Source organism: Clupea harengus, chromosome 11, assembly GCF_900700415.2.
Source record: "Clupea harengus chromosome 11, Ch_v2.0.2, whole genome shotgun sequence".
NCBI classification, from domain to species: domain Eukaryota; kingdom Metazoa; phylum Chordata; class Actinopteri; order Clupeiformes; family Clupeidae; genus Clupea; species Clupea harengus.
The window spans coordinates 10,997,438-11,067,868 of record NC_045162.1 but is presented as its reverse complement, the minus strand read 5'-3'; the positions used below and the strand labels follow the sequence as shown (position 1 = coordinate 11,067,868).

The following is a 70,431-nucleotide window of genomic DNA, read 5'->3' as shown; positions in this document are numbered from 1 at the left end:
AATGACATTCAGTCACGTAATTTGAATGTCTACTCTTTCCCAAGTAAAGACAAAGTACTGGATCCTAAGAGGAAGCCTATGTGTATATTGACATCCCGAAATCATTCATAAAATCATCATACTTCATCTGCCCCATTCGAGCTGATGCTTCCCAAAGCAAGACAAGTGATGCAGAGGTCATGAAATAATGTGAGCAGAAGTGATCGAAATTTAAATGAAAGGTAAATAAAACAAGTTAAAATGGAAAACAACATGCAAAGCCTAGGAACCTAATACAAAATAAAAACATTGATAGGCGTGTCAATGAACGTGAATAATGATAATTCACTCTGTATTTGTCATGATTTGAACTTGGAGAATAATCCCAAGTTTCAGTCAGCCTGATCCTCACTGCACACATCAGCCTCACTCTCTGGACCTCCTCCCGGCGGGGAGGGGAGACGCTCGAACCCAACAACCCTAGTGACCCATGTCCTGGTCCAGCTGGCCCTGTGTTCGGCTCTCCTGTCTGGACCGGTACACAGACCCACAGCACATTCATCCTCAGCCCGACCCATATCTCTCTCTCTCACCGGCCCGGTTTACTACAGCGTGCACATCTCTAGTTGGGCAAACAGCTGGGCCTGCCAAAGGAGATTTAGCCCATGGGTTTTGTTTTACTTGTAAGGGGATCCCCCCTTGTTTCTGCTGTTGGCTTGTTTTCTTGGGCATAAGGAGTTTGTCTGTACTGCCTGTGTCTGTCCTAATGTCCGTGCTAGAAGAGCTTTGTTTGGGCATAAGGAGTTTGTCTGTACTGCCTGTGTCTGTCCTAATGTCCGCGCTAGAAGAGCTTTGTTTGGATAAAACGAAGGCTACCTGCCCTGGCTCTCCTTATTGTAGGCATCAGTGTCCAGCCACACTGCAACACTACTGGGTCTTGTTGAGTAAGATGACTGAGTAAATGAAGCAAGACTTAGTTTACTAAACGTCTGTCTGCTCATGTACGTCTGTCGCCATGTCCTCTCTCTATCCCTCCCTCACACACACTCCGCCAAGACCACCCCCCCGCCCCCCACACCCCCTGTCTGTTTTTCTCCCTCCCATGCTCAGTAACCATGGAGATCAAGGGGGGTGATGAATCACCAATCACAAACACCAGTTGGATAGAGGCGGGTGTTGGTGGTGGGGTGAGGGGTGTAGGGCTGGTGTAGGGCTGTCTTGCACCACCTCACTCTTCATGAACCAGGACTCATTGTGTTTGTAAACACACACACACACACACACACACACCAGGACAATCCATGTAAATATGGTGCACATGGGGCATATACTCCAGTGTATCAGTAGCATAAGGTTGAAGTATGGTCTGAGTAGGGGATGTAACTGTGAATGTAAAACCTCTCTCTCTTTCTCTCTTTCTCTCTCACTCTCTCTCTCCCCCTCCCTCTCGTTCTCTCACTCTCTCTCTCTTTCTCTCGATCTCTCACACTCTCTCTTGCTTTCTCTCTCTCTCTCTCTCTCTCATACACACACACACACACAAATCACACACACACACCAATCCAGACATCATTGCATCATGCAGTCTGCGACAGAGAGGAACAGTGTAATCCCACTCAATTTGTCTTTTGTCATCACAATATTTTCTTGCCTGCTCTATCTCTCTCTCTTCTGCACACACACACACACACACACAGACACACACAAACACGCTGGCTCACACATACATAAATACTAAAGAGAGAGACACAGGGTCAATCTTGTTTGCAATGAATTAGAAGAGAAAATTATAAATGATAAATGTGCTGAAACTTTAACTTCATTTTCCCTCTCAGTCTGATATTTGGGGTCACCAAGTAGCTAATTTTCTCTGGACTCTGACCAGATATTTTGTGTGAAACATGCCATGGTAACATCCAGACCATAATATTCTTGAAAGCCACACCCCCATTCACCATCCCATAATAAACAGAGCAACCATCCGAGCAACCACCCCTCTATCCCCTCCATCCCATAATATGAGAGCTCTCTATGCTGCCTGCCCCTGACACACAGACTTTCTTCTGTTCTCCCCTTGACTCTAAAGACCTCATGTGTGCCTGACATTCACACCAGCACATGCTATCAACCATGTATCGCTTTAACTACTGTTAATGCTATAAAACACACAAACAGCTACAAACAGCTACACAGAAGCTATCTCCACCTGCATGTGCATTTACATGAACTTTGCATTCTGCCTACTGTGTTTTACAATGCAAACAGCATGGGCAGGCGTATGGCCAAACACATACTCATGAGGGAGCACTATTTTTTCAACTCCAAATCAATGTCAGACATAAGAGATCAAACGTGCCCTTATCAGTGAGGAGACCAAGGGGAGGGATCAGGACGCCATCCCATAATATGCCCAAACGTTAACTGTTACCCAGGGCAACCATCCCAGAATTAGGTCAACTAGCCACCCAATAATCATCAGAACTCACAGTCCTCATCAACTCGTTGGTGAGCAGTGTAGTTAACACACCATTTCTGATATAACACACACACCAGACACACACACATGTGAGGTGTGGTAATCAAATAATGAGACAAATATTGCACTTTAACTGTAATGAAGAAAACTTGTTATACACGTATAACTCCTGACTCAACCGTAGACACACACACATTTTACCACATCTGGGATATGAAACCCATCATCTCCTGCCCGTAAAGGAGTACAGTAACCACACATGCTAACTTGACCCAGAGTCACTAAAGCCTTTCTCAGACGATTAATCACAATTCAGTCACCACATCTCATCTGATCTCAGCTCAGCTGCTATGGTGGGCACTAAAATGGCCAGGGGCAGATGGAGGGGCGATAGACGGAGCATTATTTACGAGCAGGAGGTGAAAGGCTCGGGGGACAAGGAGACGAGAGGCGCCGGACGTGACACCGCAGCAATGATTGCCATGGGGTTGCTGGGGGATACAGCGGCAGACGTCACCGAGAAGGACAGCCGGACACAAAGGAAGAATACGACAGGGAGATGGAGGATAAGAGAGGGAGAGAGGGATAGAGAGAATGAATGAACGAGAGAGAAGGAGAGAGAAAGAGGAGGTGCAAACAGTGAGGCAGGTGGTGAAGCTGGGGAGCAGTGGGGTTATTTATAGGTTTGCTGGGGAGGGGGGGCGGCGGGGGGGGGGGGGACAGGTACAGCTGGGATCAGCTGCAGTCAGTTAGACACGCTGGAACAAAATGAGACTCCATATGACACACATCTCTGTTGCCGCATCCAGACAGGCAGTACATTACAATAACAGAACTAGAGATTCAATTAAAATAGAAAGAAATAGAGAACGACGTCTTACTCATGTCTGGATACTAGTGAATTGAATAGATTCATTTGAAGCTAAAGTTAACCAGGCCACCTAGCTACTCCAAATGATATTGCCACACACACAACAAAACACAAACACGTTTAAACACAAATATATAATTAATACATGAACACATCATTCTGGATGAGACACGTTTAAAAACAAATATATAATTAATACATGAACACATTATTCTGGATGAGACACGTTTAAACACAAATATATAATTAACACATAAACACGTAATTCTGGATGAGAACTGGATTTTCATGAATCACGCAGTAAGATCAGACACCTCTGCACATTAGGAGTGTTAAAGATACAACTGTACGGCGAGGTGTCACACTAAACCCCAAATGTACTCTCAGGTTGGCTACTGCAGGGCACGGCTGAGATCGGTGGGCAATAAACCCCAACTAAGACCGAAGACTAGCGTCCTTTACCTAGACATGAGCAGGTGCAGGAGTACAATTAGTCTTGTGAACATTAAGCCCTACAAGAGGACATGCATGATCTCTCGTTTTAATAACCTCTACTCTCCTCTCCACTCCCCCTCTTTCTCTCTCACTCTCTCTCTCTCTCTCTCTCTCTCTCTCTCTCCATTGCCTCTCCTCGGCCTCTTCCTCACATGAGGTGATTTATCAGCCTCAGTTCCAATATTTGTCGGTGCTGTGTTTTCTCCTCCCTGTCTAAATGTCACCCCTTCTTCTAAGACAATGTGGAGGAGGAGAAAGAGAGAGGGGGGGGCACCAGGGGCAGGGGCAGCTGGGGAGGGGAGGGGAGAACTCGTAAAAAGAGCAACAAAGTTTGGGAAAATTAAACATTAGGTGGGACACGTTCACACACTCACACAGGGCAGGTTAGTGTTGTGATGCATTGGGGATCCTCGCGCATCTATTGTGTGGCTTAGCGTTATTTACTACGCGGGCTCCTTGTGCTTTCAGATGGCCACTTTCTCTTTCACGCACAGCCTTTTGTGAGGGTGTCCGGATTTAAGGGGCAACATTTTCGGATGTGCTCGCCACTGATACTAGGAAACAGATACCCGGTCGAATGCTTGAAAGCTCTCATTCTCTAAAACACACACACACACACACACACAGACAAACACACACACAGACAAACACACACACACACACACACACACACACACATAGACAAACACACAACACACACACACAGACAGACACACACACACACACACTGAAGAATTAACCATTCTGCTCGATTCAGCAGTACCCTTTTGCTCTGGGGTCACATATTATGCTCTGTGCTGGCACGGACAATAAGACAAGGGCCATTCCTCAGTGTCAGTCTTAATGTACTGTCGAGTAACCATCACCACCCCCTCCCTCCATCTCTCCCTCCTTTATAACCCCTGTCCCACTCCTCCATCTGCACTCCTCTATCACCCCCAGACTGGACTGCATGATTGAAGGAAGACTACGGGAGTCACTAAGGAAAACAGAGAAACTCTGTATTCAGTCCTTTTTGACTGATGATTTTCTTTTAATTTTACATTCATTAGTTACATACTTTTTTTAAAGTCTTTTTTTCCAGGAAGCCATTTTAACTTGCTTTACATTTATCTACCTGATCATCAGATAGATTTTAAAACGAGACGAAGAAAATGAAAAAAGTTTGATTGGGTCGTGGTAAACCATTTTTAAGGAACTATTTTTTTTCTTTTGTGAACGTTTAAAGAATATTGTGCTTATCATGCATAAAGGTAGATAATACCACGTTATCTAAAATGATATATTTTCAATACATCTTCATCAAATTCCATGCAAGGAAGTTTTTATCCTGTCAACAGAAGTGGAAAGAACTTCATAAGTTATAGTGATATTGTCCAAGGGTGTGATTAATCGGGATCTACAGCTGTTTGCTCTCACACACTTCTAAGGAGCTCAACACCTGGAGAATTTGCGCCAAAACCTGGTAAGGGTCTTTTCCTCACCTTTTCCTAAAGTTTGGAGCCATAGGGCGCTAGTATATATAGCCGATGTACTATCTTTAACACTTAGTAAATAAAACAGCGCCCTCTGTTGTTTGAATATGGTCAGGCCTTGAGTTTAAAGCAGAATTTAGCCCACAGAGGGTATCCAGGGCCAGGTTGTAAGCTTTATTTAGCTCACTGCTTACTCCAGTGCTGACCTAAATTAACACGCGTGAGGGCTGAAAAGACAGGGAGCAGTAACCTGGCAAAATGACCTCACAGTACAGATAGACAGCTGTGTGTGTGATGGTTCTAATGTCAGTTTCAAACAGAACATCAACTGCTGCCTGCACACCTGTGTGACATAAAACCCCATAAATAGCATGTCCGCATTTTTAAATCATGATCGAGTTTTAAATGTATCGAGAGAATTAGCCAGTTCACGTTCAGCTGTTACAATGTGATAGGACTTAGAGTTGCAAATACTTTGAGTCTTCCTGCCATTGTATTAAGTTATAGTGATGACTACAGAGGTTGCCCGTGGCCCAGGTGACAAGGGGGACAGTGGTAAGGCCCTGCTGTGGTTTGTGGATGTGTGTTTTCATGCCTTGACTCTGCTGTTCTCTGCTTCCAGATATGAGGGGATTATCCCCAGGCTTCAGACACACCAGATAAGGCAGACAGACAGACAGACAAACGGGCTGGACACAAAGACCAACCACACAGACCGACAGACAGACAGACAGACAGACAGACAGACAGACAGACAGTCTGATGCCAACTGCCTCCACTGTGAATCTCACAGGACCACTCCTCCTGCTGTTGCTATGGGCAACTCACCACGCCATGGCAACCAACTGGCTGTAAGTTGGCGTGCCTGAGAGAGTTTGTTATGCTATAACTTGTAAAAGATGGTGACATCTTTCTTCGCCCCAGGCCCTCTCTCTCGCCTTCCTTTTTGTGCTGTCTTTGTTCTCTTTGTCTCTCTCAACCTCTCTCTCAGACCCCCTTCTGCCCCCCCCACCTGCTTTTCTTTCCCTCTGTCTTTTACTCCCTTCCTGCTCTTCTCTTTCTCCTTCACTTTTCTCTCACTCTCTCACAAAACTTTCCCCTCAGCAACCAACACTAGCAGTGTTATTTTCACCTGTCTAATAAAACACGTCTTCCTCTCTCTCTCACCCTCAGTTAACCTCTTCCTTCTTCCCTCTGCTTTTATTTCGTCTCTTTCACTCTCTATCAGTCTCATCCTTTTACTTTCTATCTCTCAGCACAGTCTTTTCAATAAAACAGACTCCTGCAGTATTACGGCCACTGTCCTTATAAACCCCGTCTCCTTCTCTCCGTCTCCCGTAAATGCCCCTCCCCCAGTTCTCTAGCCAGGTTGCCTCGCTCGCGGCCAGTGTCGGGCACCGGCCCCTGCGGACGCTTGCGGGGCTTGTCGGCGGGGCAGGTGGGGGTGTGTCGAGCCCGTGGGGAGGTCATGGAGTCCGTGCGCAAGGCGGCTGAGATGGTGATCGAAGAGGTGAGAAACTCTGTCAGGAGGTTCAACTCTGTAACAGACCAAGCCCTGAGCATTTCCACATAATCTGAGATCATATTTCCTAAGATTTTGTTTCTGTTCTGCTGTGGTATATCTGACTACTGTATTGTTATTAGGTATTGCAAATTTAAAGATCCCACTGTTGCATTCTATTAGTAATGGCTTCTTCCCTTGTCTAGTCACCCTTTCATCTGGACTGGTGCATTTGACTTCTGTGTTTACTGTATTGAGAATTCAGAAAAAGCAAATGTTTGCAGGATACATGATTTGCCTCTTTCAATCAAAAAAAGGCCTGGCCTCTGGACCAGAGTAGTAACTTGGTGTAGAAGGCTATGGCCCATCTTACCAGAAGATGAACATGATCTGACCTTTGACCTCTGGGCCCTAGAGAATAGGTTCAGGGTCATGGCTCTAGGCTGCTGTGGAACCTTAAACAAACAGCCTTTGCTCACCCAGCATCTGCACTGAACCAAGCTGAAAAATGTTTGGACCCAGTTCACAGTTTAACACTGAACCAGTGGATCTCATTTCAGTTTTGTTCGATCTTTAATCATGATTTCTGCACTGCCATTAATAATGAGCCTTGTGCAGAGAGTGTACAGACACATACATTAGCCTTTGTGCTGCTCTCTGAATAAAAATGGAATAAAATAGCAGGGAGGACTTTTTCTTTATGAGCCAGGCATTTTTACTTGAGGGTTTTGCGATTTTTACTTGAGGGTTTTGAGGTTTTTACTTGAGGTTTTTGAGATTATCCTCAAGAAACGGATACATCGTTTAAGCAGCTAAAAAGAGCGTTTGGCACCCAACCATGTGAGATGAGTCAGCATATACTAATCCCGCGGTGACAGTAAAGCGGTGTGTTTTAGCCTCTATCCCTTTCTCCTCTAACTCTTTGACTTTCTGCATCGGTCACCTCTCTGATCGGTTCTCCGTGTTCTCTCTCTTTCTCTTTCTCTGCCCTGTTCCACGTCCCCAGTGTCAGCACCAGTTCCGGAACCGCCGCTGGAACTGTTCCACTACCCCACGCGGAGTAAACATCTTCGGCCAGGTGATGAACCAAGGTTGGTCAATGTCACCTTCACTCAGCTCTGAGAACACTGACTACTGACTCTGACAATTACTAGTTATCACCAACTGTAATAACAACGATCAGAGAACTGTCACCCACTGCTGCAGTCGTAACAGTAATGGTAACTGTCAAAATTAAGGTCATAATTCACTCAACATACTTGCTAGGCCTGTGGTATTTCACTGTCAAGTGATGAGGTATCCAGAACTCATATCAGTGAATGCTGTTTAAGATTAGGTTTCTTAACCCAAAGTGCACCACACCAGTATATAAGAGCAATGGAATGGAAGAATGAAGACCATTTTGCTCTTGGAACACAAAAGCAATTTTACATTAGGCTATGCCCCAATTCTGAAAACTGTAGCCTGTCAGTTTGCACACAATGAAAGGAGCTGTTCCTTTCAGCAACTTTCAGTATTCAATACATCACAAAAATCAGGAAACCGGCTTACGGCTCTCCAAGGGTGTAGAGTATTGAGCCTGACGTAGGACTGTCATGTGCCAGGTTGTCCATCACAGAAGTCAGTACATTCCATTCTCCCTGCTTTCTGATCAGGCACCCGTGAGGCCGCCTTTGTCCACGCCCTGGCCTCAGCTGCGCTGGCAGTTGCAGTTACGCGAGGCTGCAGCCGGGGGGAGCTGGAGAGGTGCGGCTGCGACCGGAAAGTCAGGGGGGTGAGCCCAGAGGGTGAGTCTCACAGGAAAGACTGTCTGCCTGCACACAGGCTCCAAATGCAAGGTGGCAAAAGCAGCCCCAAATCATAACTCTAGAAGTTAGTCCCTTTCTGTTAAGTGAAACTTAGTGTACTACACTCCACTGTATCTACCATACTACCTTATACTGTACCATACACTACTGTACCATGTTCCTGTGGCTCTGGTAAAGAAAGGTATGAACAACATTAAGGTCATGAATTTCATTCTAGGACGCACACATACTGATGAGAATGTACAGCTACACTGTAAAGTTGCTGTCGACAAATGCATCCACTGAATGTGTAAATGCTTATACTGTCTTATGCATAATATTGTCCTTACCCCTGTGTATCATTAAAAGATAATTAGATTCTTCTGTCTGCCTTTCACTGTCCCCGTTTGTCTCGGTTAGGATTCCAGTGGTCTGGATGTTCAGATAACCTGTCGTACGGCGTGGCATTCTCCCAAACGTTTGTGGACGAGCCGGAGCGTGCCAAGGGCCTGTCGTCAGGGCGACCGCTCATGAATATCCACAACAATGAGGCAGGGAGGAAGGTGGGTAGAGGCCCGGCTCTGGCCGTGACTAAGAGCTGAGAAAGGGAGACACATGTTGGTGTGGCACAGGCAGTTTAAATAGTGCAGCAACAACTATTTATTAATGCTGTCTACCTCTACCCCCCCCCCCCCCCATCCCCCCGCTGTCCTCTGGTGTGTCCCAACAGGCCATCCTGCACAACATGCAGGTGGAGTGCAAGTGTCATGGTGTGTCGGGCTCCTGTGAGCTCAGGACCTGCTGGAAGGTCATGCCTCCATTCCGCCGCGTGGGAGCTGTGCTGAAGGAACGCTTTGACGGCGCCACTGAGGTGAACACAAAAACAAACAAAAAAACAGTTCACGGGACATCAGACACAACACCAAAACACAAAACAAACAGCACACAGGACATCAGACACAACACACTTTACAAATAGCACAAAACAACACATAACATCAACAACACATAACTACAACACACCCCAACTCAACATATAGAACAAGAAACACCACAAAACAACACTTTACACAGGACTGCTCTGATCTCTGAGCACAGTTCCATTTCATCAAGCCATAATATCAATTCACTGACTACAATGCTGGTAGCATCCATAATAGGTTTTGCATTTCAACTGGTTCAAATGGGTGAACTGGACAGCCAATACATGACCATTCCAGAAGCACTCAGACTGGTCCTACCTGTCCCTCAGGTGCGCTTGTCTCGCGTGGGTTCCAGAACAGTGCTATTACCCAAGGACTCCCAGGTCAAGCCACCTGCAGCCCGGGACCTGGTCTACCTGGCCGCCTCACCTGACTTCTGTCGCTTGGACCCCGACAACGGTATCCCAGGAACCGCTGGCCGCCGCTGCAATGGTAAAGACACTTGAATGCCATCTTGGCACAAAACCACGATCATGCACATACTAAGAGAGCCTAAATGTATCTGCATTAACACATTCACACTACTCGTCCTTCACCTACAGAATACTACCTGTAAATTCAGTAATATTACGCATAATACACACACAGGCACAGCAGTTCAGCTCCAGTGGTATGGTCTTGTCCTGTAACTCCTGTCCTGTCCACAGGTACGTCCCGGCTGGCCCCAGATGGCTGTGAGCTGCTGTGCTGTGGGCCCGGGTTCCGATCAGGCCGGGCCGAGGTGGTGCAGCGGTGCTCCTGCAAATTCTCCTGGTGCTGCTCAGTCCGCTGTCAGCAGTGCAAGAACACCATCCTCATTCACACCTGCAATAAGTAGACCCTGGCTATCAGACGGAACCCTAAAGAACGGGGCAACATGCACTCTCAAACCTGCCCATAAAACCTAAAGGCATAAAGGAAGTCCCCCTTAGTCCAAGCCAGGAAAAGGAGAGAACTGTGTGGGCATACATTAAAGATGCTGCATGAAGAACACAGAACCTAAAGTCAAATACATATTCTAATTCCAGTCAAGTACATTTAGAGTGTTCTAGAACACTTCTCTCAACCCCCCCCCCTACTGTGCTGATTGCAGAACCACGTCTAGACAGTCTATAGACCTGCTGACCCAATACTAAATGCGTGCCGGGAAGTATTTACTCATTTAAAAATACCCGTCAGTTACCACTGTGGCGTCAGTTACTACTGTGAGTGTTAAACATGCAGTCTGATCTGGAAAATCGTGTAGGGCATTTGTACAATTCTTCTAGCCGACAGACTTTCAGAGTATTGTATAAGAAATGTGTTATTATGAATCTTTTGTGAACAGATGTTTGGACTGAATCACCTTACAACACTGGTCTGTCTGCTTCAACACATCATGTCTGTTTCCTCAGTTTAATTCTGACATTAATGTACATACCCATATATGTAATGAAGGCCTCTGGCATCAGTTAGACTGAACCAGTGCTGACAATACTGTGCAACTCACACATTGACCACAGACACTACAACTCCGCTAACAAAAAGCCCAAATTCTGACAGCAGACACACATCAAACACACATCCCACGCAAAACTATTAATGCACACTGACAAAGCTGCTATGGCTGAGACATACTAAGAATAGCAGGGAGTGGATTTTTGTCCTTTAAGGGTTGCTGTAGATGGAATGTTACTCTCTAGTGTAGTGGGATCTGTAGTTTTTGTACAGTATGCTTTCAATACTCTTACAGTATCTCTTCTATTTATTTGCATCTGTTGCCCGGTTGTGATTTTTGGCCCTATATGTGAAGACAAGTCTGGTCACATGATCAAACCCTCTAGGATCCTGCGCACCTGCGTGGGCCATCGCCTCCATCCTGTCAACAGTGGGCCGGATCGGAGTCTGATGTCGGCAGATACCCAGGTGGGGACAGGCCTCACATAACCACCTGTGTTCTGTGCAGTCTACAGTCAAATAAAGGCTGTTGCGTTTCCCCCCTCCCCTTTTTTTTTTTTTTAACAAAAATACATAAAATAAGAAATGCCACCACACACATTTGTGCCATGTCAGCTGTGTCTTATATAGGCGATTACTTAGCAATTCTACAAATGGTTCAGTTAAAGCAGTTTTATTACAAATATAATGTGATTACAACCACCCACAAAATTTACTTTCGAAATTGTCCATGATTATTGATTTAATTGCCAACATTATTCAAAATATTATATTTTTTAATTGTTATATTAATAAATCAAGATGAAATCCTAACAAAAGAATACAAATAAAATCCATTAAAAAAAAACTCAAGTTTCAAAACTGGTCCACCGCTTTAGAAAGAAAAAAGAAACAAAAAAAGAAAAAGTGCCCACCAAAAATGGAAAAAGTCATAAAACCAAAACATAAAAATTCAAAAAAAAAAAAAAAAAACATATACTATGAATTGAATTCTCTGAATTGGCTTGTGATGTGCTGATGGGACAGGGGACTGGCATATTAACACTATGACCCCTGACCTCATGAGTGACCTCTAGGGTCCTGAGAAATCCCAGACAGCAGTCACCCCTGGAATGAATCAGGCGCGGGGTTGTGTTTGGTCCAGATCTGTGGCAAAACAAGACCAGATTTGGTGCGATTTTGTGTCGGATCTGCGTCACGGGTCGCTGCTAGCTGGGATGACTCTGACAGGCAAGTTTAAGCATCACACCTTCCCCACACCTTGTCTTCAGAGCCAGCAGAAGACGACTTCTTTAGGCAACTTTGTGTTTGTTTGCAAGGGGTTGGTCCACAACAACAACAGGGATCCTTCGATCCTCATAAACACGCCAGGGGCTCGGCTGTGTAGCGCACACCTATCATAACAGACTGGGTGCAAAAGCATCACATCCTCTCCCATTCAAACCATATATGACTTGAGTGAAATGACTACCCAGCAGAAGTCATTGGCTTCATACAGTAAATAACTGTTCCTTAATAAAAGTTATTTTGTGAAGGAAAACAACGACTCTGTTGGTTTTAACAGTCGCTACTGTTGTATGTGGTGGTGAGAGACTGATGTTCCCTTGCCAGACATACATGTTGACTGGAAGGATTTAATGGATGTCTGCTGCTCTATGAAGGCGACTGGAAGGTGGAGGATGAAAGGCTTTAGCACTGGCCTGAGACGACCTCTGACCTCTGCTACACAGCTGAGTCCATGCAATGTTTACAAACTCACTGATGAACACCCCGCTTTTGGCTTTGGCTTGCTCATGAGCTCTGTATAAACCACTATTAAACAGCTTAGGGTTATTACTGGCAAACGTTAAAAACAGCCAACAACCTAATTGGGCAACATAATTCCATTTACTCTAGATCAAGGAAACTCTTTGTAGGTCAACTATAAAAATCTGACTACATGTGCAAAAGTATTTCTTAACATGATTTGCTGAGAACTAGGTATTCACAGTGCTTAAATACCTAAGCGATTAAAAAATAAAAATAAATGGTTTACACAGTTTACAAGGAAGCCGTGCGTTTTAGTTTTTTTTTGTTTTCCTTTTGTTTACAGTTTCCATGAGCAAATGTGAAAATGGAGAATTCCCTCGTTTGAGGCGCCTGTCTGAGACCCTCATCAGTCATTTACCCCTTCATCACTCTTTCCATTCCTTTTTTGTCACTCGCGGTGGACAGACTGCAAAGAAGGCACAGTACAGTATCATATAAGTGAGTTCTAGTACAAACTCTCTCTCTCCCCCTCTCCTCTCGTCAGCTTCGTCTCCCAGTTTCAGCAAACATTTAGTTCAACGCCCACCCCCACATTTGTGTCCCTCCCCCTGGTTTATATATCCCACCCCATTTGGCTCTCTCTCTCTCTCTCTCTCTCTCTCTCCTCTCTCTCTCTCTCTCTCTCTCTCTCTCTCTCTCTTCTCTCTCTCTCTCTCTCTCTCTCTCTCTCTCTCTCTCTCTCTCTCTCTCTCTCTCTCTCTCTCTCTCTCTCTCTCTCTCTCTCTCTCTCTCTCTCTCTCTCTCTCTCTCTCTGATCTCTTCCTCCGGTCAGTCTCTCCCAAGGTCCTCCCTTATAGCAGCATGCAGCGCTTCTTGGGTTTGGTCTCAGGGGGCTCCAGGGCTGCCAGGATGGCCTCGTCAAACACGTTCTTCAGCCCCCTCTAAGGGATGGGAGGGGAAAAAAACAGGTGGATTAGCCATCATAGAGTACAGGGTAAACCAATGGACATTCAGAGAGAGAGAGAGAGAAAGAGAAAGAAAAAGATAGATAGAGATAGAGAGAGGGTGAACAGGCATGTACTGCATAACAGATAGAGAAAGATAAAAAGTTGAATAGAATAACTGAGCACATCCTTGTCTTCATCATTACACAAATGTTCATCATCACATGTAGAAGGCATAGAGAGTGTAGGTGCAGTAACAGAGAGGGGACGCAGAGAATGAGGGTCTGTGTCAACTGACAACCACCAAGATGACATTTACCTCAAGCTTCAACCAGAGAGCATTGGGTTTGGCATTTACACAGGTGCAGTCCCAAACATGTTTCCATGTATTGAATTAGCAGACGCTTTTAACCCAAAAGGACCCAAGGTACAGTACAGATGTATATTTTCAGTATGTGCGCTCCCTGGGTATTATCTTGGTGTTGATAGCACAACCAGTTGAGCCACAGGAACACAATATTAATAACTATAAATGAGCATGTCTGAATGGACCTTTAGTCTAGTGAGGGTTACATCTCTGTGAAAATGACGTGTGTGTGTGTGTGTGTGTGTGTGTGTTTTACCTGCGTAAGGGCAGAGCACTCCACGTATTTGACGGCCCTGAGCTCCCGCGCCAGCTTGTCGCCGCCCTCAGGTGATATGGGACGCTGCTTGTTCTTGGCCAGCTTCTCCACAGTGTTGCTGTCGTCTCGCAGGTCCATCTGAGTGCCCACCAGTAGGAAGGGCGTGCGGGGGCAGTGGTGAGAGATCTCTGGCACCCACTGGGGAGGAGGGGGGAGAGAGAGAGAGAGAGAGAAAGAGAGGGAGAGAGAAAGAGAGGAAAAAAGAGAACGACAGAAAGAGAGAGAGCAGGGACAAGGGATAGAATGTCAGTGAATATCAATGTAATGAATGAGAATAACAGGCATGTCTTATGAAAAAGAATAATTAAAAAGAAGAAAGTTCTAGCAAACGGCATGGTTTTATAGCATAGAACAGCGTGTGCACAGACAGAAGGTTCTAGAGTGGCAGCTATTATCTTCCTCCACATGTCATGTGATGCTTTTCCACTGGGTGTTTGGGCACACTACCCCTCTGTTTGATTTGGAGACATTTTGCCAGCGAATGACAACCCACTCAACACAATGGGGTGAGCATGAAACTGGCCAAGCAGAAGACAAGAGAAGAGAAGGACTTACTTTTTCCCTGACGTTCTCAAAAGAGGAGGGAGAGACGACAGAGAAACAGACAAGGAAGACGTCAGTCTGGGGATAACTGAGGGGCCGCAGTCTGTCGTAGTCCTCCTGACCTGAGAACAACATGAAACATGTACATGAACATTCCTGCAGTCCTCCTGACCTACGAAGTTTAAAGACAACATGAAACCCTCTCACATCATGTCATCTTCTTTCACTTCTTAGTGAGAGAATCATTTTTGGAGAGGAAACACCATGAAACTGATTCTGGCTGTATAACTCTGCTATGCTAGTACCCGGTGGAGCTGAGTAGTTTATCTCTCCCTACCCTCCATCTGTTGCATTTCACTCAGTAATTCAGTGAGTTCAGGTGAGCTGAATGAGTGCGAGTTCAGGTGAGCTGAATGAGTGCGTGTTCAGGTGAGCTGAATGAGTGCGAGTTCAGGTGAGCTGAATGAGTGCGAGTTCAGGTGAGCTGAATGAGTGCGAGTTCAGGTGAGCTGAATGAGTGCGAGTTCAGGTGAGCTGAATGAGTGCGAGTTCAGGTGAGCTGAATGAGTGCAAGTTCAGGTGAGCTGAATGAGTGCGTGTTCAGGTGAGCTGAATGAGTGCGAGTTCAGGTGAAAGGTGTAAGGGTGAGTTACCTGCTGTGTCGAAGAGTCCCAGAGTGTACGGCTCCCCTCCGATCATCACAGTCACCGCATAGTTATCAAACACCTGCGGGGGTCACAGAAAAAGGATAAGGTCAAAGGACACGCAAAGCAAAACAAAACAAAAACAAAACAAAACCTAGGCAGAAGGTCCATATGGAAAACCGACTCACAGGAGTAAAATGAGTGCGGCACTTCATGCAGTGGCCTCAGACATGGCAACGATTAAAGGCACCACTGTGGAATTGAAAAACGCAGTGAACGCTATGCAAGAACGTGTCACAGAGACAATGGAAAGATATCCAACATAGAGGACACTACTCAACAGCTGGCGAACGACCGCAAGCTGCACAGTAAGTGCACAGACACATTGTGGAGCTGTTTTTTTGGAAGATTTGGAAAATAGAAGCCGCCACAATGACGTCAGACTGATCGGTGTGAAAGAGAGCATTCATGTGGGACACCATCATGACAGCATGCAGACAGAAGATCCCAGCAGAGGGTCTCTGTGGTGGCATTGATAATGAAAATCTGCTCTCCCGGATCTCTTCCGGATCAGGATCAACCTCCGAGACGTATCCGAGATGAGACGACTTCTGCATTCAACTGCAAGGGAAACAATCCTCAAAGTTCCGAGAGAGAAAGGAGGGGCTGTGTGGAATGGATGTAACCTTTCCCTCTTCTCAGACATGACCAAGGAGCCAGCCGAGAGGAGGAAAACCATTACAACCGCAAAGCAGCTACTCTGTGCCAAGAACGTGAAGTTCAAGTCTGCATTTCCAACAACACTTAATTTTACATGGAGGCGGAGGAACAGAAAGTTTGAAGTTGCGTCCGAGGCGGTCAAATTCATCGAGCAGCACATAGAAATGTAAAAATATATATAGAAAAATCTATAAAAATCCAAATTGAGAGTTCAAATTCAATACTGGACTGATTTCGATTGTTGCTGTCCCTAGTAAAAATGTATACCCAAAAAGATCTAAAAATAGGGCCCAGGTTGAAAAGTTTCCCTTTAATGAAGCGCTTATTTCACTGGTACATACAAGGTACAGACCCTGCTAATTTCCAACCAATCAGCCTTTTTTTTATGTTGACAGTAAAATATTGGCTAAAGAACTGGCTCTAAGGCTTGGAACAGTTTTGCCACACATTATACTGCTCAAGTAGGCTTCATAAAAGGTAGGTCTTCTACTGATAACCTACGAAGGCTTCGACACTTAATGTGATTAAACTCTTTCAGCACAGTGCCAATGGCCGCTATCTTACTGGTTGCTGAGAGGGCCTTTGACAGGGTCATGCGGGGCCCTGTCAAGGTTTGGTTTTGGTTTTGGTTTTAGGAAATGGATGAAACTAATGCACAACGAAGCCAAAGCTGCCAGACGGACGGTGTCATTTCCTCATTCTTTCATCTTTCCAGAGGAACGCGGCAGGGATGCCCCCTTTCGCTACTCTTATGTACAGCTGCCTTGGAACCTTTGGCAGTAGCTGTAAGAACACACCCTGCCGCAGACGGACTGTCAGCATAGCCTTAGGCTAATGCTTTATGCTGATAATATGCTTCTATTGACAACCGATCCCAAAAATTCTGTACCATGATTAATGAACACCATTCATGACTGCTCAAAATTGTCAGGTTATCATATCAATCTCAAGTCTAAAGCGACGTTAATATCTAAACATTGGCACCAACAAATAATGACGCAATGTCATTTTAGATGGATTACAGAAGGCATGGTATGCTTTAGGGATCAAGTTTAGCCCAAACCTAGGTGAGATGATGACATTTTGAACCACTCTTTCAAAATATTAAAACAAACCTGGTGAAACAGTGACTAGATAATGGAATACTTAGTGATAAAAAGGGATTTTTATAAAGATGGTACTTTTGGCAAACATAGCAAGAGAAGGGAGATTTTAGACATTGCATCATTAGAATGTTTCAGTCAGATGAGGTAGATAATCCAATTGTTAAACATTCTGAAAACCCATTCAACCATAAGGCATCAACATTCTATAATAACTCAATTACTAAATTAGTACCCTAGTGCAAGAGACATTTTGAGGATAGTATGGTAGAGAGACCTTGACTATGAAATTGACAAAGATAATTGGAACCAGATTATGGCTAATAATGATAAACATATCAGGGAACACTTGGGTCTACACCACCCTGCCATTCCATACTTCTATGAATGCATTTTTTTTCGCCTGGAAGTTAGTAACGCACAGCAAATCCGCCAGGTAAAGCATGAGTGGGTCTCTATCTCTCTCCTAAAAATCCTGTATGTTTAGTATGTATAATTTTATTTCCCTATAGCCGGAAACACTTGTGTCTACACTACTCTGCCATTGCGCTGTCTGACCTGTTTTTCAGCCTCTTGTACCACACGAGTGGTTTTGTACCACGTATGAAAATATTTAAATTACAGACCTGAAAAAATAGACTAGAGCAGGGGGGAGCAATGTTAAACATAGGTATTTGGGGGCCAAGCAACCGAGCTATACAGCCCCCCTGCGTGTTTTCCTATTATAATTTTGTAAGTTAAATTGAGGAAACTGTAACAGCAGCTAGATAACTAGCTATTTCAAGCAATTTCTTTGTCATTTAAACTGTTATTATATAAGGTTATTTTAAAAGTAGTTAGCTAGCTAGCAAAGCAACTAGGCAACCATATCAACCAGGCATAAAACAAACGGTTTGCTACATAGCCTGATATAAATAAAAGAAATCTCAAAATCAGCTCACTGATAAAAAGAGTCTTGGGCTCAAAGCGATCACAACCACATAGCCATTCAACAATCCTGAGAGAAATATTGGGACATCAATAGGGCAAGGGCTTACTCTGATATCAACATAGTGAACGAGAGGGGGAAAAGTCCCCCTTACCCTTTGCGCTACTTGAAGACAGGAATCTTTTGGCTTCTATTCGTTATTGTTACTAGGTCAAAGGGGGCTAGAATGACGGACTGACGACAACAGCTCCTATTCCCACATGACGCCAATACGGCATATTACCATCAATATTATGGCTTTCAAAGTAAAAGGGAATGAAACCTAAAAGAGAAGGAGTGGTCAAAATGGCAGCTTGTCCATCAATGGCTCTTGCTCAAAGACTCTTTCGGGGAAATTAATTCCTGGATGGGTAGGAATGTTCAGTCCTGGCTCTCTTGGTCTCAGTCACACACATGAGCTCAACACTTGCGTGATAATTCTGGGCTGGGTTGTCATAACATGTGTCTGCATAGGTCCCTAGGCACTGACACCCTTGGCAGTGTAGTAGTGGCCTGCGCCAGGATGTGTCACTGGGAAAGTTACAGATGCAAAACCTCTGGACAATAGTCATTGTCAAAAAAGAAACAGAAAACATGTCGGTTTTCTGTTCTTGTTTCCTGTGAGTGTTTTATTCAAATGCCAAATCTTACTGAGGTTTTGAGGTTAACCCTTCCACTTCCATTCAACATGCCCTTGATTGAGGACATCTCAAACTTTCACACGGTTAGTGTTGTTATGGTTTCCATATTAAGGCGACAAAAACCAAGCAATATGCCTAAAAAACATGGGTGCATTACCAGCGTTCACATATTATTTTGTTTTTCCTCTCTATTCAGGTTTTGTTGTCAATCCATCTGCATCAAGTGTGCCTGTGCCTCTTCCATACAGTACTACAGATCAATGATGACTAATCATCCTTCAGACAAATACAGCCTTTACACTTCTCATACGCATCAAGAAATAATCCTAAAACAATTGCACTTTGAATATGGGCAGAAATGTATTTCACATTATATAAACGTATACAACCCATGTGGTAGTGGGGAGGAAAGTAGGCATACTGATTGAAACATGGCACAGTGACTGGTCATAAGACTAATGGGCACCTGCTAGCAAAACTTCAACACGCTCTTGCATCGTAGCGATAAAAACACGCCTGGGCCCGCAAGGCAAGAGGACAGCATGCCTTCTGTTCACTAGTAGGTTCATGCAGCTCTTCCTCCGTGTCTCTGAGCAAGGCTGTGCGCTTGTGAACGCGTGTGCAAGTCAGCTCTGTAACCACAGCAAGTGCTGTGCCATAGCCACTCCAGGTCAATAACAAACAGCTGAGGCACAGGGGCTACAGAGCCCTGAACCAAAGCAACCCCCCACCTCCACCCCAACACACACACATCCAACTCCCTATACTCCAAAAGGATAGAACCCTTTAGTTACCGTGGGGACATATTCAGATGGGAACTTGTTGGTGGTGTAGGAGATCAGTAGGCATGTCTTCCCGACTGCACCATCCCCCACGACTACACACTTTATGGTCTGCATCTGCAAAGAGAAAGAAGAGAAACGCACTATGAGCCGAGAGGAAGAGATAGAGAGAGAGAGTGAAAACGCACATAGAATGTGCAAGGACGAGAGAGCACAAATAAACAGGAAGAGCCACAGACATGAAAGTGAACACACGCACACAGACAGATTGAAGCGGGGAAATGAGAATCTTATAGTGTGTTGGGGGGGGTAGTTGAAGAGAAGCACAAAAGGAACAGTCACAAAGAGATGCATGGGGAGACAAGGCATAGCAGAGAAAACTTCTTGTTTTTGTCACATTTACAATTTGTAGATAGGTGGAATAACACACAAGCTCAGCACTCATAAACAAACAAAGATCACTGCAAAACCCCACAACATCCAGGGATTCTAATAATACGATGGGGCTACAAAATAGATTTAACGTTCATAGCAACACATACAGGTAAGATATGGACGAAGGGACTTCAGTGTTTGACAGGTTAGTTAGGTTAGTTTTGCACACTGCTGTCAGGGGAATTCGTGCAGTTCAGAAGTATAAGTAATGACACATTTGAACGTCATAGGACAGGTATGTATGACGTTACATTAGATGGAGGGAGGTAAAGGACTTAAACAAAATGTACAACTCCCTCGGCGGCTGTCTACATAAGGTTTAAAGACATCAACATGGTTAAGTGAGGCTATGAGTGGTGGGCTGGCGTGCTACTGGCAAGCGAAAACATTTACTTCCGCATACTTGACGTTACAACCGAGCTAGGCACATACAGCGACATTCTCTATCGAGTCCCTTTGTATCGCTTGTATCTAGCCGGTTTTACGCAATTCTGGGTATCAGTTACTCATATAAAGCTGATATGCTGTTAAACTAGGGTCGAGAACTAAACTTAAAGGGAACAAAAACAGCAATACAATACAATAAACACCCTTTAAGAACTTAGTTTAGTTAGTCAATTAGTTAGCCGTTAACGTTAGTTAATACTCATATTGTGGCTACTTGTAATCAATTCATTTCAGTCTTACGTTATATTAAGGTAAACCTTCATCTACATTTTATCACCATCTGGCGAGCTTGCCAGCTAGTCTAGCTACAGCCAGCAGAATAGCAGAGGCCGTACTAAGAAATTCCCTAAAGCTAACATTACATACGAGGCAAAAAAAACAGGGCTAACTAAGTGCTATGTCAAAGGGCTTTCCTGTTAGTGAACGTTACCAGCTGGAAAGCTAGTTAGCTAGCTAGCTAGCTGGCTAATTATTTCAAACCATTTTGGGACTCGAAAGCAGGGAGAGGCAAGTTGAAAATGAAGAAACGTCACAGTGAACTCATCAAGTACGAGATAATGAAACAAATAACACTTTTCTGTTATGAACAAACACAACCTTAAACACCACAATCGATGTTTAACTAAAAACAAACACGAAGAACATCACATTTTAAGCTTTAAAACTCACCGTTCCTCTCCGGCAACTAGGCGTTGGTTACGTCCGGGTTTGCAACTGCGGCTGCTCTTAGCGTAATGACGTGGTAAGCACAAGCGCAGCAATTTTCTTGTCAGTCACTGGAGTATAATGCTGTCTACACAATGTAAAATAGTTCGGCACTTTGTCGTTTTCCAAATAAAACAACAACACATTTAATCAGTCTTACGAAAATAAATGTATCTGGTATTTAACAGAATAGTTTCTATAATCACAAGTACTGACGACCTTATGCGTCACCTCCGGTTGTTCAAGGGTTAAAAACATCCCCCGCTCTTATCCCTCAGCACTGTCGTTTTGTTTTGTAGTCAGAAATTTGATGAAATCTTTCTCTCCAGTATAAATGTTTTTTAGATGTCATTTATTCTGCGAAGGTTATGAAAACGTGATATTTCGAATAGCATTTATAGATTTGTCTAACGGATCAACAGCACTATTTACGCTTTCCTCCTGACGCAGCACTAGGCTCCCTTTGTCACTCTGACTTCCGTTTTCACGTGCAGTCAACTGAGAAGAGATGTTTTGCTAATGAACATTTAAGGTTTGGCCATCAAGGAGTAATATCGTCTGGTGCTTCAACGTTTGGAACAACCAGCCACCTTCTTAGACGTTCTTTGGCTTCAAATAAATCGAGCAAACTCGACTCCTTTGTGTGCAAGATGATGCACGCTAGCTGACCTTATCAGAAGTTGTTTGCTAATATTTGCTAGCTTGGTTTGTAGCTAACAAACTGTGCTCGAAGACAAAGTGTGAATTCCTTTGACGGTCACCTGGACACTGATGTTACTGGTCATTTGGTCAGTTATTTCATCAGAGCGCGGTATACGGTGTCATTTTTCGGGTAGTGTACGTTTCCGTCAAATTCAGACGCTGTAGCTACTAGCTAACTAGCATTTGACAGACGGCAGGCTGTCTCACTGTTTCTAGTTAGTCAATGACAGGTAGGTTTGGGGAAAAGTTGTGTAACATTAGGTAAGGTAGTTGGCATTATATTTAGCCAACGTTGACTCGTCGGGACGAAGGAATCGCGGGTGGTCCTACCTTGCTTTGTGTGCTAAACCAAAATGTTTCGATACCTGGGTGATGCTGACGAAAACCCTTTCATGATGTGAGTAGCCTACCATGTTCGGTCAATTTTTGCCAACTAACTTAATTTCCACCGTCAATGTGGTTCATAACGTATGTATTTTAAGTACGTTTATGTTTTATGCCATGTCTGATACTGTGGCGTATTTGTTCCATGAATACATTGTTGTTTTGTGTGGAAATTGCCTTGAAACGATGAATGCTTACCACTTACCAACATATATCACAAACAGCACATTCACAACTTAATAAAATGTAATCCTACATTAATCTATGTCTTGTGTTCTCCGTTACAACAGGGATCCGTTCTCAGCACACAGGCAGCAGATGAGAACCCTGTTTGATCCATTCGGTTTTGAGCCTTTCCCTCTCGCTACCCAGATGCATCATCCACGAAGACCAATTCAGGTACCATACCTTTTCACTGTGTTCATTTTTAAACCATACACACAGTGTAGATCACCTGTCTAGAAAGTCAGCCCTAGTGTTTACATATGGATGCCAATAAGAGCAGGTAAAGTAACGTCTGAGTGTGTAGTAATCTACTGCAACAGGGTGATTTATTCAGTGGTCAAATGAGCACAAACCTTTGTTCAGTGCCTATGGTTGCTCTGTAAATCTGTTTATAGTACAATGTCTCATTTGTGCATGGTAGGTGCTATTCGAAGTATCGTCATAGAATGTATACTGATGTTGAGTTCCCAGCCGTATTTCAGGACACGCATTCATTTTTGGTTAACATCAACCATCAATTCCCTGACTACACAAGAGACGCTCTGCTAAGTGTACCATTGACACTCATTTGTGCCACCTTGATTGTTAGCAACCTGGGTTGTGTCCATTTATATAAAAAATCTACCCTTGCCGGCTCTCGTTGACTCAGATCGAGAGGTGGGTTGAAAAACGTTAAGTTGCAGTCGTAACCCCGGTTCTCTAAGGGAAATGGTCGAGACATCTCACCTTGATACACTCCCCTTGCGTAGTCATTTGCTGAAGCCCAATTCAATCACACCTTTAAGCCAAATTGGTCAGTGCAACAAGGAGTCCCACCACCTCCTACCGAAACCTCCTGCACAGACCCATTCTCTCGTTTCAGAAGCCAGCTCTTCCTTGCGCAAAGCAGGTCGGTCACACTGGCGAGACGTCACGCTCCTCTCCTTTGGAGAACCTGGTTCACAACCGTTTCGAGTCACTCGACTTGGACATTTCGGTCGACTCACTGGACATCTCACTGTGGGATATAGAAAGCGGCCTGATTGCTTAGCCATCTAACTGAAACGGGCCCAATGCTAGAGATGCAAGCTAATGCATATCTAGGCACTCACCCCTAGAACAGCACGTGCCAAATGTGTTGGGGCTCGTCCAGCTTGCAGCAGAGCAGACATCAGACATAGATACACCTCCAGACAGAGCCCAAGACGTCGCCATCCCCATAGTGTAGTGCACCTTGATTGACAGAGAGGGCTGCAGCCCTCTGTTTGTGTGGGCCATAGAGAGAGCCTCAACAAGCCAATGAGACAGCTTCTGTTTGGATAAAGCGCAGACCCCGGGGTTGGCAAAACAAACAAGCAGCTGATCACTTCTCCTAAAAGCCTAGTCCTGTCTAAGTACACACACAGAGCACGCACAGGGCAATAGTGAATTGAGCTGGCAATGCTCTGGAAAAGAAAAAGGAGGTGGGTAAAAAAACCCGCAGCTGCGTAGATGAACAACTGAAGGTAGTAAGAATTTTACGAACAAATGCTGGATTGGGCGCATAGTTGCCTCAGTGTCACCCTCAAGAAACTGAGTACGGGCAGGATTGCACAGATTGCGCATGTCTGTCCTTTATTCATCTTTTCTGCCCTTTTGACTATTTGAAGGTGAAAAACCGAACAAACGAGTTTGTTGATCATGATGGTTTGTCTGTTGGCTGGGTGTGCATTAATCCGAAAGGTTCTAGTCCGGTTGATGTTATAGTCGGGTTGAGTTTGGTGCCAGAGTCCTCCTCCACACCACCAAAATAGTTAACCATACAAGCTGAGATCAATACTTTGGCACACAGACAGACAGACAAATGTTTAATAACATGGCATTTACACGGCAACATAAATTTGGATTTAATTGAAGTTTAATCACACCTTTATCCTTTTGCACAAGCGTATCGCCACAGTAAATTGACTGAGCCGTGAGTGTACATTGAGTGAGTTTACATACATGTGCAGTTAAGGGAAATGCTAAAGCCTGTAAACTCGCTGATGTGTGGTGGTATAATTGACTAAAGATATCTTTAGACTGCTGGTGATTTTTATTTTCTATCACATTAATGTACAATGTGCACACCTTCACAAAGCAGTAAAAGTACATTTCAAGCTTTGAAACAGTGATATATTTACAGAGAATAAATGTGTAACATTTGTTCTTGATATTTTGCTCAGGTAGACTTCTTAAACTTTAGTAAGATGCATAACGATATTCATGATGATTGTTGTCATCTGTGCTTGTAAAATAATGTCTTTTTTTATTTTTTAGTTGCTTTCTCATATATATATATATATACCTTTTGGGCTAGTCTAATTAATTTTGTGCAACCAAAATCTGAAGGATAAAAGAGCTGTCTTGTAAGACACCAGCTTCAACTCTGCATCCTGTAGAGGTTCAAAACAGGTTCCAGGAGGGAACTAGTGGTCTGGAGACTGGGCGAAGGCATCTGGCTCCCTTCATTAAGCGGCACAAGAGGGGGTGAGAACCCATCAGCACTGTTCCTGCGGGCCAGACAGTGCAGTCTGAGAGCACAGCCTACCTGGCCATTCACATAGGCCATCACAGTAGGCAGTGTTGACAGTGTTGTCTGTTCTCAGTAGGACCAGATGTCCCTGGAGATGTGGACAAAAGTGTCACAGAGCCAATGAATACAGCAAGGAGTTTGAGGTCATTGATGTGAACTCTCCTGAGGTGAGGAGAGACATTGTCGTAATGTTAAGACTCGTCGAGGCGATAATGTTGCAGGACATGTCATAGAGTTGACATACAGACCCAGAGAAATTATTTCTTTCCGAGGGGGTAAGAGGGCTTTTTCGCGTAGTTTCGTATAGATTGTGAAGATGATAGATAAACATTGCCGTGTGAGCCATGGCTTGTTTCGAGTGTGCGCAAACTAACTAGTTGTCTATATTCGCCATCGCTTGATTCCCCTTTCCCGCAGCATGGATGACACTGCTTCCACACATTTCCACACACTGCTTCCACACACTTCCAACCGTAGCAATTTCCTGTGTGGAAGGTATATTTGGATTTGATTGATTGTGAACATTCAGGCAAACTAAATATAACAGGTTTTTCTGTGTTATCATTCTGAAAGTTTAATGCCTGAGATATGCGTTCAGTGGTCTTAGATCCAAAATGGGGTGGATCCCCCCACACCCCCTTTTTTGGATTTAAGGAGTACCCTAAGAACGCAAACCTTAGGAATTTCCTGTTTAGATCTGAAAATATGCATCCTTTAGATTGATGGATGTAAACGTTCAGGCGAACTGAATGTTACAGGGTTTCGGTGTCATCATTCTTGTAATTGTAATGCCTGAGATATGTGTTCACTGGTCTTAATAGGGTGGATTCCACAGACACACACCCCCCACCCCATCCCTTTTTGGAAATACCCTTAGAACTAAGAACTAGAAGAAGCCCTCTGCTCTTTCGTGTTGATCACACGAATCGCTCTCGTGTTCAGTAAAGATGTGCTCTCATCTCGAAACGAGGGCTGATTTCCCTTTACTGTGGACTAAATTCCCTCTGCAAAACGGGGTGCCCTGAAAGCAAACTGAAGGAGACACCCAGCCACTTTGTGTAGCCAATGGCGTTTCTAACGGCACTCAGGCGCCCTCTTGTGGATTCATTGGAAGTCTGAATGGGCAACCTAAGCTTGTTATCATGCAGGGTGGTACTGGGATATAAAAATGTATGTCCCTGGACTTGTGCTCTAGTAGGGGTTGACGTATTAGGGGCCCTTGTAGAGGAGACACAAGACTGGGGAGTGAGGACACTGGTTGGGTGGGTGAGTGTGCGTGCGTGAGTGAGCAAGGAAGCACACTTAACTCTATTAAGCTTGACCCAGGTGTGTGTGAAGTCAAGGTGCAGGGGGTTGCATGGCCTGTTGCCTCTTGGTTGTTGACCATGTTGGCGCACTAGTTACCCTCAAAATGCGGGTTTCCCTTGCAGCTGCTGGGCTGGAGAGGATAAAGTTGTCCAGTGGAGGAAAGACTCCTCTGTCTTGGCTTCGAACCTCTCCTGCATGGCCGTGAGTGCAGACCCAAAGAGCCCTGCAGGATTGACAGGTTGGTCCAACCTCTTCTCTGCCCCACCATAGCCAGAACGTTTGGCTATGGATGGAGCTGTTGGCCAAACTATGCCGAACCTACGCGATGGCACGCTGCGTGAAAGCTAGCATTAGTCGTAGAGAACAAATACTCCTCACCCGTGGCTGGCTCGGATGGAGACTGCGTGCTGGAGCATTGGTCTAAGAAGTCACCTGCTCAGCATGCGGGTAGCTGAGGCAGACTGGACACATGGGGTGCCTGGCAGCGATGTTGAAGCCACTGGGGGCAGGTGCACGGAGGGTCCCTGTAGGCTAGCCAAAGAGGGTAACTAGTTAGCTGGGAAGCTAGCTCGCTAAGAAAAGGCATATTAAGCATAGGATGGTAAGCATCACACTCGACAATGAAGCGAATTTGACGCCTGGCGAACAAGTGATGGCTCGTTCTATGGACATATCAGTCAAAGCTTCCAAGAACATGCAATGCTAAACTGATAGAGCTTACGAAGAACACAGCAATTGAAGAGGTAAAGAAAATAGATGGTGTCTGTGCAGTAGATTTTAGTAGGAGGAGGCTGGACTAATTGGGCTAATTGGGCCTAAAGGCATAATTTAAATGACCATGCAAGGGGCACGTCGCATAGCAAGATGTCGAATGAGTTGACTGATGGGGAACTTCCAATTAACTATTTTTTTTTTTTTAAACAAATACCCCAGCGACAAAATGAGTGACGTTAATTTTACATAAAGCCCCAACGCTTCAGAACCAGATTCCCAACAACAGAATTCAAATCTGCATTAGATTGATGGATGTGAACGTTCCAACTATTAATCGCACCATATATAAACCGCATTCCAGTATTTTCTGTAATTTTACAAAACAAACCTGTGTTGTGACCACACCGGTGTTTTAACCACATCACTAAATGCCATGTAGTTGTGGTGGCAGCCATTTAAAAGTTGTATGAAATCGGAATGGGCATTTCAAGCAAAAATACCACAATCCCTCCCCACATGTGCCCACACACACACAATTTTAAGATACTTCATTCCCACTCACAGTGAAATTACCATTTATTACGCGTTTATTTAGTGTTGTTGTGACGGAATGGATGCTAAACGTTTAAGTCGAATCATTAATCCAGCCCCTGGTGACAACAACCTTCTGACACGCTTGCAGTGGGAATCGCAACCATTGAATTAACGTGTTCAGGAAGGGGGGAGGGGGGCTTCTCCCCCTGCATTCACTACATTGAACTACAAGTGAGCCCTTGCTCTGTTGGTGTCCCATTACGTCTCTCGGGATTGAAGCCATTTGTGAAGCCATTTAACAACATCTATAAGTGGTTCTGATCACTTTGAACCCAAGACTGCCTTATTGGGGAGCTGGTTTTGAGAAATTAAACCTTGCTTCAAGCTATGCGGCAAACGGTTTCTTGGGTTGTCTGGCTGCTAACTAGCTAGCTAGCTAAGGACACTTTTAGATAACCTTAAACGGTTTATATGGCAGAGTTACATTAACATGAAATGATGTCTAGTTATCTAGCTGATGTTACGGTCTCCTCAGTTTAACTCATAAAATTATAATAAACCCTCAGGATGTCTTAATATTCATTAATTCATATTCACAACTATGAAGATGGTTCCCTAAACTAGAGATAACGATCATAGGATGGTTAAAAAGATAGAAACCCAGTGCCTGTGCAGCTTCAAATTAACACGAGTTCATATTCCTTTCATCTTAACCTGAATTCATATCACACATGCTAGCAACTACCAACTGTTAAAATGATTCCCTGAGCTAGAGATAGCTTAACTGGCATGAGATATCGGTATGTTTTAAACCTCATTAACATTTAAGTTCAAAACAGTCTGGTGGGAATGCACAACACCTGCTACTTTTTCCTCATGGAAGATTGAAGAGCGTGAATGAAAATGTGTTATCCCATATGGTTTTTACCTGATACATTAATGGGATTCGTATGTGAAAGGGGGAGACCTTTACCAGGCAAATGTGTTACTAACTTCCGGGACGAACAAAATGCATTCCCATTTATAAGCCACACCTGAGTATCGACCAATGCGAAATCAATGTATAAACCGCGGTTAATAGTTGGGAAGTTACATTAGTTAGTCATAGCTACCATACCATAGCATAGCTATAATGACTAGCTGGAATAGTCTAAATGTTGGTGAAAGTAACTTGCAGAGAAAACAAATCTTCAATTTTAAGAAAATCAACACCGACTTCCACCTGATCTACACAATGTAGAAATTGTATCTGACTTCCAATACTAATGCCATTATTTACTGAAATTAGTAACGTTTGTTGCGGAATACCAGCTGAACGAGGCCCTGCTGCAACAATCGCCCCAGACCCTAAACCAGTCCCTTCGTTCATATCTCCCCTGCATGTCTATCAGACATACTAAACAATATTCTTCATAAATATGACGAGTACACACTATCAATATACTATGCAATAAAACAAATACAATTGAATCATCAATGCCAATAATTAACCTTACATCCCCTTACAATATATCAGTGTCACTAGGGCACTCCTAGGTGAGCTCACAATAATAATTACAGAAATCACTTGGGCAATCCCAGATGGTCTATTTACATCCACATAAAAACATACAAAAAATCCAAAAAAAAACAAACAAAAAACATCCGGTTATGTGTGCAATGTTGTGCGTATGGATACAGTCTTAATGTGTATAAATGTCCTTGTGTGCAGTGGTAAAGTTGTAACAAGAGTCCCACAACAACCATCTTCTCATGAGTCCCACTGATGAGGTCTTCAACTCTCCATGAGCCTGCCGGAGAGTCAAAGGTTGCGTCTGCGGTTTCCCCGCACGGCCGCCCTGCTGGCGAGGCAGGCTAGCACTTGACCCTGGCGTGTTTGCTGTGGTCCTAGACACCCGTGATCTGGTCATCCAGATTCAACGTGTCTGTGAGGGAGTCAGGTCCGCCCCCTGACCCTTCTTCACTACTCACCTCTGCTATGACCATGTTATGTGTTCCATCAGTTCCCTTCCCCCCAGGGTAAGAAACATCCATCCACTGCAGCATTTCAATTACCTAACCAGCCTGTCGCCCAGGTCAAACTGCTGCATCAGAATGCTCCCCATTCTAACTCTGATAGGCTCACTGAATTGTGGTAGTCCCACCACCTTGTGGTCTTGAAGCTCTGCAAAAAAAGTGAATACAATACTACACACTTGACCTCTCACCCCCATTGGCTGGAGGCTCTTTCGTTTAAAACCTTCTCCTATACCCAGTCTCCCGACTAAACCAGTCCACATGCATCCACCTGTGTATATATAATCTCAGAGATTAGAAACAATTTATGCACACAATTTCCAGTCTCTCTCTAGACATGCTCCAGGAGGGTGTAGTACGATTACATTTACATTTAGTCATTTAGCAGACGCTTTTATCCAAAGCGACTTACATATGTGCGACTTACAATGTATACACATTTTACATTTTACATTTACACTGATGGCACACTGCACATCAGGAGCAATTAGGGGTTCAGTGTCTTGCTCAAGGACGCTTCGACAGGGAATCGAACTAACAACCTTCTGATTACTAAACGTCTTCTCTACCACTGTCGCCCCTGGATATCCAGAGCTTGCATTACTTCACTCGATACTTCCCACAAATGCCTTTTGTTATTACTAAAACCTTTTCCGGAACACTAAATAAAACAAAAATTTCACATATAAAAATATACTTACCATTTCTAAGTTTTGGTCCTTGCCTCAGACATACCTCAACCCATCATATAAACCCATCCATTACTTCCAATACCTATATTTTTAGTTATCCTTTTCATGTCCTTTTCATGTTCCCTATCCTTCTCTTTAGCCAATTTCATAAATGCTGTTAAAATCTGTAACTTCCTGCTGTCTCTTAATTTCGCTCTTTCTACTTTTGTCCTTATTCCGGTAATCTAATATATTTCCCTGCATTTGAACCAATAACGTCGGGTCACATGACCTCTGCCTAGGCCATTGAGCGGTATGGTCTTTAGTTCTTTTTGACTAATTCCTACAGTGTTGCCTTACCACCTCTGCATCTAATGAATATAATTGAATTACTGCCTCTAAAGGCATACATGGTTCTACTTCTACTGAGGCCATCTCAAAATACCACTGCTAATCCAACTATAACAACTGCATGTCAAATTTGAGGGAAACACCCTCCCCCTTTCTTATCACTCTCTCTCGTGCTGCTTGCTTCCTCCACAAAGAACTTTTAGCTCAAATCCTTATCAGACAGTAATCAAACAAGTAGCCCCTAAACCTCAATACATATAATACCTCTATACCACGATCTCTATATTTTTGTTACTTTAACACCATTTTACCACGTCTTAGCTGCAACTATCCAGCTCTCAGCATTTAGCCAATACCACCAACAATACTACCTAATATATCCTGCATGTATTTCACCAACACAGATGCAATTTCGTATTCCTAAAATGTCAACACTCAGCCCACGTTTGAAGCTCACAGCTTACTGCCAGCCAGGCGCATTCGTCAAAACAAATAATATGCTATCCAATATTTATATAACTCTGCTTTATTCAAACCTTTCAATTACCTTATTTATGTAATAACTACTTTATATCTTTCTAGGTACAATGATGTTTCTTACCTTATAAGTGCTTGGAGCATCTTTAACGCTTTCCTCCCGTTACCCACGTGGTTTGTGTCTCACAGTTAAATGCCACTCTAAGTGAACTCACTCGTCTGTCGAGGGAATCCACCTCTGTTTAGCAAAAATTGCACTCCACAAATCACTTGTTAACCTTTACAAAACTTTTCCTGGGAAACAAAACGTATTAAAAACATCTTACACACGTCCGTCATTTAGTCAATAGTTTATTTTCTCACCGTTCAGCAGGCCCACACGACAACGACAAATCTGTAACACTTTTACCACACAAAGGTACCCAACAACACAAACAACATACGCAATAAACACGGTAAAAGGAACGATTCACTTCTACGAGATACAACACAAACTCAATAGCAAGATTTTTCCACAGTTTGGTGAACTGGACTTTAAAATTAAACCAAACTGTTTCTTCCGCAGCTCTGCAAACTGGATTTAAACCAAACCGTTTCTTCCGCAGCTCTGCAAACTGGATTTTAACCCCTCCGCCAGATACACGCCTAGGCCTTCTCTTGCGATTCTTGTTGGAGGATTTTAAACCGGCTACTATCGTCTATCAGCTTGCACTCAGCCAGTTAAAACAAAAGTTTGCTTACCTTATTCATTTAATTGCACTTTCTAGCAGAATACCAGCTGAACGAGGCCCTGCTACAAAAATTGCCACCAAACCCTAAACCAGTCCCTTCGTACAGTTGCCAATTATGTTTCAGAAAAAAGTAATTCCGTATTTCGCAATCGAGAAGGCCAAACGAGATGAGAAGGCCAAACACGTGTATCTGCGGTTTTCTTGATTGAAAGGCTCTAAGCTTTCAGCAGTAGATGAATGGCGCGTTTATCTTTTTAAAGTAATTCGGTCACACCCATCTATCTTTTATTTGGTTGACCCCAAGGCCAATTAGATCTCACCCCGCTATCTGACTTTCCCTCAATCGGAGCGTGTTACCTGTTTGGCACCATGCCCACTTTATCACAGACTGCCTTAATAACGCCATTTATACTCTCATAAAATAATCCATGTTCACCAACTATTAAAAATATTCTTTCACGTTATATCCAACTTACCAATGGTAGAGATGGGTAATACAAATATAATAGACAAGCAATAATAGTTGACTACATTTATTGAAAACCTTGCATTGCAAAAGCTGAATTATGTACAACAGTAGATCCACTGTAAGTCCAGTAGCTGAACCTGAGCAGCTCTCTCGGTTTTGGTCGGCGAAGTAAGAAGCAACGGCATAAAACAAACGTGCAATATTGTACAATAACGTTGCTTTGGCAGCAAGCGGAAAGAGAGACGATGATGGAACACAGACTTTCAAATTTTCTGGGGAAACAAGCAACATGTCTAGCCTAGGCTATATTGTTGTCTCAAATTGGCTTAAGTTAAAACATGTATACATTTATCCTTTTGCATTTTTATGAATATGATGTGAATTAAACATCCATGCAGATTGTGTTCATCTGAGTCTTCAGTGTTTCCCTTTGAAATGTGCGGCAAGATCCACGATTTATACTATTTTATGCTGTTAGTCATGATGCAGTTACAGCGTTTTCTACCTGCACCAGTCACAGTTTGAACACTTTTAAACACAGATTTAAAGTTGCAGTTTAACAGTTTTAAATACCCTTCCCTCCGCAGCCTGTGAGTCAATTATGTATGCATTGATCCCAGGTTGCTACCCAGGTCAAATCTGATATAGGTAGATATCTAATCTGGAAGAACCCACCTTGACTGGCTGGCTTGGTCTGAATTGACTACACATGGGTTGGACCTCGGTCAAATAACCCTGACCCAACCCTGGTCGTTGGTGTGAAGGTGGTATTTAATGGCTCTCTGTTTGTCTCCCCCTATCCCCTGCCCCCTCCACAGCCCCAGGCCACCGCTCTCTCCCCTTTTGGAATGATGGGAATGGTGAGGTCTCTTTTTCCTGTTTTGCACATTCTCAATCTCGGTTGCAAAGATTCACTCCTGACTGACATTCCTGTTCTCTCTGTTTGAAGGGCGGAGGCTTCATGGACATGTTTGACATGATGGGTGGAATGATGGGGAACATGGGGAATATGGGAAATATGGTAAATATTCTTTCTGACTCCTCTCACATGTTCACTAAACAGCTGATATGTCATGGTGAAAGCAATATTTTACAGTGTAATGTTTACAACTTGTATTTACTCATTTGTGTGTGTGTGTGTGTGTCCATCCACCCCCCAGGATAGAATGTCGGGTTCCCCAAACTGCCAGACCTTCTCTTCTTCCACAGTGATATCCTACTCCTCACTAGACCAAGGGGCTCCCAAAGTGTACCAGCAGACTAGTGAAGTCAGAACTGCACCGGGCGGAGTAAGCATGACATTCAAACACTAAGCACTCACATGAAAACAACTCAAACTACCAACTGAAAGGCATGCACTTGCCAACACCGAATATGAGTTGGTGCACATTGAAACCCATGCCAGTAAAGAATGCTTGCACAACATAAACTAACTAAACACTACAGTATGGTAAACATTCAGGATGAGTGTGTGTGTGTTTGTGTTTGTAGATCCGTGAGACCCGTCAGTCAATGAGGGACAGTGATAGTGGGTTGGAGCGCATGTCTATAGGCCACCACATCGGGGAGCGGGCGCACGTGATGGAACGCTCCCGAAACCGACGCACGGGCGACCGCGAGGACAGGCAGGACTTTATTAACCTGGAAGAGAGTAAGTGATGGCAGATGAAAACATCCAAGACTGTTATTAAGAGGTGCTTGGATTGCTTGCAAAACTTGTCTCTCTATAGGATTTTGAAAACAGACTTTTTCTTTTTTTGGGGGGGGTGATGTATATGATTTATATGTTTGTTTTTTAAACTGTTACATGTAAAGGGCCCAGGACTTCAGAAAAGTACTACAAGAATACATTTGCCCATGCGGAATAGTTCAGATATTATGGGAAAAGTGATGAAGTTTTGTAAAAATGAGTGGAAACCCTGATCCTAACTCGTCTCTGTCATTCCAACTGTTCCAGCTGATGTTCCAGCTTTTGACGAGGAGTTTAGGAGAGGGGTGGGGCGGTATGCTCCCCCCCGGCACCCGCAGTATTGACTACGGGCGCGAGAGGAGGGCAGCGGCCGCCCCACAGTTGGCACTCACTGCCCCCCCAGACTCTGACTCGGCCCCCCGCCCCCCGTCACGAGTCCCCGCGCCACCACCAGCGACCCAACTCCCGCCCCCGCTACGACTGGTGAAAGGTAGGTCTGCGGCTATGCTAACTATATTGAGGGTCCAGTACCGTCCCAGAAGGCAGTGGGCTCAGGAATGCATGTGGTCCTAAATTGGCATTCAGAGTCTGCTGTGGCCTGGTGACTTTTATTTTAAGAAACATTGTATTTATATGTACATTTTTATTTAACATTTTTTATTTTTCGTTCCTTACAGGTTCTGCTGGAAGAAGTCATTGGCGCTGTGAAAAAAGGCGTGCGGTAGAGAAAATCTGAACTAGATGACTGTTCCATATGTTTGGTTTAACTGGACTGTCTGTATATAAATATAAACTACATATCATGCCTATACACCAGCTCAGTTCCATGCAAACAGTTAGGGTTTGACAATGACATCATGGCTTTCTAACAAAACACGCACAGACAGACAGACAGACATACATACATACATTCACACACACATGCAAACATTCTCCTCATAGCACACATGAGTAATATAAATAAATAGTCAGCAACACACTACCCAACACACACACCTGCTGTACAGTCCATATATGTTTATGTAGACACTAGAGTCTGTGGTTTGAATTGTACGCTGTCGTCTAATGAAACTGAAGTATTGATAAGCATTCATTAAACCTTGTAAGGTAGTGTTGTCCTATTTGTTTTCTCTTGTGTGAAGCTTTGTGTGGAACTTGGACCTGATGTAAATGGTACAACTTAGAAGAACATTCAATAATAAATAAATAAATTAAATGCATTTAAAGAACACCTATGATCTCCACAGAAAAAAGTCAAAACATATATAGCATACCTATATCCTCCACAGAAAATAGCCATCAGTAAACCTGACACAGTGCTATTGAGTGTTTTTATTTTAGTAGATCATATTGTAGGGCCTGGCTATGTTCCTCAGGGCAGAAGTGCAGCGTTTTCTATGTTTAGAACAGAACAGTGTGGATAAAATGGTGGCATTCTGCAGCCTACAGCCACCAGTGAAGTCTGTGGTGCGTAACGTAAGCCCCTGAGCCGCTGGAGAGAATGCAGAGCGGGGGTGCTAAAGGTCATGATCTGCTGCTGGAGAGCCCTGATGTGCAGCAAACATTGATCTGTAGTTGCCCGTAACCCATATAAACTATGAAGAATTCAGTCCAGCCAGGAAGAAAGAGGTTTTCTCAGCGAAGGGATTACAGTGTTACTAACAAACACTTAGGAGGCCCTACTGGTTCTTCTTGCCCATACGACCACATGTGCACAAACTAGGTTGTGTGTGTGTGTGTGTGTGTGTGTGCACACATACACACAAAACCCTGCTCTGACGACCTACTGTGAAGGACTAGAGATAGTCACCTGACATATGCCTGGAGCGCATCAGTCACAGCCAATCAGATTGCAGTGCTTTCTCCCCATTCTCCTAGTAAATCTGGGCTTTTGTCCTTTTCCCAGCTACAACCTTGCATCCACCATTCTCCCTTTTCTCCAATCTCCCTCCGTCCCTCTGTCCCTCTCCTTTTCTTCTGACTAGCCAGCTCTCCCCTTTTCTTTAACTACCAGGTCAGGAAGGGGCTTGCAAATGTAGTGCAGTGTTCACAGTATAGGAGCCCAAATGACCCCTAGTGTTCAGCACAGGCACTTCTGCATGAGACACACTGCGCTGGATACACCTGATCCATGGCTCCATACCTGTGTTGTTTTTCCATGCCTGAAAATCCTCTGTATCAGATGAGAACCCGAGACAGACGTCACATAACCCTGAACCCATTGAACCCAAATGCCTGTGTTGTGTGTGTATGTGGGTTTATGAGTGTTTTGGTGCCTTCTGTTTCAGAGCAGTCAATGGCCTGCCAGACCTGTGATTCGTCATGCCCTTATCTCACTGTTTACGCTGTCTAATTAACTGCTTACATCACAATCAGAGTGGCACGGGCGATGACAGCATACAGGCAGGAGTCTGGCAATTTGCACTGCTAAACCATGCATATTAATTTATGTAAAAGGCGCTTGTTTACCAATTATAGCCACAGATGTTGCAGCCTACTGGGCTGTGCCTTGCTGTTCTGTGCTGACTGAGTGCACTCCGAGAGAAAAGAGGGGGAGAGGAGACGTGAAGAAGAGACCTGGGGAGAGACGGCTGTTTTCACATGCCACCACACATCAGTGCTTAACATGTGATGTTCACTGACGTCTCACAGGGCAGCTCTGCTTCCTTATTGTCTGTGTGTGTGTGTGTTGTGTGTACGTGTGTGCTTTGCATAACCCCCATCCCCCGTCCCATCATCCTGGTCTCCTTTACCCAGGCTCTCTCTCTCTCTCTGCATCCTCTGATGACTCATGTGTCCCCACCCCCTCTCCTTCTCCGTCTGTCACACTATGTAACCCTCCCCTCCTCCCCTGTACCTCTCTCTCACTCCTTCTCCCTCTCTCCCCTCCTCCCCTTGTGCCTCTCTCTCACTTTCTCCCTCCCTCTTCCTCTCTCTCTCTCACTCTCTCTTTCTCCCTCCCTCTTCCTCTCCCTCATTCGCTCTCGCATTCTCCTGCTTTTTCCAAGAAGGCTACACACAGGCTGATCAGGTAATGGGAAAAAGAAGCATCTCCTCTATCCATTTTGCTCTCTCTCTTTCTCTCTCTCTCCGTCTTTCCCTCTGCTTGTCGCTCCATCCTCTGCCTCACCATACTCAGGGCACAGGGCATCACACAGTGTATTGCACAGGTGGAATGATATTTTGCCTCGGTTGCTGTCCTCTGTTAGTGCTTGTATATGTGTAGGCACATTTCCAAGCATCCAAGGCACATATGCTAGGTTATTTAGGGAAGTGTATGTGTGTCTGTCTGTGTGTGTGCGTGTGTGTATGTTCTGGTCTGAGCCCTGTAGGAGTGCATGTCATGCTGTGTCTGTGTCAAATCAGGTCCGTGCATCTGTCACCGCTATGATCGGCACTGATTCCAGGCTTTTCCTTTTTACTCTGTGCATGTTTCTTCACAGACATCAGTTTGGCTTCTCTTTCTTTTTTCTAGCCACATTTTTATGTCAAGCCTTCGAGTAATGTCCTCTTTCTGAGTTGGCATTTCTGGCCAACATTTCTCTCCATTCCTTCAGTTCACTGCTCCCTCCATCTCACACTCTTTCATTGCACACATCCATCACTGGAGTGAAAAGGAAGTGCGTGTATCTGTGTATTAAGGTGTTAATTTCATCACAATCTATAACTGTCACGTTGTTATGCAGTGTGACATATATGTGAGTGTAGCAAAAACTGATTATCTGTTTTGGTTGAAGTCAGTCATTGATATGTAGATATATTGATATAGATATTCCCTCTTAAACAACCCCTGGGTATTTTTAAATGAACAAACATTCACTTCACTCTATTTGCAGTATGATGTCTATTAGACATCACATTGTCTTTTAAACAACACTGACAGCTTGACAGATAATATGTGTATATGGGTGTGCCCAGTTCTTCCTTTGTACAGTCAGTATTTCTAATTTGTTTATATATGTATGTGTGTGTGTGTGTGTGTGTGTGTGTGTGTGTGTGTGTGTGTGTGTGTGTTTGCGTGCATTCATGTGTGCATGTGTGTATTTGTATGCCATTTGCAGGATGTCTATAGTGAGTATTGTGGCCAGGGAGATCCTGGATTCCAGGGGAAACCCAACGGTGGAGGTAGACCTACAAACTGAGAAAGGTGCCAGCCCACGCAATCAATAACCCACTCAACAATAACACTGTCAATGAAAGTCAGATAAATGTCATAAAGGTTTTTTTTTACAATGAATCTAATGGACTTCCTTCTGGCCATTTGATGTATGCTGACTTCAATGGTTTTGTCCTGGCAGCAGTGGCAGGAAGGGCCCATTTGTTGATTGGTGGGACTTTGAGGCATTCATTAGCTAATACTCAGCGATGAATTGGAGTGGCATCAATATAATGGTTTAATGGTTTGTGATTCTGAATAGTGTTTCTTTTTTTTTACGCACACACATACACGCGTGTACTTCAGGTCTCTTCAGGGCAGCGGTGCCAAGCGGAGCTTCCACAGGGATCTACGAGGCTCTGGAGCTCAGAGATGGTGACAAGAGCCGCTTCAAGGGGAAAGGTCAGAGGGCAAAGGTCATAAGCCCAGATAGCCGCTGACTCTGTAATGGTTCCGGCCCTGATCCGGTGCAGATGGCACTGATCCAGTAGATCCAGCACCAGATCAGGACAGGACCAGTGCCAGAGTAAGTAGCTATCTGGTAGATGTTTGGAGAGACAGAATGCAAGACACACCACTGTCCGTGTTTGGTACAAATCAGTACAAATTGTTCCTCAGCAGTTCACTGTTCATGCTTGACATCCAGTAATACTGTTGAATCTAGAGCTTCCTTTCCTAACTTGCACAACCTCTCCCTTCCTCTTCCTTTTTCTGCCTCTCCTTATCCTTCCTCTAATGCTATCTCCTCTAACTAGTACTTAACTTGCACTAACAGTAAATACATTCCTGCACTTTTTTATTTATTATATAAAATACTATTTATTGTTACACTAGGTCTCTATTGCTCGTAGCTTGATTGTTCTCTCCTTTGTATGTCGCTTTGGATAAAAGCGTCTGCTAAATGACTAAATGTAAATGTAGAGCTGATCTGACTCAAGTCACTACCAGATCTGTTCTAGCATCAGCCACTGCCTGGGTAGATTCTGTCTTTCCCTCCCCACTCATGTCTGTTTCCCACAGGAGTGCTCAAGGCAGTTGGTCATATCAATGACACCATAGCACCAGCCCTCGTTCAGTCTGTGAGTTCAATAAAGATGTCTGTTCATAAGCATGATTCTGTTACTAGATTTCTGATTTAATCAAATTGTTTAATCCACTCTTATATTATAGACTAGACTAAAGTGTCTATCAAATGAATATTTTGTTGTGAGACATATCCCTGTATAGATGTTGGATTAGCTTGACCTCACCTCAAGCCTTAAGCATCATTTTGAGACCACCTCTGGACTGTGCAAGTACCCTCTGTGATCAGCTGTTTTACTAGAGAGTTCTGGCCTACAGGGTATTAGTGTGGTGGAGCAGGGAAAACTGGACAACGTGATGATCGAGTTGGATGGCACAGACAACAAATGTGAGTTGTGAAGGCTGGTGCTTTGAAGAGAAAGTAACAAAGCAGTTTCACCTGAGAAGTGTTACCAGAATGCCCCTTGAATAGAAAAGACAGATGAAGTATGAAGTGTAAGCCTCTATCAGTTTATATGTTCACTCACTGAGTCTACCATAAAGTCCAAGACTAAGATTTCTGTCTTTCTGAAATGTTGACAAGAAATGTTGACATTGTATATCCGTAACATAGCTGTCATAAACACTATCCACTGTTTTTCCATCATATTGTTTTATCTGGTTTTAAGTTTCTTGTCACTGGGTCTCTATAATCTCTTCCTCTTTCTTTCTCTTAGCTAAGTTTGGGGCCAACGCTATTTTAGGTGTGTCTTTGGCCATATGCAAAGCTGGTGCAGCAGAGAAAGGTGTCCCCCTCTATCGCCACATTGCTGACCTGGCAGGAAACACAGACCTGGTTCTTCCAGTTCCTGTGAGCTATTAAATCACCTGTGCTTGTCTTTATTTGAGCTCCACTACAGGGCCTAAACCATGACACTGTTGACACATCTGATTCATTCATATTAAAAGCTCTTGCAACTCTGTTAAAGGAATGTCCCACGATAACTCATGGTTGTCACGGTTTCATTTGTTTTACACAGGCCTTTAACGTTATTAACGGAGGCTCCCACGCAGGAAACAAACTGGCCATGCAGGAGTTCATGGTACTTCCTGTTGGGGCGGAGTCATTTCGCGAGGCGCTCCGCATAGGGACGGAGCTTTACCACACCCTGAAGGTGGTGATACGTGAGAAGTACGGCCAGGACGCCATCAACGTGGGAGACGAGGGGGGCTTTGCCCCCAACATACTGGAGAACAGCGAGGGTAAGAGATGGGGAAGAGAGTCCAGACACACGGGGTACGACACAGAGATATTAACATTTCAGGTTATTTAGGAGTCTGCATACTCATCTTTCATCCTTTCTGCCGTCTCATGATTTCAAATGTTCATCTTTGTGTTGTTTTGTTATTGTTTTTCATCCATACCTCATTTTCGCACTCTCCTGGGTCCCCCTCAGCTCTGGAGCTGTTGAAGACGGCCATAGAGCAGGCAGGGTTCACTGAGAAGGTGGTGATTGGAATGGATGTGGCTGCCTCTGAGTTCTACTGTGAGGGGAAATATGACCTGGACTTCAAATCCCCACCCAACACAGACCGCCACATCTCCGCAGACGAGCTCTCCCAGATCTACCAAGGCTTTATCAACGACTACCCAGGTAGTTTTTATTATTGTAATTGTTATTGGTATTGTTATTGTTATTGTTATTATTATTATTATTAGTAGTAGTAGTAGTATTGTTATTACTCTTATTCTTATTGTCTTTATTATTTATTCTTATTCTTATTCTTATTAATAATAATAAAGTGTTTCCTCTTTGCCATAAACCACTCCCCACAGCCCCATTAGCAATAAAAAAGCAGCTAAATATTGTTTTCATGCTGTTTCAATCTTCATTGCTTTTTCCAATCTTCCACTCTCCTTCAGTCGTCTCTATTGAGGACCCCTTTGACCAGGACGACTGGCCTGCCTGGTCTCAGCTTACCTCCGCTGTGGGTATTCAGATAGTCGGGGACGACCTGACAGTGACAAACCCAAAACGCATAGAGCGGGCCATAGAGGAACGGGCCTGCAACTGCCTGCTCCTCAAGGTCAATCAGATCGGTTCTGTCACGGAGTCCATAAAGGCGTAAGTGTTTTATTCCTGTAGCACAGGTTTTACGAGTAGCCGCTCCACAGTTCTTATTCAACAGCACATATGGGTAGAACATATTCACGCATTCAGGAACCGTCTCCCGCTACCGTACATCGCTGTTGATAATAAAAGCTGCTGATTTACTAAATAGAAAAAGGAAACTTTGACAATATTTAAACAACTATTTATCCTTCTGGTGCTTTCTGAATAAAGGGCTCTGCTGTGAGTGTGCAGCAGCTGAGTGGGTAGGGCGTAATTCTAGCACTGAAAGAGGTTGAGGTCTCTGAATGATGAAATGTCTGGCCTCACTTCCCTTTGACAAGTGTGTGATGACAAGATCTTTTATACTCCCTCCTGTCCTTCAGTTGAATGGGCTCTCTCCCAGGCTCTGAATGTAGGTGCAAGCAGAGTTTGAATTTTAGTGTGGGCTACTATAAGACATCCTTATGGTTGAATCATTCACATGAGTCAATACAGTCTCTGACACTGGAACAGACCTGGCCCAGGCCTGGTCATCATCTGTAGTTCATGTGCTGCGTTAGAAGAGAGAGTCACTGATCTTTGCCTGTTCAGACTGCAGTTTCCTCAGCACACTCCAACTTCATAGCATAACACCTCACACATCAACTGACTGGATCCGCACTATATCAGCATCTCAGCTGTTCCAGAATGAGTCAGTATCTGGGACTGTGAGTGCTTGTGTATATGTGTGTGTATTTGTGCGTGTATGCGTGCGTGCGTGTGTGTTTGTGTGTGCGTGCGTGTGTGCGTGTGCGTGCGTGCGTGTGTGCGTGTGCGTGTGCGTGTGTGTGTGCGTGTGCGTGTGCGCGTGCGTGTGCGCGTGCGTGTGCGTGTGCGTGTGTGTGTGTGTGTGTGTGTGTGTGTGTGTGCGTGTGTGTGTTTAAGACTGTATAGAGGACTGAGTGCCCCTTTGTGTCTCAGCTGTAAGATGGCTCAGGAGAATGGCTGGGGCGTGATGGTCAGCCATCGCTCAGGGGAGACTGAGGACACCTTCATCGCCGACCTGGTGGTGGGTTTGTGTACTGGACAGGTAAATGAACCACAGCATACAAATTATGTATTGGGGAGGGTATTACACCATATGTGCACTTTGCTGCCTCCTACTGATTTTAGTAGAGTGTAGCATGAATGGCCTGCAATTGCAGATGTTGCTATGTCATTGTAGTCGAGCTATTCTGCTGATTGTAACCCGTCATTTAGCCCAGGGTATGTTTATAAAGAAGTGATACATCTCTCTCCTCCCTCTTTTGCTCTTTTCTGTTAGTCTGTTTTTTGATAATGAGTTATTTTCCCTCTCTCTTCTCTCACTTTTTTCCCTCTCTTTCCCTTTCTCTTCAGATCAAGACTGGAGCCCCTTGTCGATCTGAACGGTTGGCCAAATACAACCAGCTCATGAGGTCAGTACTGCTTGCACCACCTGTATGAGTCCTGCTAATGGGAGGCTGGAGTACTGGACTAGTTTTGAGTGCTGGACTAGTCCTTGAGGAACAATGAGTTGCATGTGTACAGGACAGGGAGCAGTTGCATGATTTATATGTATATTTGGACATACTATGTTCTCTCCAGTTCTGCTTACCTGACTTTCTTGGTCTTTAAAAGTATGCCTCAGTTTTCTCTCTCTCTCTCAGAACAGCTTGTCTACCTACTTCTCACCCCTCCCCCCACAGGATCGAGGAGGAGTTGGGTAGCCAAGCTCGTTTTGCTGGAAACAACTTCAGAAACCCGAGTGCCATCTGAATGTCATCTCCTCCTGGTGCACAGACGTCCAGCAGCCACCGCAACTGAAATGAAACACTTGCACCGTACAGACGGAGCACCTACAGCCTGGACACACCCAACGGCATACATAGCATATCAATAACCACAGAGCACCGATGAAATAAGATACACCTTATCATAATTATGTACCACTGTCAAGCAGGAGTGCTTTTCAAAGAGCACCACAGAAATAGAAATCCTGTGATGTCTCACTGAGTTTGTAGCAATTTGTGTCGTTTCTCCTCTCCTATTGGTGTATCTACATGATTATCTGTTTGTGTTTAAACACCTGTTCCCGTCTGCGAACCAGTGCTTTCAGTTGTTCTGTCTCTCTTTGTGTCTCTCTTTTTCACTTTTCTTTTTTCTCAGTCTTTCTCCCTCTCTCTCTCTCCTGCTGTCTCTCTTTTTCTCTCTAATTCTCTTTCTCTCCCCCTCTTCCTTTCTCCATCTCTCTTACAATGTCTCTCTTTCTCAGATAACAGCTGACTCTGGAAGCCATCCAGCCCTACTCTGGCGTGGAAGTAGGCACCAGATCAGTGGTTCCAGTGTCAGTTGCTGTTTTAGTGGCTTTGTTGTCCTCTTGGTTTCTGTGAACTTTTCCCTCACTCCCCTCTCCTCTGTTTTTTTCCAGCCGCCATTTCCTTTTAGCATCTTTCCTCTCCTGCACTTACACTACATAAGGTGATATGTGTACACATCCTTTCACAAAAACTGTCCGGTTAATAAAATGCATATCTTCTGTGTGTGTATGTATGTTTTTAACTTATTTGTTCTTTAAAGTTGTTGATAGATGGAATAAACTATGAAATAAATGTCTATGGGGAGCATTTTGAATTGGAAAACACAGAAGCCTTGCTATATTGGCAAAAAGTACCTTCACACAATATAACATAATATCAGCCACTGTAGAATAAGCTGATATATAGACTATATTAATAATATACCTCTTAGATCTAATTATAGAAAAACATTAATTTATATGTGATGGAATCCAATCAAGGAAATTTATCTGCCTGAGGCTATTATAAATTAATGACAAAAATGGTCTTTTATGAGTTCCTTGAATATTTAAGCAGGTAAATCTACCTTGTCGTGAATGATAAGACAGTAACACAGAAGTTAAACATATGGAATGAATCGAAGCTCGGGCAGGTGCTGGTTCAGCCGCTTTATCTCGGTTTATTGTTAAGACCAGTCGGCCATTTTCAAATAAGGGAGTCTTTTCTTCCTCTCTCCATAAAGAGATAAATGCGTGGTGCTCATTCATTACCTTATTAATTAATTCCGGTAATTTCAGTGTGGTGTGATTGCATATACAATTGTATGGTATAAAACGTGTCTGTAGACTGCTCAGATGTGCATGTTTGTTTGAGGGTTGACTACTTTCTTCTACAACGACTAAAGTATACAGCTAGGCTATTTTTATGACAATGCACGCAAATGACAACCCGCGCAGCTGCAATGTTACAAAGTCAATCGTTTGAATGTTGCAATTCCTTGCTATATTTTAAGACATCGGCAGATGGAGTACTAGCTGTCTGACTCTGGAGCAGACTTGGTTAACGCAGGCGCACTCATGCAGTCCTTCGCCTGGTTACTATGGCTACAGCACAATAGGAGACGGGACAGGAGACTGTTTGAAAAAAACTGCAGGAGAGAAAGAGGGAGGTGGTTTATGCGAACCGCTTGACTGGACACCTCATAGGTTTAACTGTATGGAGAAGGAAAAGGGGACGACTGCAACTCGCCTTGACGCTCTCCACTACAAATATGCCTTTTGAAAGCTGCTGTTTACTGGAAGTAGAAAGAGAAAGTTGTGTCAGTGGAAAGCAAAATGAAGGCACAAGGAAACTTTAGAATGTCGCCTACTGAGGCCTATTACATTTAGGCTTGCAGTAGCATACAAAACAGATAACCTGGACGTCATGGGCGCCTACAAAAAAGATAGTTTCTTTTAAACAACGTGTTACACTTTATAAGAAATTGGAACAATAGCCTGTGGTGATGTGGGCTAGGTGATACGCTATTGTGGAGATCGTTCGTAGCGTACACAATCTCAATTTAGGGCATAACAACTGATTGACAATAGGAGTTATCTGAATAAGGTCCTCCCCTCTTTCCCCACCATATTTTGTGAGTTTAGGCCCTCTCCCTGCGCCTCTTCCTTCTCCTTCCCTCCCTCTCTTCCCCTTTTCCTTAAGAATATGGAAATCACGCCCCCTTCTCTCTCTCTTTCTCTTCGACTCGCAGTGCATCCCTCGCTCGCCCCTCCGTCAAAACCGTACGCGTACCGACGGCAAAAAAAAGTGCAAGCCGTCTTGACAGAGGAGAAGGGGGAGAAAGAAAAAAAGAGGGTTGAAGGGGGTGGGGAAGAGGCAAACGTACGCATCAATTTGTACAGTCTTCAGCAGCAACCCTTTCCCCGCACTGACTTAGAAGGGGAGCGAAGAGAGGGAACATTTCTGCATTATTGCAATGTAAAGCTATCTGTACCGTACAGTGTATGCATGCGCGTGTTCCAGTCTCTGTATGACAACGTACAGTAGCCTACAACCGAGGGACTGAAAGAAAAAGAGGAGTGGGAGAAAGGGACACGCTTCGCTGGATACCATAGGTAAGGAGAGGGGCAAAATGGATGCTTAGCCTATATTTGTAGCGTTGGCTACGTTTGTATCCTTTCTTCTTCTGCTATCCTTTGTGCGATAATGGTCATATGCTGTGGTGAAATAATGCCCCAGTTAATACGTTTTGCCACGCACAACACAGGCACACGCATTCCTAACAGCGACGCGATCCAGTGACTCCGCACAGAATCCCATTCGCCATTCTCTACCCAAAATTTTCTCCAAGATGTGGAAAAACAGTGAGAGAGGAGACATAGGAATGCATGCGATCCGTCCTGCCTGGTCACCGTTGTATGTACTGTTGCACACGTCTAGCTTACTCTACCATTGGAAAACTGTGCTGAGAAAGAGAGAGAGGGGGTAGAGAGAGACGTGGCTAGCTCGGTAGTACAGTAGGCTACAGCACAACCCGATCGCCCCTGCATGTGTATCAATAACAACAAGCAAAAGAAAGAAGCGTTGCGGTGCTCGGCTGCTGCTGGTGATGTCAACAGGACAACTGCATATTTGTTAGAAGGCCACAGACTGCGAACCACTTCCTATTTTTTCTTATTGCAATCAATATGTTTCTTAAAGTGTGTGTGTGTGTTTGTGTGTGTGTGTTTGGGATGATAGAGGTGTGCTGCATACACATACATGTGAATGTGTGTGTGTGTATGTGTGTGTGTGTGTGTGTCTGGTTATGCACAGAGTGTGTGTTAAGACTGCCATGCTATGCTGATCTGCTTGGGTATTGGTATGCATGGATGGAACCTGGCCAAGAACCAGCAAATGAAATTGTTGAATAATGGGCAGGTACCTGTGAGAGAGAAAGGAGGGGGAGTATTTATTTATTGTCTGACATATTACCTTGTCTGCTTTGTAATTGGTCTGCAAGTATTTACCTCATAAATACTGGGGAAGATGGGCCACAAGATACTGTGCATGAATGTGCCTAATAAATGTTTGAAAGAAATTAAATATGTTGTGATTGATGTATAACACCTTTGATACTTGTGGGAATAAAAGTGTTGTCCATGGGACCGCACTCAGATATAAATAGATCACTCTATATGCAATATTCATGACTTCTTGTTGTGTGTTTTATGCGTTCACCGGATTGGGTGTAAATATACTTCAGACGCCCCTAAAAGCTACGCTGAATGACTTGTTTCGTTTTGTCCTGTGTGTGAGAGTGCCATATGTATCCTCATTCAGAATAGATGAAAAGGGCTTTTTAATGTGCTGTAGTGAAATTGGAGTGAATGGCTTAACCTCTGTAGCATGCTGTGTGGTTGGACAAATGCTCACCATCTTTATGAATGAGTGTAGAACATGCACTCGAGATACGTAGGTGTGTGTGTGTGTACAGTGTGCCATTGAGGCTGGGCTATTGACTTCTCTGGTTAAACCATGTGGTGTTGCAGGCCATGCCTTTCTTTCTCAGAGGCTCAGGAGACTGTGTTTAGTGTGTGTGTGTGTGTGTGTGTGTGTGTTTGGTTTGTGTGTGTGTGTGTGTGTGAGAGAGAGACTGTGTTTGGTGTGTGTGTGTGTGTGTGACACTGTGTTTGGTGTTTGTGTGTGTGTGTGTGTGTGTGTGTGTGTGTGTGTGTGTGTGTGTGTGTGTGTGTGTGTGAGTGAGTGAGACTGTGTTTGTTGTGTGTGTGTGTGTGTGTGTGACACTGTGTTTGGTGTGGGTTGATGCTGCATGGCTCGCTGTATTGAGCTGCAGTGCATTATTTTTTCAGCTTAAGCCTGGCGTACCTAGAAAACCAGTTTGCCAATGTATGTGTGTGTTTAAGTGTGTGTGTGTGTCTGTGTTGCTTTCGTAGAGGTTTTGTTGGTCTCTGCGAACTAAGGTCTATGTTTTAAGGAATCAGATTTAACCAACTGCATTGATTTTGAACAGTATTTGCATGCATTTAAAAGCTGATGTCTGTTTTGATCATGGTGATATGTGTTTGTGTGTGTGTGTGTGTGTGTGTGTGTGTGTGTGTGTTTGTGTGTGTGTGTATTTCAGGTCTCTAAGCCCCCTTGCAAACACAGGGGCCGGCTCAGTTCTTGTTTTTGAAATGGCGGCTGGGAAGAAATGGACCACGTAGGGTGGCGACAATGAAAACTCGAACTCACAAAGAATCGGTGAGAACTCTCTCAGATCCTCCTTTCGCTCAGTCTGTCTGCATGTTTAGGTCACCCCTGTTTGCTCTGAACCTCCTGGGTCATATCAGACCATCCATATTTAAGACACATTGAGTATGAACGTAACAACAGTTGAAGATAATAGGTTGCACGATTCTTTACAGATAAAATTGATCAGCCCTGTTCTAACAAGGACAGTTTGTCACAATCTCTTTTCCTAATTTCTTCTCCCCTCGCCGCCAATCCGATGGTGCACCCCTCTGTCACCCTGGGCCCTGGGCGTAGATGCCCATGCGCAGTGGGCGCAGGCGGGGGGGCAGTGAGGAGAGGAGGGGTAGGCGCCCTCACCCCAGCCCCTCTCGAGCCGAGCGGAATGACAGGCAGACGGTAAGTCGCTCTGTTCCTCTGTTGCTTTCTGGCTTAGGCTAGGGAAGTGGAGAGCTGGAGATGTTTTGTTATAAGAGAGAAAGCGACAGAATATGGTTAGACTAGGTTTGTTTCAAGACAACGATGTGGATGTGTGTGTGTGTGTGTGTGTGTGTGTGTGTGTGTGTGTGTGTGTGTGTGTGTGTGTGTGTGTGTGTGTGTGTGTGTGTGTGTGTGTGTGTGTGTGTGTGTGTGTGTGCGAACGTTTGTGCTTGTGCATGTCAACGTTTGTGTGTTCTTATGTCTGCGTGTGTGTTTGTTTTCACCTGTGTGTGTGTGTGTGTGTGCAAACGTTTGTGCTTGTGCATGTCAACGTTTGTGTGTTCTTATGTCTGCGTGTGTGTCTGTTTTCACCTGTGTGTGTTCTTGTCTGTGTGTGTGTGTGTGTGTGTGTGTGTATGTGTGTGTGTGTGTGTGTATGTGTGCAAACGTTTGTGCTTGTGCATGTCAACGTTTGTGTGTTCTTATGTCTATGTGTGTGTGTGTGGGATCACCTGCACAGCTTTGCCTGCCTGCTCTTTGCACAAATTGATGTTCAAAGGCTTTGTTGTGTCTGCCTGTGTCTCTGTATGTCGCTGATTCTGTGAGTCAGTCCGGGCCTTTGTGGCCCCCGCCTGCTAAATAAGGCTTCTTTCTGGGAGCTGATTAGAGCTGTTTTGCCTTTTAGCAACGGACGTCTGGTGAGGAGCTGGCTGTCAATCGCTTCAATTGTAGATCCCAAGGCCATGATTCGTCCGAGAGTGAGGGGGAGGAGCTTGTCCCACCCCCAAAGAGACAGAAAGTACAGGTGAAAGAGGCAAAAAAGAAACAAGTCTCAAAATCACAATCAAAATCCCTAAAGTATTTCCTGTCAGTGGTTTATTGTGTAATCTTATTATGTTTTGGTGTTCTGTATGCAGGACGCTACTTCTTCTAATCCCCCAACGTCAACCCATTCCACCGACACCTCAATTTCAGCCCCACCTCCACCGACAGCACCCAACCAATCACGAGAGAGTGACAATGAGGACGGACAGTCCCAAGGCAGCAGGAGCTCGGTCGGCGGAAGCTTGGTCAATAGCAGCAGCAGCTTGAGCAGCGGGCGGGACATTGACCAGGACAATCGCTCCTCCTCCCCGAGTCTGTCCGCCTCGCCGCTAGCCAGCCTGGACTCCGAGTCCGACTCTCCCGACTCCCCGAAGCAAGGCGAAAGGGAGCGTGACAAAACCAAGGAGGGTGCCATGGCCAAACCCAGCGGAGAGGATCGGAGGAACGCCAGCCGGGGCGGAACAGAGGAGGCCAGCCCCGTGGATCGGAGGGACGGGGACGGAGGGATGGAGGATGTGGCTCCCCTGAAGCCGTCTGCCTCCTTAACCCCCTCCCTCCGAGGGCCTGCAGAGCTCTTAGGTGAAGGCAATAGCAGCAGGAAGTCCTACTTTTCCCTAGACTCCAAGCTGGTGACCAAGATGGACTATACAGGACCTGTGATGGCTGAGGGCGTGCATGGTAGCAATCGGATCAACTCCAAAGCGAATGCTCAGGGTGTGAACAAAGCAGTGGTGGGAGTGGGAGAGTACTCGCATGGGAACCCCAATGCCACCCATCCGCAACCCCTGCCCCCTCCCCCTGCCCTCAAGCCCCTGGAGGTGGGGCAAAACCTTTCTGGGGACTCCAAGGGAGACAAACTGGACAAGGCAGATAAGACAGCTCCTCCATCTCTGATACCCCAGACCAGCCCGTTGCCCCAGCAGCAGCAGCAGCCTCCTCCTCCCCATACACACCACTACACCCCCACCAATTGGCCAGGAAGCACCACCTCCAGTTGCCCCGGAAACTGGGGCTACACTCGTTACCCCGGTAACCACCACCCACACCCCCCAGTGCAACAACAGCAGCTACCCTCCGTCTACAACCCCCCCTCCTCCCGCCACTCCACACACCCGCCTTACCTGCCCCACCCCCACCGGGAATACCTGCCCAGGTATGCAGGTGGTGCGGCAGAGCGGGGGCAGGGGCAGGGGCAGGGGCAGGGGCAGGGGCAAGGGCAAGGGCAGGGGCAGGGGCAGGGGCAAGGGCAAGGGCAAGGGCAAGGGCAGGGGCAGGGGCAGGGGCAGGGGCAAGTGGAGAGAGAGAGGGGGGTGCGTGAGTTTGGGGGAAGGGGGGAGATGGGTAGGGAGTTCCCTATCAGTATCAGCAACAGCAGCAACAGCAGTGGAAGCAGCGGCAGCAGCAGCAGCAATATGACCACCTGTGGAGGAGGGGGCGCCGGCGGTAACCAGCCCAGGGACTTTGGAAGCCTGGCAGGGGGCCAGAGCCGTGAGTTCAGTGGGCTGGGCCCTCAGGGAGGGGCACGAGACGTCCCCTCAGGAGGCGGGGGGAGGGACTTTGGGTCAGGTTTCAGAGACAGGGAGAGGGAGAGAGAGGCGGGGAGGGAGTTCCCCGCTCCCAACCAGCACCAGGGCCAAGCGAGAGATTTTGGCCCCGCTGGGGGAGGGGTGCACGCCAGGGACAAGGAGGGCAGGTGGGGGGAGTTTGCGGGGCAGCTGCGAGAATCTGTGGGCAATGGTAACCACGGCAACAACAGTAACGTGTCAGCGGGGAGTGTGAACACCCTGACAGGTGGGTTGGCCGGACTGAACCGCGACCCGCCAAACTCACCCCAGAACACCAACCCGAACCACCCTGCTCATGTGTCTGCGCCCCCCCACTCACAGGCTCCAAACCACCCCAGCAGAGATTATCCTGCTGCAACAGACCCCCCCCAGCCGCAGCAGCAGGCACAGCAAGGACAACCCACTCAGGCCCCTTCCTCTGGAGCAGACCCCCACCCACCCCACTACCTGAGAGAGTACCCTCCCCCTGGGGCAAAAGATTACCCCCCAGGTGGCCCCCCCACCAACGCCCCCCACCCAGGTGGAGCCAGAGAGTACCCCAGCCCCCCAGGCATGGCCCAGAACATGGGGCGTGAGTTTGCTGGGGGGGGACAGATGCCCCACCCACCCCATCCACACTACCCAGGTCAGCCAGGCCTGCCGCCCCAAGCCCGGGACCGAGAGAGGGAGAGAGAGGGGGGTGGCCCTCCTGGACATTATCACCACAACCGAGGTGGCTCCCACCCCCCAGCGCTCTCTCCTTCCACTGGAACCTATGGTCATCCACCTGTCCCTTACCCTCCCCCACCACCCCCTCCCCCTCTCCCACCCCCCACCTCCCTCCCTCAGCCCCAGCCCCCCTCCGGCCACGCAGCCAATCACAATCGGGCAGGACCGTACTCCTCATCCAATCAAACACCCCCGACCCCTCTATCCCCTCTACCGAGCCCCTCCACCAATCAGATTGCTGGGATCCCCCCCTACCCATCAGCCCCTGCTTCGGCAGGCAACATCCCATTACCTGCCACAGGTGTGTCAACTTCCTGTCCATCTGGATGCAGGCCCTCTCCCTATCATAGCACTTTAAATAGTCATGGCTCTTACAGTAGCTCTTACCATGGCAACAGTCACAATGTTAATGTCATGGCAACAAACAACAGCAGTACCACCAATGGTGGTACCCTGAACAACAATACTAATAGCACACACTTGCAGTCCCTCTCTCCACAAAATCCCCCTAAGGTCCAGCTTTCACACGGTACCCCTGGTGGTCCCCCTATGACCAACCCCGTTGGTTCAGATGGTCCGCCTGATGCCCCGATTGGCTCCTTACAGCCGCCAGTCATAAAGGAAGAACCAATCGAAGAGAGAGAGGAGATAGAAAGCCCGATCCCCGTCCTGAGAAGTCCCTCCCCCGAGCCGAAGCTTGTCGACATTCCAATCCATGCCAGCCAATCAGCTCGGTAAGACAGAATGAGTGTTTGCTGATCATTTCCGATTAACTCTTTAGCTTTGTTCCAGGGCATGGATGTGGGCAAGTCTCACCAATGCGTTTAGTTATATCAGTCATACAAGACCAGGCTCTAACGGCACCTTGAAACTGATATTGACGATACATATCTAAAATATGATGAAAACGGATTGAATTTAATTTCCCATTTTTTTTCCAATATAGACATTTTTTGAGATTTTACACTGCAACTATTTCCAGTGAAAGTAAACAGAATGAGCTCAGTCTAAACCTCAGCTATGCTTTTACCAGCAACATGATTGGCTCTTTTTAATACAGGGCAAGGCTCCTAGTCACAGACCCACCATGTTTAGCGTTACCAGCTCCCCCATTCATTTCCCAGACGGGTTAGTCTCATCCAATAATGCTTCTGGGGTGGGCTTGGTCTTTGGCCACGGTTCAGGAGGCAGACCAGACGTCTGGGAACCGGAGGTTTCTTGGTTATAGCCTGGCTCCTCCTGGCTGTGTGTCAAAGTGCCCTTCAGCAACACTCTGAAACCCAAACTGCCCCCGATGGCCTGAAATCCGGCCCTCGCATGGCCATTTTGAGGACTTTCAGACTGATATGAAATCATATAACACTATATGAATGCAGCTTGAGCCTCATAGCCAGCTGGTCATTCAAGCACTGAGCAGGATCCAGCAATAGATGCTAATAATTATGTGGAGGATGATGATGATGATGATGATGATGATGCTGATAATTACGATGATGTCCAAAATGACTTCCATTCCGTTTGTAAAAAAGTCTGTGATGACTGTAGTAGACAAGAGCTGCATAGCATTACTGTGATGACTATAGTGAGCAATGACTATCAAGGGAGTAATGCTGAAGACTATGAATGATGATGATGATGATGATGATGATGCCAGGGACAATGGGGATTATGCCGATCACAGTGATCATGGTGATGACGACGATGATGATGATGACGATAATGATTGTAGTGATGCTATGAGATGGGTTCTCTTTCAGGTTCCACAGGGTACTAGACCGAGGCAATGGGAACTCCTGTGCCCGCAGCGATGTTCTCTTTGTTCCGTTGGACGGTTCCAAGCTGTGGAAGAAACGGAACGAGGCGATCGAGCGAGCCAGAAGAGAGGTGGAGCAGCGGGCCAGAGACCTGAGGGAGAAAGAGAGGGAGCGAGAGAGGGAGAGGGAGAGAGAGAGAGACCTGGAGAGACAACTACAGGTGAGGTTTAACAAAGTGATTTGAAATAACTCGACACAAGAAGACAAGATGCTATTGTCAATTGCTGGACAATGTAAGAGCTCTGCGTTTCAGTTTGTAAATATTCAGATTTTTCTCTTCACTTTCACCTCTCACTCTTTCTTCTGCCACTCTCTCTCTATTCTATCTCTCTCTATTCTCTCTGGCTCCCCCTGTCCCCCCTCTCTTTCTATTCTCTCTCTCCTTCTCCCTCTCTTTATTCTCGCTCTCTCTTTATTCTCTCCCCCCCCCCCCCCCCCCCCCCCCCCCCCCTTCCCTTCTCTCCCTCAGCAGAAGGATAATCCCAGTACCACACCTGGGCCACTAGGGGCAGGAGGGCCTCGCCCCGGTGCCTCCCTCTTCTTCCCCAATTCCTCCTCGATCCTGCTAGACCCCGCCACTTCCTCCGCCTCTGTGGTCAACCCCGCCCACCAGGTCTCCCACGCCCACGCCCAGCACCACCACCATGCCCACCACCCGACTCACGTTCACTCTCTCCACCACTCCCATCCTCTCCACCCCTCCCTCTCTCACAGCATCCCTCACTCCCTGCTCCTGCCTTCCATGGGGGGGCAGGTGGTGGGGGGCCCACAGGCAGCCCTGGGGCTGGGCCTGGGGGGGCCTTACCTGGGCCCTGACACGCCTGCTCTGCGCACGCTGAGTGAGTACGCCCGTCCCCACGCCATGTCCCCTCTTGGGGCCGCCGCACGGGCACAGCAAGGCCACCACCCGCACCTCCACCCGCACGTACACCCCCACGCACACGCACACGCACACGCACACCCCCACGTCCACCCCTCCTTCTTCCTGCCCCAGTTCCAGAACCCGGCGCTCGCGCACCCGCACCACCTGCCCACCGACGCAGCCACCGCGGCGGCCATCTTGGGCTTCCTGTACGGGGGGAGTTTAGAGGGGGGGCAGGGGATGGCGGCGCATGGGCATCCAGGGGTAGGGCCGGGGGGGATGGGGGCTGCAGGGTTGGGGGGCATGGGGTTTCCTCACGCCATGGCCCACCGGGACCGCATGAAGCCCGGTTTTGAGTTCAAGAGCGAGGAGCGTGTGTATCCAGCGGGGGCGATCACGGAGGCCGCGCTGTCTCTGTCCCACGCGCACACACACAGCCACACACACCCTCTGCTGCTGGGAGCGGGGGCTTCGGCGGGCGGGTCGACGAGTGATGTGTCGCTCTATGGCACCCCTCCTCCATCTGCACCCCCCTCCCAGAGCCTCCCAAACACCCCCCTCACCACACCAGCTGCCCGTCACCCAAACCCCACCCCCCAGTCCATCACAGCTCCACCCTCTGCCTCTCTAATCCCACCCACTCTCCCTACCCAGCCCCCGCCAGCAGCGTCACAAGCCCCTCCCACCCCCACAGCCCCACCCCAATCTGCCCAAGCCCCTCCCATTGGCTCAGTTCTGCACCACCACTCTCCTCACCCGTCCTTCTCAAACGTTAACCCCGCCCACCCCGCACCTGTGCCCGCCCCTCAGTCCGCCTCCTCCGACAGTTACTCCTCCTCCCAGAGCCGCTCCCCCCTGAGTGAGAGAGCGTGCAGCGTAGAGAGAGAGAGGGAGAGGGAGCGTAGTGTGCCAGCAGAGAGAGAGAGAGAAAGGGAGCGGGAGAGAGGAGCAGTGGCTGCAGGAGGAGGAGGAGGAGGTGGTGGTGTAGGAGGAGGAGGAGTTGCAGCTGGAGGAGCAGCAGCAGGAGGAGGTGCAGGAGCAGGAGGCGCAACAACGGGGGCAGGAGCAACAGCAGGAGCAGGAGCAGGAGAGACACTCGGCCGTCTGCCGATGCTGAACGTGACGCCACATCATCACCAGCACTCCCACATCCACTCCCATCTACACCTGCACCAGCAAGATACAGGTACTACCACACACATACACACACATACACACACACTCATACACACACACACAGAGACACACACACACACACACACACACACACACACATACACACACAGACACACACACACACACACACACACACACACACACACACACACACACACACACACACATACACATACATACACACACACACACACACACACACACACACAGAGACACACACACACACACACACACACACACAGACACACACTCAGTGAAATTAAACTGCGTCTTGTGTTTCCTTCTACATCTCTCACCCCCAGCAGCGGGAGGGGTGCACCCCCTGATGGACCCGCTGGCGTCCGGCTCCCCCCTCGCCCGCCTGCCCTACCCCGGGGCCACCCTGGGGCCCCCCATCCTGGCGCACCCCCTCACTGACAGCGAGGTGCTACGCCAACAGCTCTTCGGTAAGCAAAGTGCGTCCCCCAAAGCTCCGCAGCGTCTCCATGCATGCCAGTGTCCCTTCTCTGGGCCGTTACATCAGAAGCACTTAATTGGTCGTTAATTAAATGAGATCTGTGCTGTAAATTTTATGTGGCATTTTTATCAAGTAATTATGTATAACGTGTTGGCAGTCTCTCGCCATAACATCCCTCTCTCATCTTTCGCTCCAGCAGATGCTCGCTATCCGTCCCTCTCATCCCCCGTGTCTCGTCTTATCTCTCCTTCTCTGAGTACCGCTCTTTCCATTTTTCTCCTCCCTCTGTTTCCTTCGGGTTTACTAACCGCTGTCTTTTTCTCTCTTCTCTCCTTCTCTTTTTCCATCTTCCATCCACCTCTCTCAACCTCTCCTCCCATCCCTCCACTTCCTCTAGTCCTTGATTTCCGTGTGGTGATATGCTAGTGACAATTATCAAACATAATTTTGCATAGAAAATGCATTTTAAAGTCATAATAGGCATGTCTGTGTAATACTACTACTACTACTACTACTACTAATAATAATAATACTAATAGTAATAATAATACTAATAATAATCTTGTCCTTCCTACCTCTTCCTACTTCTTCTCATGTTCACACTTTCTCCCCCCCCTCTCTCCCTCTCTCTCCCTCTCTCTCCCTCCCTCCCTCTCTCTCTCTCCCCCTCTCTCTCTCTCTCCCTCTCTCCCTCCCTCGCTCTCTCTCTCTCCCCCCCTCTCCCCCCTCCGTCTCTCTCTCTCAGGAGGTCCCTTCAGAGAGCTGCCCCAGTCCTCGTCTCTGGGTGGGTCCATGTCGGCGGCTCACCAGCTGCAGGCCATGCAGCAGGCCCAGAGCGCTGAGCTGCACATCCAGCGGATGGCGCTAGAGCAGCAGTGGATCCACCACCACCACCACCACAGCCTGGCACAGGACGAGTACTACAGGTACAAACACGCACGCTCACACACACACACCCACACTCACACACACACACGCACACGCACACGCAAATGACCACCACCACAGCATGGCACAGGACGAGTGCTACAGGTACAAACACTGAACGCGTGCACATACACAGACACACACATAAACACACACATACACACACACACACACACACACAAGACAAATACCACAGGTACACACAGAGATGAATACAGGTTGCTAATTGAACTTACATGATAAGCACACACCAGCACTGCTCTAAAATCTGCATGTAGTTGTAGTTGTTGTGTACTCCTAGAACTTACATATTGGCTTCCATACTTCCCACCTTTGACCCCGTGTGACCTCTGCATAACCTTTGACCTCTCTACAGCCACCTGAAGAAAGAGAGTGACAAAACACTGTGAGGGAGGGATCCGTGGGGTAGACATGGAAAGAGGGGAGGAAGCAATGGACTGAAGGAGAACGAAGAAAATGAAGAATTCGAGGAGCACATGTGCAAATAAAGAAACGAATGATATTCGAAACGAGAGCACTGAAGATGACTAGCAAAACTGGAAGGGTCGTGAGTCCCAGCACGCCAATGAGAAGACCCAGAACTGAGCCGCCAAGTCAAGTCTGGCCAATCACAGCCTGTGTAATTACCGCAAACCCACCAGGCCCCACCCACACATTCAGTGAAACTTCAACCAGTTCCGCCCAGCCTCATGATCATTGTACCTTTGTAAAATAGAGGCGGCGGAGACTGCAACAGCAACAGCGCCTGTACCATAGAATACTCCCCAGAGAATGTCTGCAAAATGAAGTCCTGTTTTATGTCTTTGCATGTAGCTAGAAGCCTACCCTAACCTGGTGAAACTCTTTGTTTGTTAATGTTTGTTTGTCTTTTTGTTTATGTTTCTTTACTGTTTGTTTGTTTTTTTTTTTAGTGAAGCCCTCACTCTAAATGGACGGGTTTTTTAATAAGTATGCATGAGACCAATTTAGTGACATATTATGTTTATTATTGATAGTATAATGATAATAATTATTATCAATGTTGTCTGTTTGTTAATAATGATATGATTATATAAACATATTATTTTGTATTATTTTTTTACATTTTCATGGTATCGCTGTTTATTTTTAGTTTTTATTTTGAATTTCCCTTGTGAAAAAAAGAGATGCAAAATGAAGGATGATGAAAAATAAAAGATCGTTTTTCTACATGTCTCCGGAGAAGCAGTGGCCCTCTTGTGTGTGTGTGTGTGTATGTGTGTGTGTTTATGTGCGTGCGTGTGTATGCGTGTGTGTGTGTGTGTGTGTGTGTGTGTGTGTGTGTGTGTGTGTGTATGCATGTGTGTGCGTGTGTACATGAGTGTGTGTGTGTGTGTGTGTTTGTGTGTGTGTGTATGTGTGTTATGTCATTGTTTGCCTCAAGAAGAAAATAGATGATGACTAGTATGTGCAGCCTCTCATGTGATGGTCTGTTTAATACTCATCTCTCAACCAGTGTCATCTTTCAGAAGGCATCCACATAACTCACACAGAGAGATCACATAAGGACACACACACACACACAACATGCTCACATACACATACAAACGCATTCTCTCTCTCTCTCTCACACACACGCACACACACAATTCATATATACACAGATACATACACACAATACACACAGAAACCTATACACATACACATACAAACACACAGAAACCTATACACATACAAACACACACAGATACATACACACACACACACACACACACACAATGTATATCATTGATCAGGTAATGAAATGTTTGTCTATAGAACTAAGCACACTTATACATAGGAGGTTAGCCGCTCTATGTCCCTCTTTGAGACACACACACACACACACAGAGTGAATGTAGCTAATATGAGACACATGAGGCCAACATGGGGCCTAATCCTGTTTCTCCAGTGAACTGCAGCCAGCATGGAGGAGTCTACAGGGAGAGGGGAAGGAGAAGGAGAAGTATGGAAAGACTGAGGGTGGGGGAAAGAAAGCAGGAGGGGGAAGAGAGAGCAAGGGTGTGTGTAAGCTGTGTGTGTGTGTAAGCTATGTGTGTGTGTGTAAGCTATGTGTCTGTGTGTAGGCGATGTGTGTGTGTGTGTGTAGGCTATGTGTGTGTGTGTGTAGGCAATGTGTGTGTGTGTGTGTAGGATATGTGTGTGTGTAGGTGATGTGTGTGTAAGCTATATGTGTGTGTTTGTAAGCTATGTGTGTGTGTGTAGGCTATGTGTGTGTGTATGTAGGCGATGTGTGTGTGTGTGTAAGCTATATGTGTGTGTGTGTATGTGTGTGTATGTGTAAAAAATGAAAAGGGGCTCAGATTTGAGATTCATTGCCTTTCTGTGCTTTTGCTTTGGACAGTACTCCCACTGAGTGAAAATCAGTGAAAAATGAATTCCAGTGAGCGACCTCTCTCAGAACACACACACACACACACACACACACACACACACACACACACACGTACACATTCACACACACACACATTCACATACACATACACATACACATACACATACACATACACATACACACGTCTTGACGTACCCAATCAAACATACATGCATGCACAGGATTTTAGACCACCCAGCAGACATGGCATGCGCACACACGCACACACTTAAATGGCTCACTCTTGGCATCCTACAGCTATAAGCCTGGTGTGTGTGTGTGTCCAGTGTGTTCAGCATGTGTGTGGAAATGTGTTTTATATGAGCGTATGGATATATGGATTGTGTGTATTTCTGTGTGCTTGTGGTTGAAGATTGTTGTGTAAGTGGGAGTGAATCTGGGAATGTGTGTGTTAGTGTGTGTCTCTGTGTGTAAATGTAAATGTGTGTGTGGGTGAGTGGGCAGGGGGATGTTGTAGTGTGTGTTTTTCTGGGGATATCTGGTGTTTACGGAGTACTGATTATGCAGGGTAATTTAAATGCATTGTGCCATGGATGCAGGACTGTGCTGTCAAAGACCTATCTGACTTTGAGGTTTTTTTACTGATTGGTTTAATCTGTGTGAGACTCTGCTCACTGATTGGTTAAATCTGTATGAGACTCTGCAGACTGATTGGTTTAGTCTGGCAGAGTAACTGGTCTGGTTATGTCTGGCTGAGTCTCCGCTCACTGATCGGTTTAATTAAGTTGGCTGGGCCTGATTTATTCTGGTCACTGATTGGTCAAGCATCACAAGTCAAGTGTGAAGTTAGTTAGCCACAATCAGTAAGAACTGAACAGAACGACACATGCGAAATGAAACTTTGTGATACACGAATGTGTAAGACTTTACACATTACACATTACATTACTTGCTGTAACATTTTCAATTATTGCTGTACTTCAAAAAGAAACTTAATTCTGTTCTGAGTGCACCATGTCACTTGTGACTAATTTATAATGAATGTACAAGACGAGGAAGAGGAGGATGAGGAAGATAAGACACCTCACTGTGATGACAGCGCTGTCAGACTGTAGCCGGAGCTCGCCGCCAAGCCTCCAGCTCTGAGCCTGTGAGTCAATCCAGATGATAAGAGGCGCTTTGTAGATGTGAAGTTATCTCGGAGGGTTTGGCGGGCTTCGGTCGTCTTCGTGTCGGCGCTGAATTAAAACACTGGTGCAGGGGACGGTGATGAACAGTCCCAGGGAGGAATGAAGCCGCACCACTGACATAAGCCTGGCTGTCCTCTGCATTCCCGATTCAGGCTGTTTGAACAGTTCAGATATCTGTATCCCCATTTTAGACATATCTGCCTCCATGCTCACTCGTCCTCCCTCCATCCCTCCTTCTCTTCTCTTTCTCTCTGTCCTTTTTGTTCTCTCTCACTTCATCTCTCTCTCTCCCTCTATGTCTCTCTGTCCTTCTCTCCCTCTCCCTCTATCTCTCTCTGTCCTTCTCTCTCTCCCTTCATCTATCTCTCCCCCATCTCTCTCTCTCTTTCCTTCTCTCTCCCTTCATGTCTCTCTCACTTCATCTCTCTTTCCCTCTATCTCTCTCTGTCCTTCTCTCTCTCCCTTCATCCATCTCTCCTCCATCTCGCTCTCTCTCTTTCCTTCTCTCTCCCTTCATCTCTCTCTCCTTCCATCTCTCTCTCTCTCTCTCTCTCTCTCTCTCTCTATCTCTCTCTCCTTGTCTGTCTATCCTTGTGTGCTTCCCCAGACAGTAGCTGACTCGGTAGATCTGGCTTGTGTCTGGCCAGGATATGGCCCTTATCTGTTACCTGTTATCTGTGTGTGTGTGTGTGTGTGTGTGAGTGTGTGTGGGTGTGTGTGTGTGTGGGTGTGTGGGTGTGAATGCGTGTGTGTGTGTGTGTGTGTGTGTGTGTGGGTGTGTGGGTGTGTGGGTGTGTGGGTGTGAATGCGTGTGTGTGAGTGCGTGTGTGTGTCTGTGTGTGTGTGTGTGTGTGTGTGTGTCTGCTGTTTGAAAACCATCAGAGTTATCAGACGATCCAACCTCTCCCCAATCGACCCCACCAAGACCTTCTCTGAGGTGTAACTGAGAGAGACTGGACTGCTAAACACGTAGAGAAATACACACACACACACCGGGAGACAGACACACACACACACACACACACAGGCAGGGGTGTGTAAGTAGGGACATACGTTAGGAGGACAAGCAGACAGAGATATGCTTGCTGGGTAGACAGTGATACATACTAGATCAACTGACAAGTGCATTCTGGGTAGAGAAAACATTGGTACAATACATGTTGGGTTTGCTGAGAGATGCATGTTGAGAAGAACGTGAGATGCACGTTGGGGAGAGAGATGAGAAGAGCCATTGAAGACATACACACACATGCATGCACACACACACACACACACACACACACACACACACACACACACACACACAAACTCATGTATATACATATAGAGAGAGAGACAGAGAGAGAGACTACATGTAGAGAGAGGGATCGGTGACTGGTATAGGCGTAGTAGACCTGCAAGATTGAGAAAAAGAGAGAGAGTGTTCAAAAACAACTGACAACAGTAAAATAAAGACAGAAGAATGGGTCACCTCTCATGCTGACATGCCCAGACATACACCACAGCACTCCCTTTAGGGCCCATTAGGAGCCAAACAACACACTGACATCTCCAAGCATTCAATTCAATTCAATTCAATTCAATTCAATTCAATTCAATTCAATTCAATTCAATTCAATTCAATTCAATTCAATTCAATTCAATTCAATTCAATTCATATAGCGCCAAAACAATACAATTGTCCAAAGGCGCTTTACAGAGTCCAGTGCCTGGACCCCCCTAGCGCAAGCACAATGGCAAGAAAAAACGTCCTGTTAATCAGGAAGAAACCTTAAGCAGAACCACGGCAGATAAGGGGGGGGCCATCTGCATGTTGAGAGCTAGGAAGGGGGGGGGGGCAACTAGTGGTAGATGTACACAGCATACACAGGGTAAATGTACACAGCATGCATGTAGTAGATGTACATAATATATATACAAACATCATATGGTATATACACGAGACATACAAAACCAGCTTAGTGCATATACAGTGTGCTCATAGGGTTACCGTTACAGGGGTAAAAAGAGTAGGAACAGAAAAACATGTCAGTGGTGGCAATTATATATATTGCATATAAATGCTAGCATAGAGTATGGGGAAGAATAAGTGTACGGCAGTACGGTGGTGATGGGTGCATGTGGGCCGAGGGTTTCTACAGGTAGATCGGGTGGAGAGACTACGGCAGTGTCCCACAAGCGATAGAGATAGTCCAGACTAGAAGAAGAAGAAAGTGACAGCATGAGTGGGTAGAGTTCGGCTGTCGATATGCGTAGATGAGGAGCAGTGGTGGTGGGGAGCAATGTTTCCACATCCATCAGCATTTTGATCATGCTATAAGAGAGAGAACATTTTTGTTAGTAGACATCAATGTGATAAACAGATAAAGAGATACATTTAGGTAGTAAATTACAGTAGGTAATATGGCCATTATATCAGTATTAATATAGGCATTAGCAATAGGATATAAAAGGAGCGGGAGAGAGAGAGGCTGTCTGGCCTGGTGTATGGGAATTTCATTAGCATTTAGTTTTGTTATGCTATGTTTAGTTATGGTTGGCTGACATGGTGCATGCAGATTTAGTTAGGATGGCAGGGATGGCAGGATACACAGCAGTGCCTAACTGGCTGGAGACAGCCACAACACACTTTGTATGCTTTACCCGGGATCCGTAAAGGCCCTCCTTCACGGTACAACATGCGCTGTCTATAGCCCAGTTTTATTGATTTGGGGGATTTTATATGTGGCTATAGGATGCACTAAAGAGGATTATCTTTAGTGTCTATTTGAATATGGAAAGGGTGTCTGCATCTCGGATGGAGGCAGGAAGATTATTCCAGAGGAGGGGGGCTCGGTAGCTGAAGGCTCTGCCTCCTATTGTGCTTTTTGATATTCTTGGAATTACAAGAAGGCCTGAACTCTGGGAACAAAGCGGTTTGGTGGGCAATAGGGGACAACTAATTCCTAAAGGTAGTATGGAGCCAAGTCGTTTATGGGCTTTGTATTTAGAAGGATTATTTGGAAATCAATTCTACTTTTGACAGGGAGCCAATACAGGTGAGATATGTTCATAATTTTTAGTTCTAGTGAGTGTGCGAGCAGCAGCGTTCTGTATAAGCTGGAGGCTCTTTATTGAGTTGTTGCCACAGCAACATCTCTGCATCTGCTTCTCTCTTTGACTCCGGGGAAGACGGACACGTGTCAAAAAGCTCCTCTGTTGTTTTCCACCTAATACTGTTCTACAGTGAGTGCTCCGGTGACCGATCGGATGAGTCTGTCATGGAAGTGGCTCGTTCGTCTTTTATCACACTTATCCGGCTCCGTGGACACCCAGCAATTAAGCTGGAAGCACAAGATATCCTCTACAACAGTAAAATAATGCTTCACAGACTAATAAAACAAATGTTAGACACACTCATTATCTTATTCTATATAAAGCCCCACTCCACAGGAAGACTCACCAGGGAATTCTATCACTACCAGCTTTATTAACAGTTAGAGCCAATATAAAGAAATACCCCTTGTGAATGTGACAAGAGAACCATCACCATATTTAACTGGCATTTTCCATTAAAACAACAGTCATGCGAATATGTCTGTAGATGAAATGGTAACACTGCACTTGGTATTTGAAAACACACGTACATCTGGAAGTGATGCAAGGATCTGATGTTAGGGGTGACATATGGATTATGGTGAAATGGATTAAAGGGGTGATATATGGATTATGGTGAAATTGATTAAATGTAGTCAGACTTGAATAATAATAATAATATTTGCTGGGACATGATCTGTGCTTGGTCCATGGTAATCTCACTAAAGACAAGACATAGAGTATAGAGTGTTCCAAACGAAGTCACCTTGAATAAGTGTGCCAACATTCGCACAGGAAATGTAGAATGTATAGAATAGCCATCACCACGGAAACCAGCTCCATTCTGCATTGTTGCAGGTAGCCCTCTCAGGTTATGTAGCCTAAGAGTAAAATCTCACATTTACAGCAAGGAGCAGACAAAGACCTCATGGGGTAGCAGACTGAAAGGACACGGTCATCTTTAGGCAACAAAGAAAAAAGAATAATAACAAAACAGAAGAAAAAACGAACAACACTTAGCCTGTGCTTTTTCGCCTGTCGTGTGATTCTGTGAGTTTTGGTTGTCATGGCTTTTCTTTTCTGTGGGCAGTGTTTCAGGCTCTTCTGCCTCTGTACAGGGACAAGCATGTGCACACACACCCACACTGTTAGCTCATGAAGTCACGTGTGTGTGTGTGTGTGTGTGTGTGTGTGTGTGTGTGTGTGTGTGTGTGTGTGTGTGTGTGTGTGTGTGTGTGTGTGTGTGTGTGTGTGTGTGTGTGTGTGTGTGTGTGTGCAAAAATTCAGGTCTCGACCAGGCATAATGAGCGATTTGTTTTTGCATGTCAGTTCTCTTGGAAATCAGTTCTGGGGGCTGCAGTACACAAGGTTAACAAATCAGATTAGCAAACACACAAATGCTCTCTCTTTCTCTCTCTCTCTCTCTCTCTCTCTCTCTCTCTCACACACACACACACACACACAAACACATACACATACACACACACACTCACAAATACACCCGCATATATGTCCTTAAGGATAAGTGTCACCATTTGGTATGAACTCAAGCGCACACACAAAACCTTTATATATTTACATATTTAGTACACTTACCCAACGGAAAGCACAAAAACACTTATTGCACACACACACACACACACACATACACACACATGCATATACACACACACACACACACACACACACACATATATACATACACACACACACACACACACACACACACACACACACACACACACACACACACACACACATTAACCAGCATTTTCAAGGAAAAGTATTTCTGTCTTAAAGAGACTTACAGATACTAATCTCACACACACACACACACACACACACACACACACACACACACACAGAGAGAGACACACACACACACACACATCCAGTGTATGCTGGTTGGTGAAGGAAGGCTCTGTCCTTGGGTAAAATGTGTTTACAGCAAGCAGAAGCCTCAGGGATGACAGAGTCAGACAAGCCCCACGATCAGAGCGAGGGAACCAGAGAGATCCCACACTTGGGTAAGTAACTTAAGTCACCACACTGCACAACACTAACATCAAGCGGCAAACACACTCACACACTCCTTCAGAAGTATTCAGTACAGAAAATAGCAATGCTCTCACTCACTAGCATGTACAGTATATACCTGACAAACTTCAGCTGCTCTACAGCTAATGCTAACAAATTCTCTTCCACGACTGAAACGAGTAAAACACATCACTCTGAGAGACAAGATGTAGTTGTGTTCTAGCTCTCTGTGGATGGTATCACATTATCATATGGAGAATGAGTTGATGAATGAGTTGTCAAAAAATGAGTTATCGTTGTTTTCGGTTTTTGAAATGTAAATGAGGAGGCTTTGATTTCTTACTGCTTGAATCAGATGAGATCATTTTAACATTAAAAGATTAACAAATCTGAACTGACAAATGCACAAGCGAATGTAGACAAGAAACAGTATTTTTCTGTCCATCTGTGTGAGTTCTACACGAACACACACACCCCTCAGGATGCCTTTATGCGTGTGTTTAACATGGCAGAGATGCTTGCAGGCCGTGGGGGGGAGACGGGCACCCCGGAGCCCTTGTGCTGGCTGGCAGCGGCGTGCCTGGGCCTGCTGTGTGCTGCCCTCTTCCTGGGCATCACCTCGTTGGGCATCCACTGTGAGTTACCCCACTCAATTGCCCCTGACTACCCCTCAGTTACTCTCTGGAGTTACCCCAAGTAGCCATGTGGGCATTAGTTCTCAACAACTGCACAACTGCAAAAAGGGGGTCTGATGTCACCACTATCATGAGTTCTATGGGATCACACATACTGGCATCACGTGTAACTCACCGGTGCTGTAAATGGCTTTGTGTGAGAGTCATCAGTTTAGGCGTGCTTAGGCCATGAGGACTCCAGTAAATCCTGCGTTCAGAAGAAAATGGAATGAAGGGTACTCAGGCAGGCTCTAACCAGTGAATGACAGTAATCTTGGATAAATAAGAAAAAAGGCTTCAGACATTAACATAATTCCCGTTCTACTGTTTTCTGAGATTAATTATTCAGAGCAGGTGCAGTACAAGAGGAATAGAGTGGGATGTGGTGACTATGTGGTGACTGTGCTGCAGTGGATAGCTGCTATGTACATTGCACTGACCTCACACCGCACCTCTTGTTCTCGTTAGGGTCAGATCCACATATTCACCAAATATGATCTCAGTGGCATCTCTCTGTAGATCATGTGATAACTGCATTATTTGTCTTCCCCTTTCTCTTTCGGTCAGATCACAGAAGCTCTCTTAAGTCCACGCTCCTGAGCTTGGAGCTGCAGGCCTCGCAGGAGGCGAGTGAACTGCTGAGGAAGGAGAACCACGCCCTCCTGGTCTCCCAGGTGGCGCTGCGCAGTCAGTACAGCCACGCGGCCGCAGCCAGAGAGCAGGCCCAGAGAGACGCGCTCGCCCTGGTGCAGTCCAGTGTCCAGCTGACCCACACCAACCAGCAGCTGCAGGGGGAGCTGGAGAAGCTCAGGGCCTCCGCCACCAGGCTGCAGAGCGCACACAGCCAGCTGCAGGAGGAGGCCGGGAGCAGGCTGGAGGCCGAGCGCTCGGACAGGGCCGAGGCATGTGCGCAGCTGCAGGGAGAGAGGCGGGAGCTTGGCGAGAGCGTGGAGCGACTGCAGGGGGAGTACGTGCTGCTGTCCGCGGCCAGGCTGCGGCTGCTGGCTGAGAATGTGGGGCTGTCGGAGAGCAGGGCCCTGTTGGCCCAGCAGCATGTCGCCATGGAGAGGGAGAGAGACAGACTCAGGAGGACACTCACCCAGCTGGGACACCTGGCTGCTGTGGAGCGCCAGTGTCCTCGGAAACACCCGGGGACAGAGGGTTAATGACAACAACAACAAACTAACAAACAAACAATAACTACAATATTGACTGCTGACAACAGGATCATGTGGCTATCAAGTGTCCTGTACCTGTGTGTGTGTGTGTGTGTGTGTGTGTGTGTGTGTGTGTGTGTGTGTGTGTGTGTGTGTGTCCTGACAGAGAGGGAGTGTGAGCCGTGCCTGAGGGGGTGGAGGGTGTTCTCCACCCACTGCTACTTCTTCTCCACAGAGCTCAGGAGCTGGAGCAGCAGCCGCACGCACTGCCTCCAGCAGGGTGGAGACCTGGTGGTGATCGACAGCATAGAGGAACAGGTGCGCCATCTCATCACGTTTACAATTAGCAGACGCTCTTATCCAAAGCAACTTTATTGGACACACACAGAAAGACAGACTCTCTAAGAATGGGCTCTCCGGCTTGTCTCTGAACAGGCTCCTTTTAGAGCGGAACTGTTGAGGGCTTTTGAGGGTACTTTGCTAATCAGAGTAATTTTAAAATGCTGCAAATGCATTTCCAGCCCGGAAGGATACACAAAGGATTAATCATGTTAAGACTAATTTAACAGGCTCTCTTATACGTGGGGGAGATAAACATTTTTTTCCCATGTGCACTGACTTTGAAAATGAAAATGATCTCAGCATTCTTCTAGTGCCTGTGACTACTGGCTAAGCTACAAGAAAGGTTCTACTTTAGAATCATCTTTAGATTTCAGGACAGTTGTACTTTAGAGGGAATCTTTAGATTTCAGGAGGAAGGTTCTACTTTAGAAGGCATCTTTAGATTTCAGGAGGAACTCAGGATGGACAAAAGGCCTTCAGCTCTCCATAACGATGACCCCATCTGTGAATAGGAGAGCAATATAAACATTACCTTATTCATACACCTCTACTGAGTATGCCGCTCAGGCTGCTGGAAGGCTGGAGGAAGTGAATAGTTATGCTGATGATTGCAAAAAATACTTTACTCTTCACTTTTCATACCTATCTGTGAATGAGCAGACACTGTAGCGGTGCGTGTGTGCGTGTGTGCGTGTGTGCGTGTGTGTGTGTGTGTGTGTGTGTTTCTTTATCATGTGCATTTGAGTGCACAGAGGAATAACAAAGCACTATATAAGTGTGGTCCATCTGCTGTTTACCTCCAGGAGTTCCTCCACAGGCTGACTCCTCAGTACCGTAGCCCAGAGCAGAGGTACTGGATTGGGCTGAGTGATGAGGAGGCAGAGGGTGTCTGGGTCTGGGTGGATGGGGCCATGTCTATGGAGAGGAGGTGGGTGCACTCAAATCTGGTTTAGGTCAGTATTGACTTCTGAAAACCTCCTTATGTTACAAGCAATGATGGCAGAATACTTTTGTACTTTTGTAAGTTTGTAGTGTGCTTTCTTAACATCTTGATTTCTTTCTTTCTTTCTCTCTCGCTGTCTCTCTCTTTCTGTGTGTGTGTGTGTGTGTGTGTGTAAATTCTCAGGTTCTGGGTAAATGGATTTGGAGGCGTGGATGCTGATAGAGACTGTGCCTCCATCCTCAGAGAGACCAGCCCTATGAAGAACTGGAGAGATGACGTCTGCACTAAGACATTCAGATGGATCTGTGAGAGCAAAGCGCTAGTGGAAACAGCATGAAAGACACACACAAACACACACACACACACACACACACACACACACACACACACACATAGATTGGCAGACAAAAACCCATAGATGGTAGATTATGTACTTGAGGGATACAAGCCCACACACCCACAAACATAAACGCAGAATCCTTTACACAGTCTGCCCAGCTCTGTTAACTTTATTTAGTTATGGTACACATGTATCTCCTTCAGTTTACTTTCATTCTTGACTTAAATTACTATGTTTACATTAATGAGCTCTGCATTACACGTGCGTGCGCTTGCAATCTGTGCTAACAGTTTTCCTTCCCCTTACAATATTCATTCTGTTATCCTTTGCCTTTGCCACATCAACCGCAGTTTATGTTGTTCACCAGAGCGAGTCTGATTCTTTGTCTTTGAAAAAGTCGCTTTGAGCAGGAGGGAGTGTAGTGCAGTGCAGAGGAACAGCCGTTTTCTTCACCGTTGATTCATATCTGTGTTCGGCCTGGTCGTGGGGACGTGTTACCTTGAAATATTTAAACACTTATAAATATTTATTCACTGCTTGTCTGATTTTACATTTTTTATGAACAGCGTGAACAGTTAAGTACGCTTCCCTGCAAAGCACCTAAGATTGTACTGTGCAGCGCTGGGTGCCTGCATGTGATGGCTCTCCCTGACTCCCAGACATCCACAAGAACCAAACCACCCTCAGGACAGATCAGTTCCCAAATTCACTGGTTCCTCCTCATCTTATGACCTTTTAGGTACAATAGTCATGTATTCTGACCCCTACACCTACTCACTCACGTGACCTAACTAACTATTTAACATGAGGTCGTAATTCGTTAATGGAGCAGTTACTGGAGTATAACACACAGTAGCATGAGTACAATTCATGTAGAGAGGAGGATACTTGGATACATGTGTGTGTGTGTGTGTGTGTGTGTGTGTGTGTGTGGCACCAAAGTTACATTTTATTTTTAATATACATGTTCATCTATGTTCCAGATTGTTTTTGTATGTTATAAATGTAATAAACACATTCCCACTGCATTCTGTGTGTTCTAAACACAGATACATCCATTTTCACCGATGGTTCTGCTGGATTTATTTTAGAATCAGCGGATCTCTAACAGTAGCTGATAGGTGAAAATTCACCCTAGTTACCTCAGGACTCCGGAGCTGCATATGAGTATATTTATTAGACAAACAACAATTGCAATCGGGCTCACTCCCAGCACAAGGCTGAAAGTGAAGCAATGTTAAACACATCGCACAAGGTTTATATAGACAGAAGTTGAGCGTTCAGCACGGATAACCACGTGGTGGATTTCTGACGTCCAAGCAAGGATGGAAGTTTTGCAAGGTCGTAAGAAGCACAGTTCGACCCTTCTTATCACTTCTGGTCTAAACATGCTCTTGTACATATGCAGTCTAAGTGGCACCTAATATTCTAAGTTACACACGCACACAGAAAAGCCATGTTCCTGCTTACATAAGTACATAATTCATATAAGGTAATTAATAATACAAGGCACTTGATTATTATATTCTTAAGTCATTAACAGTGTTTGGAAATTATCTCCATCAGTAGCGGAGAAATTCACCACACAGAGAGAA

General features: G+C 45.7%; 6 protein-coding genes across 7 annotated transcripts; 5 read left to right on the top strand and 1 right to left on the bottom strand.

The window, feature by feature from the left end:
• Positions 1 to 5,205: 5,205 nt before the first annotated feature.
• Positions 5,206 to 10,384, top strand: wnt4b (wingless-type MMTV integration site family, member 4b). The gene is made up of 9 exons (XM_012829092.3): positions 5,206 to 5,286; positions 5,919 to 6,147; positions 6,653 to 6,806; positions 7,804 to 7,888; positions 8,453 to 8,584; positions 9,005 to 9,147; positions 9,315 to 9,455; positions 9,837 to 9,999; positions 10,215 to 10,384. The coding sequence occupies exons 2-9, from the start codon at positions 6,059 to 6,061 to the stop codon at positions 10,382 to 10,384; spliced, it is 1,077 nt and encodes a 358-aa protein (XP_012684546.1). The 5' UTR covers positions 5,206 to 5,286; positions 5,919 to 6,058.
• Positions 10,385 to 11,640: 1,256 nt separating this feature from the next.
• cdc42l (cell division cycle 42, like) lies at positions 11,641 to 21,409 on the bottom strand. Its single transcript, XM_012829134.3, has 6 exons — positions 21,311 to 21,409; positions 19,772 to 19,876; positions 15,556 to 15,628; positions 14,915 to 15,024; positions 14,300 to 14,497; positions 11,641 to 13,673 (listed from the first exon to the last, which is right to left on the bottom strand). Exons 2-6 carry the CDS (start codon positions 19,874 to 19,876, stop codon positions 13,584 to 13,586), a joined length of 576 nt encoding a protein of 191 aa, XP_012684588.1. The 5' UTR covers positions 21,311 to 21,409; the 3' UTR covers positions 11,641 to 13,583.
• A 159-nt stretch (positions 21,410 to 21,568) lies between these two features.
• Positions 21,569 to 34,638, top strand: mlf2 (myeloid leukemia factor 2). The gene is given in 9 exon segments (XM_031575718.2): positions 21,569 to 22,445; positions 22,723 to 22,831; positions 33,280 to 33,321; positions 33,411 to 33,482; positions 33,622 to 33,750; positions 33,953 to 34,112; positions 34,419 to 34,471; positions 34,473 to 34,565; positions 34,567 to 34,638. Coding segments are annotated over 9 exon segments (774 nt in total). The 5' UTR covers positions 21,569 to 22,401.
• A 2,435-nt stretch (positions 34,639 to 37,073) lies between these two features.
• LOC105901657 (gamma-enolase) lies at positions 37,074 to 44,036 on the top strand. Its single transcript, XM_012829142.3, has 12 exons — positions 37,074 to 37,182; positions 38,213 to 38,298; positions 38,614 to 38,709; positions 39,328 to 39,386; positions 39,649 to 39,718; positions 40,047 to 40,180; positions 40,350 to 40,572; positions 40,767 to 40,964; positions 41,234 to 41,435; positions 42,384 to 42,492; positions 42,801 to 42,859; positions 43,130 to 44,036. Exons 2-12 carry the CDS (start codon positions 38,214 to 38,216, stop codon positions 43,197 to 43,199), a joined length of 1,305 nt encoding a protein of 434 aa, XP_012684596.1. The 5' UTR covers positions 37,074 to 37,182; position 38,213; the 3' UTR covers positions 43,200 to 44,036.
• A 7,545-nt stretch (positions 44,037 to 51,581) lies between these two features.
• atn1 (atrophin 1) lies at positions 51,582 to 57,928 on the top strand. Of its 2 annotated transcripts, none has more exons than XM_042709078.1 (6): positions 51,582 to 52,202; positions 53,226 to 53,442; positions 53,752 to 55,330; positions 55,623 to 55,775; positions 56,523 to 56,703; positions 57,081 to 57,928. In XM_042709078.1, the coding sequence occupies exons 1-6, from the start codon at positions 51,883 to 51,885 to the stop codon at positions 57,112 to 57,114; spliced, it is 2,484 nt and encodes an 827-aa protein (XP_042565012.1). In that variant the 5' UTR covers positions 51,582 to 51,882; the 3' UTR covers positions 57,115 to 57,928. The 2 variants fall into 2 exon arrangements, with proteins under 2 accessions (XP_042565012.1, XP_042565013.1); XM_042709079.1 differs by having other exon boundaries at positions 51,583 to 52,202; positions 55,623 to 55,766.
• A 7,957-nt stretch (positions 57,929 to 65,885) lies between these two features.
• On the top strand, positions 65,886 to 68,833 carry LOC116222373 (CD209 antigen-like). Its single transcript, XM_031576112.1, has 5 exons — positions 65,886 to 66,015; positions 66,622 to 67,215; positions 67,378 to 67,529; positions 68,357 to 68,481; positions 68,680 to 68,833. The coding sequence occupies exons 1-5, from the start codon at positions 65,886 to 65,888 to the stop codon at positions 68,831 to 68,833; spliced, it is 1,155 nt and encodes a 384-aa protein (XP_031431972.1).
• The last annotated feature ends 1,598 nt before the right edge of the window (positions 68,834 to 70,431 follow it).

Bases quoted from the DNA above. Each gene is read 5' to 3' on its own strand.
- wnt4b (XM_012829092.3), top strand. From the start codon at position 6,059: ATGCCAACTGCCTCCACTGTGAATCTCACAGGACCACTCCTCCTGCTG. The intron at 6,148-6,652 runs GTAAGTTGGCGT...CCCCTCCCCCAG, and splicing joins GCCATGGCAACCAACTGGCT to TTCTCTAGCCAGGTTGCCTC. The intron at 9,148-9,314 runs GTGGGTAGAGGC...GTGTCCCAACAG, and splicing joins ACAATGAGGCAGGGAGGAAG to GCCATCCTGCACAACATGCA.
- cdc42l (XM_012829134.3), bottom strand. From the start codon at position 19,876: ATGCAGACCATAAAGTGTGTAGTCGTGGGGGATGGTGCAGTCGGGAAG. The intron at 15,629-19,771 runs GTAACTAAAGGG...TGACCCCCGCAG, and splicing joins CATCTGAATATGTCCCCACG to GTGTTTGATAACTATGCGGT. The intron at 13,674-14,299 runs GTAAAACACACA...CCCATCCCTTAG, and splicing joins AGTGCTCTGCCCTTACGCAG to AGGGGGCTGAAGAACGTGTT.
- LOC105901657 (XM_012829142.3), top strand. From the start codon at position 38,214: ATGTCTATAGTGAGTATTGTGGCCAGGGAGATCCTGGATTCCAGGGGA. The intron at 38,299-38,613 runs GTGCCAGCCCAC...CGTGTACTTCAG, and splicing joins AGACCTACAAACTGAGAAAG to GTCTCTTCAGGGCAGCGGTG. The intron at 38,710-39,327 runs GTCAGAGGGCAA...TGTTTCCCACAG, and splicing joins GAGCCGCTTCAAGGGGAAAG to GAGTGCTCAAGGCAGTTGGT.
- atn1 (XM_042709078.1), top strand. From the start codon at position 51,883: ATGGCAACAAACAACAGCAGTACCACCAATGGTGGTACCCTGAACAAC. The intron at 55,331-55,622 runs GTACTACCACAC...TCTCACCCCCAG, and splicing joins CCTGCACCAGCAAGATACAG to CAGCGGGAGGGGTGCACCCC. The intron at 55,776-56,522 runs GTGCGTCCCCCA...TCTCTCTCTCAG, and splicing joins ACAGCTCTTCGGTAAGCAAA to GAGGTCCCTTCAGAGAGCTG.
- LOC116222373 (XM_031576112.1), top strand. From the start codon at position 65,886: ATGGCAGAGATGCTTGCAGGCCGTGGGGGGGAGACGGGCACCCCGGAG. The intron at 67,530-68,356 runs GTGCGCCATCTC...GTTTACCTCCAG, and splicing joins TCGACAGCATAGAGGAACAG to GAGTTCCTCCACAGGCTGAC. The intron at 68,482-68,679 runs GTGGGTGCACTC...GTAAATTCTCAG, and splicing joins GCCATGTCTATGGAGAGGAG to GTTCTGGGTAAATGGATTTG.